This window comes from Cnephaeus nilssonii (genome assembly GCF_951640355.1).
Source record: "Cnephaeus nilssonii genome assembly, chromosome: 12".
NCBI lineage: Eukaryota > Metazoa > Chordata > Mammalia > Chiroptera > Vespertilionidae > Cnephaeus > Cnephaeus nilssonii.
Genome location: NC_137083.1, coordinates 7,380,040 through 7,451,342, shown reverse-complemented (window position 1 = coordinate 7,451,342; position 71,303 = coordinate 7,380,040). Strand labels below are relative to the sequence as shown.

General features: G+C 44.9%; 2 protein-coding genes across 5 annotated transcripts; one reads left to right on the top strand and one right to left on the bottom strand.

Annotated features, from left to right (window-relative positions):
* Positions 1-11,867: 11,867 nt before the first annotated feature.
* On the bottom strand, positions 11,868-16,602 carry LSM5 (LSM5 homolog, U6 small nuclear RNA and mRNA degradation associated). Of its 3 annotated transcripts, none has more exons than XM_079786148.1 (5): positions 16,539-16,602; positions 14,574-14,669; positions 14,257-14,284; positions 13,461-13,533; positions 11,868-13,067 (listed from the first exon to the last, which is right to left on the bottom strand). In XM_079786148.1, the coding sequence occupies exons 1-5, from the start codon at positions 16,582-16,584 to the stop codon at positions 13,035-13,037; spliced, it is 276 nt and encodes a 91-aa protein (XP_079642274.1). In that variant the 5' UTR covers positions 16,585-16,602; the 3' UTR covers positions 11,868-13,034. The 3 variants fall into 3 exon arrangements, with proteins under 3 accessions (XP_079642274.1, XP_079642275.1, XP_079642276.1); XM_079786149.1 differs by having other exon boundaries at positions 14,574-15,372; positions 16,539-16,590; XM_079786150.1 differs by lacking the exon at positions 16,539-16,602 and adding an exon at positions 14,873-15,547.
* Positions 16,603-21,959: 5,357 nt separating this feature from the next.
* On the top strand, positions 21,960-66,008 carry AVL9 (AVL9 cell migration associated). Of its 2 annotated transcripts, XM_079785509.1 has the most exons (16): positions 21,960-22,266; positions 29,493-29,613; positions 32,907-32,992; positions 34,810-34,881; positions 37,365-37,454; positions 38,413-38,479; positions 40,092-40,132; positions 41,292-41,330; positions 43,602-43,671; positions 43,976-44,511; positions 50,899-51,033; positions 52,744-52,963; positions 54,994-55,111; positions 57,705-57,758; positions 58,221-58,309; positions 61,106-66,008. In XM_079785509.1, the coding sequence occupies exons 1-16, from the start codon at positions 22,174-22,176 to the stop codon at positions 61,219-61,221; spliced, it is 1,947 nt and encodes a 648-aa protein (XP_079641635.1). In that variant the 5' UTR covers positions 21,960-22,173; the 3' UTR covers positions 61,222-66,008. The 2 variants fall into 2 exon arrangements, with proteins under 2 accessions (XP_079641635.1, XP_079641636.1); XM_079785510.1 differs by lacking the exon at positions 37,365-37,454.
* Positions 66,009-71,303: the final 5,295 nt, after the last annotated feature.

The following is a 71,303-nucleotide window of genomic DNA, read 5'->3' as shown; positions in this document are numbered from 1 at the left end:
AATTACATGTCAAAATAGTATATATAATAGAATAAAATTTAAATCACTCAATCTCACCACACTGACATATCTTTTATTTTCTCCTTGATGTTAAAATACAGATAAAGTATATGATGATTTTTAACATTTTAAAGGGGCTTGAGATTTTTCTCTTCTTTCAAAAGGTACATGGCCGGGTGAGGCCGTGGGCCCCTGGATCCGGGTGAGCCTGGGTCCCGGGTCCGGGTGAGGCCGTGGGCCCCTGGATCTGGGTGAGCCTGGGTCCCGGGTCCGGGTGAGGCCGTGGGTCCCTGGATCTGGGTGAGTCTGGCCCCGGGTCCGGGTGAGGCCGTGGGCCCCTGGATCCGGGTGAGCCTGGGTCCCGGGTCCGGGTGAGGCCGTGGGCCCCTGGATCCGGGTGAGGCCACGCGCCCCTGGGTCTGGGAGAGGCCACGCGCCCCTGGGTCCGGGTGAGGCCATGCGCCCCTGGGTCCGGATGAAGCTGAATCCTGGGTCTGGGCGAGGCCGTGTGCCCCTAGATCTGGGTGAGGCTGGATCCCGGGTCCGGGTGAGGCCGTGGGCCCCTGGATCCGGGTGAAGCCGTGCCCCTGGATCCGGCCGAGACCAAACCAGAGGGAGTCGGACCTGCATTACCACCATTTGTCCACCATCCAGAGCTGAGGGGTCAGTGCCGACATGTACTCATAAGGAACTGGTGGACATTGATATTGGGTCTCAAAAGAACTGTTGGACCAGAAAGAAACTCACTACAGACTGATTCATTTGCCTGTCAGCATAACTATTATTGCTCGTCGCACATTCAATTCTTATAAGTATATCTCTAGTGACACATGATTTCGCTCATCTAGGGGAAATGATGAACAACATAGACTGATGAACAAGAACAGAACCAGAAACAAGGAGGCATCGATCAGACTATCGGGCCTCAGAGGGAGGATAGGGGAGGGTGGGGGGAGGGGGGAGAGATCAACCAAAGGTCTTGTGTGCATGCATATGAGCCTAACCAATGGTTAAGTTCAACAGAGGGTTGGGGCATCCATGGGGAGGGGTGTGGGATGGGAATGGGGGGATGAGGACAAATATGTGACACCTTAATCAATAAAGAAATTAAAAAAAAAAAAAGGTACATGGGTTCCCATAGGTTAAGAAACACTCCCCACCACAATGACATGTCACCGCACACCCATTAGGATAGCTGCTAACAACAAAACAGAAAAGAACAAGTATTAGAGAGGATGTGAAGAAATTGGAACCCTTGGTAGGAATGTAAAATGGTGCAACTACTATAGAAAAAGTATAGTAGTTCCTCAAAAAATTAAACAAAGAATCACCATATTACTCAGCAACACTACTTCTGAATATATACCCCCCAAATTGAAAACGGGGTCTCAAATAGATTTTATTACACTCATGTTCATAGCAGCAATATTCCTAGTAGCCAAAAGGTATAAGCAACCCAGATGTCCATCAAAAGATGAATAAAGAAAATATGGCCTATACATACAATGGAATATTTATTATTCAGCCTTAAAAAGAAATTCTGACATGCTACAATGTGGAAGAACCATGAAGACCAGATGCTGAGTGAAACAAGTCAGTCACAAAAAGACAAATACTATGTGATTCCACTTACATGAGGTGCCTAAACAGTCAAACTCACAGGGACAGAAAGTGCAGTGCAGTTGCCAGGAGCTGGGGGAAGGAGACATGGGGAACTGTTTCACAGGTACAGACTTTCAGTTTTGGAAAATGTAAAGGTCTGGAGATTGGTTGCACAACAATATGAATATATTAAACACCACTGAATTGTACTCTTATATATGATCAAGGCAGTAAATCTTATACCAAGTTTATCTTACCACAATTTTTAATCTAATTATTGAGAAGGAAGAAATAGTCTTGACAGAGCAACACCAAGTCAACTGTGTCTCCTTCTAGGGCAGCGGTCACCAACCAGTGGTCCGCGAGGTCCGAAAGGCTGGCGACCGCTGGTTTAAGGAAACCTTTAGAGCAGTGGTCGCCAACCGGTGGCCCGTGAGGTCCGAAAGGTTGGTGACCGCTGTTCTGGGGGATAAAATCATAAATGTATGATAGCCATTGTGCTCCCATCCGCCACTATTTCAAGCACCATCGGCTTTTCCCCATGTGACAGGTTGTTCAGCCCCTTTGTTCTCCTCCATGTGCACCTTTTTTTAAAAAATATTTTTATTGATTTCAGAGAAGAAGAGAGAATAGAGAGAAACATCAATGATGAGAGAATCATTAATCAGTCGCCCCCCGATTAATTGAGATGATTTCTGGGCATGTGCCCTGACCGGAAATCAAACCGTGACCTCCTGGTTCATAAGGCAACGCTCAATCACTGAGCTTTGCCGGCCAGGCCATGTGCTCCTTATAATACTCTCTAATTGTTGTTGTTGTTTGTTTTTCTTAAAATTGAATTCCTGAACCAGAGACCATGATGCAGATGGTCTCGTTGGGATAGAATACTTTGGAACTGTTCCTTCTTATCATCTAGCTAGCTAAAGACTCCCAGCAGTGTGTTCTGAGAATATCATCAACTAAAACAGTAGTTTTAGTAGAAAGGTTCTTAACCTTTCTAATGCCGCGACCCTTTAATACAGTTCCTCATGTTGTGGTGACCCCCAACCATAAAATTATTTTCATTGCTACTTCATAACTGTAATTTTGCTACTGTTAATGAACTGTAACGACACAGTGAGGTCAGTACGGTATTAATCCCTTTACAGACAAGGAAGCAGGTTCAGGGAGCTTAAGCTACCTGTCCAAGTTTATCCAAACTCACATCTAGGTCTTTCTGACTCAGCAGCCCCACGCATGTTCTTAACCACTGTGTCATGCCAAACTCCCACCCTTTATCACATCTGCAGCATTCTGAAAATGACAGGCTTATTTTGGATCCTGTGCATTTATTCTACTTGTTAACTTCTGAAGAACTTTCTGCCCATTTGTCTGAAAGGCCATTCATTCGGAATGGAGCTAGGGTCACAACAGATTATCAAGCTATGGCCTGGAAGCCACAGGACGAGTCACAGCCCTGGGTTAGGAGGGGGTCGAATCCCAGCAACCAATGGGGAGCCCAATGGCAACCTAACCGGAATGGGAGGTCGAAGCAGAAGGGGCAATGCCCAGCTGAGACCAGGGCGTTTCCACTTCCTCTGGTCTCCACAATAACAATGGAATTTAGGTCCAGTTACCCAGCAATGTGGAAAGTGTGACACACAAATGTGAAATGACTTGTCCTCTAAGTCAGTGCTGCAGCCAGGACTTGTACCAGAGCTTACGGTGGTGGGTAGGAAGTGGGAGAAGATGCTGGCTGAAGGCACTCAGTGGGGGTTATGTTTTGACATCCTGTCTGAGAGGGTTTCAGAGGGAAGAGTAGAAGTTCCCACTACCCACATGCTCCGAATTCCTTCTCAGTAAGCATGTGCGTTTCAGGATCTGCTTCCAAATAAGGACCTGGGAGGTGATCCCCCTTTGCTTTGCTCTGCTCTGATTTATGTTACTGAAGAGCAAGGCCCCAGAAAGGGACCCTAGAACAGAAAAAGAAACCAGGTCCCCTGAGAATGGGCCACTGCCCTGCCCTGTCCTGCTCACCAATTAGAGCCCAGGAAGACTCTATGATGGAGACACATGGGAAGTGTGAACAGCTCCTTCTTATCACCGGGGAGACAGCAACGAAGAACTGAAGCAGCTTTCGGAGAATTAATACAAACACTAGGCCTCCTACGACTACCCCATCGCCAACAGCCCTCTCCCAAACCCACCACTCCCACCCCCAGGAGAAGAATTAACTACCTGGAACAGAGTTTAGGTTTCCTCTCCGTCCTAAAGAGGGGAAAACAACTTCACTTTCTCTCCTCTAGGCAGCATCCTAATTTGTCTCCACTTAGCCACATGGCTCAGAACAAGAGCTTTTGAAATAGTGCTTTTCTAAGAGTAATTGCCTCTGCTCTAATCATATGCTATTTCTGCTACCCACGAGGCTCGGCATTAAGACTAACAGAATCAGCAAATTGCCCGAAATGCACTGCTCTCAAGCCTCCAGGTAGCTTAATAAATGATGATGAGTCACCCGAAGCCAGGTAGTCACCTCGCATCACTTGTAACACATGAATATGCTTAAGAGGCAAAGCAGAATGTGGGGCTGAGAAAGATAGGGCCTCAGATATTTTAACAACTTCCCAGCTGTTTGGGGGGGGGGGGGGGTAATTGAAGTGAAATTCACATAACATACAATGGACCATTTTAAAGTATACAATTCAGCCCTGGGCGGGTAGCTCAGTTGGTTAGAAAATTGTCCCTTGTAACACATGAATATGCTTAAGAGGCAAAGCAGAATGTGGGGCTGAGAAAGGTAGGGCCTCAGATATTTTAACAACTTCCCAGCTGTTCGAGGAAGGAAGGGACCCAACATGCACTGAGCACCTTACTGCAGGCCAGGTTCTGTACAAATACTGTCTCACGGTAATGCTCACCACAGCCCTATGAGGCGCATGATAGCCTCACAATTCCACATACGCACATCATATGCACATACACGTGTAAACTGCGACCTGGAGAGGGAGGCTTGCTCCATCTCAAATAGCCAGGAAGTGACACCTTCCGGACTCAGACCAGGTGAAGCCAACTTCAAATCCTCCTGCCCTTTGCTCCTCACACACAGAGAGAGCAGTGCCTCTTCACCTCTCGGGAAGAGCATGTCCCTTAAACCCAGTTTTAAAGAATTCCAGGGAACTTCCCAAAGCACCAGTCCTCCCAGCGTGGAGGGGGGAAATGGACTGGATTGTCTGCCAGGGAATCTTTTACTAACTGGAATTCTGAACGCTGCCTACATTTATCATGAAACCCTTTGCAGGCCGGGCGGCTGTGTTTACTGCTTGGAGTTTGTAAGAGGGATTGATGTGGATCGAGCCACAGGGCAGAAACCTATGCACGAAACCTACGCACGTACCTCCCTCCAGGGGACACTTTCCAGGGCCGGGATGGCAGGAACTCAGTGCCTAGGAAGTGGAGAGACGTTGCCTATGGGAGGAGCAGGTTTCAGAGTCCAGGTGACAGAAGAGGCTGTTTTCCAGCCTGGGGAGCGTGCTGCACAAAAGGACTGGATAATTTTAGCAAGTTCACCTGCAGATGATTTCCCCAATGAGTCTCTGGGGAAGACTCCTCCCCTCCCTCTCCAGGGCAACAAACAGGAGCTGGGATTATTCTTTCGTTCCCTGAAAGGTACTGGGTCCCACATAAAATCCTTTGCCCCGCCCAGGAAGCTCTTAACAACAGATCACCTTGGTTTCCTGTCACATCACTGGGCAATAATTCCATTGATTCACAGGCATTTAATGGGTGTCTACACTACTCCCGGCCCTGTGAAAAGTATCAAGGCGAGGGAGGGGGAGTCAATCAGAGAAAAAGGAGACATATGTAAAACTTTAGACAATAAAAAGAAAAAAAAAGTATCAAGGAAACTAATATGAGCAACAAACTTCAAGTGATGGAAGGTTTGCATGGTTTGAGTGTTCAATGAGACCACGGACGTGCAGATGCTGGCACTGTGTCTGGCACATAAAGGGGTACAGCCAACTTGGGTCTCCTCTTTCCCCTCACATTCTTCCAAATGCTCTTGTGGGAACTGTCTGGTTGATTCCTCAGAGCTCCTCAATTCCATGTGCAGGGCCATAACGGAAGCACATCACTCAGCACAGGAGTCCCAGGAGGAGGCAGGCATCGTGAGCCTCGTCTGTACTGAGCAAAGCGCAGCCGGTGAGGCTGCAAAGCGGGCAGCAGTGAGGGGCACTGTGGTTGGAATTCTGAGTCTGCCTCATCCCAGCCCACACCTTGGGCATTCTTAACCCTCTGCCTCAGTTTCCTCGTCTGTATAAGGGGGTGTAGTGGTTAGTTTTATGTATCAACTTGGCTAGGCTATAGTACCCAGTTATTGAATGAAACACAAATCCAGGTGTTGCTGTGAAGTATTTCAAAGTTGTGGTTAATAGCTACACTCGGTTGGCTTTAATCAAGGGAGATTACCCTCCATAATGTGGGTAGGTGATTCCTGCGTGACCCCATTTTGCTGAAAGGGAGAGGCAGAAATGTAGTCTTTAGCTGAGCAACCATGTAAGGAGAGAGTGAAAATGGGGAACAACCAGCAGTTTCCACTACTGTGCCCAACAATAAAAGCTATTTATTCTCCTCTCTTTCCGCTGGGGACCGCTTAGCAAGAGGTGGCAAAAATCAGGTTTCCAGGGTCCCCTACAAAAACACTCCTACCATCACTTCGATCGGCGCTGTTTCTGCATGGCTTTCCCACATCAGCACGGGGCCTGCATCCTCGCGCTCATCTCCACTGGGGAGAGCTGGCCTGAGACTAGTCAGACAGTGAGAGCAGAGCTAAGCCAAGGAGACCAACTGCTGACATCATTAGGACCCTGGATCTAGCCATGTGGGTAACTGGAATGTTTAATTGTGTGAAACAATAAATACCCTGCCCTTTTTTTCTTAAGAACAACAAAACACTAACTGCTTTGACCTTTGCCACTCTAACATGCAACCTGCACGACTAGAGGAGACCTGAGCAGAGGGAGTTCCCAGGAGGGAGGAAGCTGTGTGTGACCGGAGGGTGCCTACTGCACACCCAGCACTGGGGGCTCTCGGATTTCATGTTTCATGTTCTCTCTACATTCATCATGTACATTATCTCATTTGATTCTCACACAACCCAGAAATACACTTCATCATTCCTACTGACAGAGAAGGGCACTAGGGTTCGAGTTCAGGAACTTCTCCAAGAGCACATTACTGAGAAGAGACAGAGCAGGTATCAGAAACCAGACCCACCCCACTGCCATGCTTCCTTTATTTTACTTTTTTGTTGTTAATCCCCACCCAAGGATATTTTCCCATTGATTTTTAGAGTGGAAGGAAGAGGGAGAGAGGGAGAGACAGAGAGAAACATCAATGTGAGAGAAACACATCGATTGGCTGCCTCTTGCACTCACCCCAATCAAGGCCGGGAAACCTGCAACCAAGGTATGTGCCCTTGACCGGAATCGAACCCGGGACCCTTCAGTTGCAGGCTGATGCCCCATCCACTGAGCCATACCAGCTAGGGCCATGCTTCCTCTCAGACTCCTGTCCCATCTAAGCCCCTCCTCCTGGGCCCTTTGGCTCCTGCTGCTGATTGTCAGCCTTTTTCAAGGTGTGAGGGGCCCAGAGGCAGGTGAGGCATCATTCCAACAGTACTGCACCCATATGGGAAATAAACTGGGAAAACACATCTCTAGGATGCTCATAGGGAAGTGCAGGTGATTTCTTTTATATACACACACACACACACACACACACACACACACACACACACATATACATACATATATATATTATACACACACACATATATATATTGACTTCAGAAAGGAAGGGAGAGAGATAGAAACATCAATGATGAGAGAAATCATTGCTCGGCTGCCTCCTGCACACCTCACACTGGGGATCTCGCCCACACCCAGGCATGTGCCCTGATGGGAATCAAACTGTGCAGGTGATTTCAATCAGCTTCTGGGGCAGAGGCCGGTAATTTTATCCAGGATAACCCAGCCATCACCACTCCGTCAGGAATGCAAAATAGCATAGCCAAGAGCTGTGAACCAGGTCCCAGTGATCTAAGCACTGGTTCTGCTCAGCTCCCGAGTCCCTCAGTGAAGACCACCCATCTATAAAGCTCTGTTCCAACTCAGCACCCCCTGGGTCCTGTGATGTGAGAGGCCAGAGATCTCAGTCAAACCTGTGTCATCCTCAAGCACCTGCCACTAAGCCAGCAGGCCAGGCTTCGTTGGATGAGGGCCTCACCTCTCGGGAGCTCACGATCTGTTTTCCTAAATGAATGTCAGGCAGAAGAAACTAAGGGTCGTGCGACTCATTTGTGGTTCCCATTCCTCAAGCTTCTGCTATGGCCACCTGTGGTGATGTGAAAACCGGGACCAAATTGCCACTGAGCCTGTCACTTCTCCCCCAGCCTTCCCTCACCCTCTTGTTGGCACAGGCTGCCTCTAGCCTGACTCGACTTTCTCCACTAATTAAATGTCACACTTCCAGCTGCAATCACCAAGAAATGCTCTCCAGGTGACTCGATAGAGGGGAAAATAAGGTGCTTCCCAGTTCTTACTAGCCTCAGGAGACACTGGCCTTGAAGCTGGCTAAAACCAATGACAAATAATAGGGCTGCCAGGAGGAAGTGTTAATGGGGCCCATCTCCCAAGGGCAGCAATTATGGGACAAGAGACAACTTCCTACTCTATTGTCACCACTTAATTCAACAAATATCATTTGAGCCCCAGTGTCCTAGCATGTGCTTTGTGACAAAAGATGCAAAGATGACTAAGGGCTCAGTTCTTGGGGGGATGTGAGGGGATGTTATGGACATTATGGAAAACAGTATGGAGTTTCCTCAAAAAATTAAATATTAGGAACTGCCATTTGACCCAGTGATCCCACTTCTAGGAACATATCCTAAGAAAATTGAAACACCAATCAGAAAGGATATAAGCACCTCTATGTTCATAGAAGCACAATTTACAATAGCTAAGATCCAGAAACAGCCCAAGTGCCCATCAGTAGATAGTGGATAAAAAAACTGTGGTACATTTATACCATGGAGTACTATGCAGCAGTAAAAAAGAAGAATCATTTACCATTTGAGACAGCATGGAGGGAGCTGGAGAGTATCATGCTAAGAGAAATAAATCACTCAGAGAAAGACAAGTATCACATGATCTCCCTCATATGTGGAATCTAATGAACAAAGTAAATTGATGAACCGAGTGGATCCAGAGACATAGAAGCATGGGACAGAGTGGGGAATCTCGGAGGGAAGGCAGGGGAGGGTGTATGGGTGGGAAGTAATCAACCAAGAACCTTGTGTGCATATATGCATGGCCATGGCCACAGGCAATGGGGCAGTGAGGGCCTGGGGTGGGAGCAGGATGGGCTGGAGGGGGTCAATGGAGGAAAAAAAAACAAACAGGAATATATAACACTTTCAACAATAAAGAATTATTTTAATTTTTTTTTCAAAAAAAAAAGCAGTGTAAAATAATTTTGAACCCTTTATCTGCTCTGTAGTGTGATCCAATAGTTAGTATAACAGAATGGAAGACCAGAAATCTGAGTTCAAATGCAGGATTGTTGGTTCAAAATTAAACCTCGAGGCCTGTTGGGTGAAATTTGAAACTGGCCCCTTATATGGGGGCGAGAGAGACTGAAGAAAGGCAAAGCACTCCAGGTTAGTAGGTGGCAGGCTTGATAAACCAAAGAAGTAACTTAACAAAGTTCTGAGGAAAACTAAAAGCCTTGGCTTAGCAACTAGCTGCCTGTTCCACAGTGCCCTCTGGCGACCAGCTAATGTCATACATGATTTTTCTTATTAAACTCGAGAATAAAATGTCTAGTAATCAAAGATTCAGCCAGCAACACCTCGGATAAAGTAGATTGTGTTTTCCGACCATTCTCTGCTCCAGCCTCATGCCTGCTGACCTCACACTCCTCACGACTGGAGTAGACAGAGCACAGACCTGGGGATGTGGCTGGGCTGAGATAAGTGCTAGCCTCCCATTCTGTCAATCAGCCATGGCAGCCAAACTCAGCCTAATCACCATTAATCCTTCCTTTCCACATTTCACTGATTCAGTATTTAGGAGTGTCTTTTCCTTAGTAACATAATTATCTTTACAAAAAAAAAAAAACAACAAACAACAACAACTCAATCTTGAGGCTGACCCAGAATAAAATTCCTAATCAGAATCTTTACAGCCTTAGTCAGAGGTGAAGCCTGTATCCATTTACTACTTAATGCACATAAGGGTTTTCAATATGTGTTTCTTACCTCACCACATACATTCTTAGTTGAACAATGCTTCACTGACCTTTATACATTTATTTATATTTAATAGTTCCATCATTATCCCATTAATAACAAATCTACATTTATAAAGTCAATAAGAATATGATCTGCTTATTCCTAGCATCTCTCTGTAGAGACAGCTTCAATAGAGGAAACAGACTAATGAAGTTCCATACTGGACCTCAGTTTTAGATCTATATTTTCGTCTATGACTCATTCACTACCAGTCTCTACCATTGGTCCTTATCTGGGTTTCTTTCTTTGCTCATTTCTACATTTGTATCAATTAAATCATTAATTCATTGGTTGTAATTAAAAATACATGGTTCACAAAAACTCAACAAGATCCTTGAATATCCCTAATGTCACTTTATGAAATTAAAAATAAATTAAGATATTCAGATGATGGCAGCGCTGGTTGTGTAAGTGGCAGCCAAACTCTATAGTTTCTGATCCAAGGGTGCAACAGGATCTGTTTCCCCTGAAAACAGGACTTTGCATGGCATGACCTGTTTGAGGATACTGTCCAAGACAGTATAATGCAAAGTCACTTCTGAAGTCTCCATGACCGACCATCACGTATAAGCACTGAGAAGTGGTGGAAGGGAAGGGTGGGGGGGTCTTGTAGGACTTCCTGGAGGAAGTTACGCTTGAAGAGAAATCAAATAATGTTTAAAGTGAAGGGCATTCCCACAGGGGCCCAACAAAAGTCCAAACAGTCAGCATTACAAATTCTGTGTTACTAAGGCAAGATCTAGATGTGGTTGTCAAGGTCAACAGGTATCCCTCCCTCATGGTCTCAAGGGACTTGGGCTTTTGTTGTACAGAGGGTAAGTTACTGAAAGGCTTGAAAGACAAAGTGTCACATGACTATATTCTACATTTTAAATAAATCACTCGAATGCTCTAATGGCATAGAGGACAGAGGCACGGGGGTGACAGGAAGCTGTCAGGAAGACAAAGGAAGTTGTATTAGTACAGCAGAGACTTGAGTGGACCAGTAATCAGCACCCCTCTTCCAAGATTGAGGTCTGAACCAACTGAGAAAAAAGGCAAAATGGTAAAGACAGGGGTCAAAATATCATTTTTATTGACAGATAGATGATGTAGCTTATATCTGTGGGCTGCAGTTAACTTGTTAGTCTAGAACTCCCAAATTATTCAAATGTACTACAAAACCATAGGCCTGCTGAACACCCCAGACCTCATGTCTTCATGCAGACCCCTATAAGTCATAGTACCTACTTGAATTTTGGAAAAGTGTAAGCAGATGGGAGAACCATGCCCTCATCTTTATTACTTTTAAAGACTAGATTAAGAGACAGTTTTATCTGTAGGCAAGTGAACTTCCTATTACTGAACCTCAGAAGTCAACGGGGCCACCTGGCCACAGACAAGATAACTGCAGGCCTCCCTAAGTGAGGTCAGGCTGCTCCGACACTCAGAGCATGCTGGAACCAAGAGCATGTGCTCCCTGCAGGCAACAAACTCCTGGAAGGAAAAAAGAAAGAGCTGAGCATGACGACCGCAGATAGAGTAAAAGGGTGGTAAGAGGATGATATTACATCACTTAACCTCCCTCCAAAAGGAAAGAAGCAACGGGAGAGAAAGCATTCCTCCAACGAGGGTCAGAAGCAGTGGCTCCTGAGAACCAACCGTTAAACTTTGGGGAAGTTTGCAAGCCAGCTGTTAAACCCTGGGCAGCGTGAAATCAGCCACAGCAGGAGTACTTACACCATGAAAATAAAATAAAATAAAAATACCACAAATCAGTGCTTTGCTTTTAGAAAATAAAGTTTGTCCTTTTCTCATGTGGAAACATTAAAACTGAAGATGGATTCAAGACTTAAACAAAGAAAATATAAAGTACCAAGAAAACATTACAGCAAAGGAGGTCTTTCTAATCATGTATACCATAGACAAAAACCATAGAGGACAAGACCAACATATGACTACATAAAATATTTTTTTATTTGTCCAAAAGGGTACCCCTAACAGGCAAACTACAAACTGGGGAATTTACCTGCAAAATACATGACTAAGAGGAACTATTAAGAATTCTTACAAATTAGTAAGAAACAAGACAAGCATCTCAATGGCAAAAGCCTCATAGACATAATCCACAAAATACAAAATTAGTAAAGAAAATTTTAAACATACCAAATTTTGCCTATCACAATGATAAAAAGAGAAGAGAGAACATAGCCAATGGTAGTATATAAAGTGAAAAACCACTGACAAACATTTTGTTAGTAACATGACAATATATACCTTTTGACAGTACACACTTCTGAATTTCTTCTAAGCAAAATAAAAATGTATAAAGATTTAGCTAGACTACTGTGGCCAATAATAAGAATAGGCTAAATAAGCTACGGTAAACCCATTTAATGAAATACTGTGCACACATTAATGTTGCTGAAATATGACACAGAAAGACATTCACCACTTAAATTTTTAAAAACTCTTCAATGGAGGCCACAAAACAGCATAATCAGGACGAACAAGTTTTTGTAAATAGAAAATGTGTACTGAAAAAGTCTAAGAGGATAGACAGCAAAGTATGATCTTTTCCTTTTCATTTGTCTGCATTTCTACAATGTGCACAGATTACCTGTCTGTTTTGCTTGTTGGTTTTTAAGAGAAGTTACTGAAACTTGAGTGCAGTAGAAAAATCCTAATTTCAAAGCATCACAGTTTGAACTAAATTGAATAATTTCAGGTTAAATGCAACTGTTCAAAATCCAAAGTTCACCATTTTGTTGGGAACAATTTTTGAGAACCAAGTGGTCATGTAAATAAGGAAACAAATGTAAAATGACAAGAGAGCAACTGACAAAATAACCACAAGCTTTGTTCCAATGGCTATTGCAGTATAATAAATAAATGACAATTAACCAAAACCACCTTTATTTTAGTCTTCAATGTTCTTTTTTCCCCCAAGATCCCAAGATAAACATGATTAACTTAAAAAATAGCATTTACAATGCCTCTTCAAAGCATTCCCCTTTAACGGGAAACTTGGCTTCACAGAATCCAGACAGTGAAAGGTTTAAAAAAAATATGTTGTTGTCATTATAAGACAAAACCGAATCTAATGTAAGTCAAGGAAATCCATTCATACTTCAGGTCCTTCTCCTCCAGGAACCAGCTGCAAAGGAGAAAGAGTTGAATAACACCACCAGTACCACCATTTAAAGACACCTACTGAGAGCTCTCCTTGACCAAAGCCGCTTTGCCTCTGCCCCTCCCTCACATCCCCATTTTCTCCACGGCCCCATCACAATTCCACCATCAGCAATTAATACTTAGTGCCTCAACAATAATCCTTAGTAACATACATTATTAAAAAGTACAAGCAAACGCATCTTCAGGCCTAATGTCATCATCAATAGCTCAGCTTTCGAGCCCTGACCACCAGAGCGTCCCTATCCCATCTAAAGCACCACTGGGCCGTGAACACTTGGTCAAGCAAGGTAGCTCTGTGATCCCTTCCCCACAAAAAATGGTCTAACGTCGAAATAAAACAGCTTTACTGTCTTACCATTGTTATATTATTTCCATTTAGCAAAATCTGGTCTAATTTAGTGATCCTTCTTCCTTCTGGTGTGATTTCACTAAACGAATAGATTAAAAAAAAACAGAGTCAAGATAAACAGATAATCAAAACCAACATTTTGACCCCTAAAAAAGTTATTATTGTATATAAATGAACATGAGGTCAGACAATTGTATCAACCGTTTTCAGAGACACAAGTTATCTCCTAGATGATGTACTATCTTCCCCAAAGGCAACACCGTGGACTGACTGGCCCAAGGCCCACATCAACTAGGGCTGATCTTCGTAAAAGAAGCTGGAACTTGCCAAGGAGATCAAATATGAAATAAAAGGTTTACTATCTTCACTCTTTTACTATTACTTAGTATTGATTCCTATCCATTAAACCAATCCACAGTCATTTCAATTTTGAAAGCAGATACCTGTTGCGATCTTTATGTTGAGTCATCATTTACATTTTATATTATACATAAATTACATTAAATGCTCTATCAACTCCTTGATTTGACCTGAGCCCTATTTTAGTATCTTTTATCTTAAATATAATTTCCACTAAATTAGTCTCCACTAATTTCCTAGTAATTTAGTAACATTTCATTAAGTAACAACCCTCAGATCCAAATTTACTAGCATTGTGTCAGTAGATAAAATTTCTAGTAGTAATTCCAACTGGCAATGTTTTCTCACACATCATTTTACTGACTCAACAGTACTAAAATTGCCTTAAAGAGGGATTCTCCACCCCAGCCCTGACAATTCTTTAATTTTTAACACTACTTACAACTCAGTGACATCTTCCAGTACCATATCTGAAATTTGTGTTAAGGAAATAATATATGAGGTGAAATTTACTCTGGCTTTCTGCCTTTATTCAGTTTCAATGGTAACATTTAACACAATAGCTTGAATTCAAAAAGCTTGTGATTGGTAGGAACTTTATCGTCTTTCAGTTACACACCCACTTAAAATACTATTACAGCTTCCCTGAGAATGCATTGATTTTTCTTATAGTTAAGTAAGAAGACTGTCTATAGTTCTTACTTCCGTTCTTAAATACTGAAGAAAAACTCATACCACCACTGTCTTTTAAAAGGATACTGACAAAGTCATCAAATCCTAGGAGCGTGCCAACAATTTCCTTATCACTCTTCATTACGATGTGAATTCTTGATCCTATACACTTGTCCACAAGCTCTACGTATTTTTTAAGGGAGAAGAAAAAGATTATTTACCACCTCATTACGACAATAAATATTTGGGTGCCTATTGGCACTTATTACTTGCATATGGTGAAAGATAAACCAGGGAAAGTATTCATTCTAAAACTTCAGGTTTTACACCACATATCTCTGTTCAATCACTACATTACATTAAAGTTTCCCCTGCTCTTCGCTCACCTCAATTTTGTAGCAATTTATCATGGTTGTGGTTTTATATTAGACTAGAGGCCCGATGCACAGATTCATGCACTGGTGGGGTCCCTCAGCCTGGCCTGCGGGGATTGGGCTGAAAACAGCTCTCCAACATCCTCCGAGAGGTCCCAGATTGCAAGAAGGCGGTTCTCGGGTGAGGTTCTTGGGTGATGCGGGCTCCCTCCTCCCTGGTTCCAGGTGCGTCACCCGAGAACCACAGCTGCCAAGTCACCACAGCTCAGCAGCTCCTGCGTTGAGCATCTGCCCCCTGGTGATCAGTGCATGTCATAGCTACCGGATGGATGGTCCAATGGTCTGCCAGTCATAGGACCTGCTTTTATATGTAGAGATTGCCTAACATAGGAACTCCGTTCTAGACTCCCAGCCCATGAGAGCAGAAACAGGCTGTCTTTTCTTATCCCTGGGTCCTCAACGGACAGTGCCTGGCATATGCTGAGTATTCAGTTTGTCATGCATGGAGGGACCTGGAGAGTAGTAGGCTAAGCCAAGTCAGTCAGTCAGAGAAAGACAAGTACCACATGATCTCATTCACATGTGGAATCTAATGAGCAGAATACACTGATGAACAAAATAGATCCAGAGACATAAAAGCATGGAACAGACTGAGAATCTCAGAAATAAGATTAGGGTGGGGGTGGGGTGGAGGGAGAGATTAATCAATGAATTTATATGCATATAAGCATAACCCCTGGACACAGACAATAGTGTGGTGGAGGCCTGGGGCAGGAGCGGGGGGAGGGAGCCGGAGAGCAGGAGGGAGGGGAGTCAATGCGGGGGGGGGGGAGGAAGGGGAAGAGGGACATCTGTAATACTTCCAATAACAAAGATAACTTTTAAAAATAGTTATTGAAAAGTAATTTCTTAAAAAGACTGTCAAATGGAGAAAAAACTTGTCCCAGCCACACCCACTAACTCAATCCCTCTCGGCTAGCAAATACTGGGGAGCGAGGCACAACTGCCTTCACCAGAGACTCCGGGTCGCTGCCTCTCACCCTAACTCTGCCCTGTCCTCTGCGTAGCAGCTCGCACATCTCTCCCGCCGGCCGGGCGCTGTCTGGTGTGAGGTTTATTTGTCCAGCATCCTCTCCCCTCCACTGGTGTGTGCGCTAAAGGCGGCAATGGCCGTGACTTAAGTGTGTCGAATCGTGCCCAGCCACGGGGTGGTGCGCAGAGGCTCCAGAACTGCTTGTGGAATGAATGAATGAATGAATGAATGAATGAATGAATGAATGAATGAATGAATGACAAACAGGGCGAGTTTCCAGTTTCCTCGTCTAGGCTCCTTCCAGAGCCCAGTGCTCCCCTCCGTAAGCGGCCAGATAAGTGACGGGGTCTATCTGGGGAGCTTCCAAATGCCAGGCTGAGGAGTGGGGCTGCTCACGGCGAGGAAGGCTGGCGACGCCTTTGCCCGGCGCGGACCTTCCCGGGGACCCTGTGGCCCGGGCCTACAAGACCCTGCACGCTGAGGAGGCGGGCGGCCTGGGGCCGCGGAGACGTGCAGCCGGGAGACAGGCCGCGAGGGGAAAGCACTTTCCTAACCCTCGGCCGGGGCTGCCCCGGCCCGCGGCCCCGTGGCCCCCAAGGCTAAGCTTCAGCTCTTCGCCCCCGTTTCCCGCAGGACCACCATTACCTAGAGGCAGCAGCTGCGACGGGTTAGTGGTAGCGTTAGCCGCCATGGCGACGCCGGAAGTGCACCGACGTCAGGACTGCGAGTTTGAAAGAGCGCGCTTCCGCCTCCCCGCCCCCGTCCCCGCCCCCACGCGGCCCGGGCAGGCCCGACCAATCTAAGGCCGAGCGTGCGATCGGGCCAGTCCACGTGGATCCCACCCGGGCCCTTCTTTCCCGGGCAGCGAGATCCCGGGACATATTTCTGTCCTCTGACCATTCTGGGGTCTCGACAGGTACCCACGCTCCCCTCCAAGTTTCTGAGGGACGTTGAAAATACCCTACCTTGTGAATAAGTTCATTTGAAGGCACTAAGGAATCCCACAATTGGCATTTTTTTGTAAGCTTTTGTAGGGTGGGGGTAAACTGTTTCTTTTTACTTTTCTACTGTAGTTAGGTCATTTTTCTTAACCTTGTTATATCGAGGAGTCTAATTTTTTTTAGGCTTTTTTGTATTCACTAATTCGAAAAGGCATTGTCTAACGGGCAACCACCTGATGGCGCTCCATGTTAATGTCATCACTCTTAGGACACCTTACAGCTTTTGCACATTTTTTAATAGAAAGCAAATTCTCTGCCTTACTCTATTTTACATTTATATCCTAGGAACTTAAAGCTAGTTCCAATATTTCTAACCAAGAGAGGCCAGAAGAACATTGTTTATCGATACAACAAATGCTTGTAAAGCACCCATCATTTACTCATTGAACAAATACACAAGTATTAGTTGCACACCATTTGCCCAACATTTTGCTGAGTGTAAAACAGTGTACAGAATAGAGCTACAGGGTCGTCTGCCCTTGTAGGAGCTTGAGGATGTATGGGGGAGAGAGACGACTAACAAACATGTACAAGGCACATGAAATTTTAATATATTGAACAAAAAGATCTCTTTTAGCTTCAAAATTTCTAGAGAAGAAGGTATGATTTAAGGCAAATGTCAGTGAGGAGGTTCAGAAGCCCTCACAGATAGGCCCTTGAGTTCAAAACCCTATAAGACTCAACCTCATTTGAAACCCCAAGCCAGTCCTGGCTTTTTGCATCCCGTAAATATTAAGCACCTACTGTGTACCAGGAAACTTAACAAATACACTTACTCCTAATCTTTATGGCTAGCCTCTGAAGCAGGTGTTAGGATGAAGTTCCTCATACTCAGAAAGATTAAATAATTTGCCCACTGACCATATAGGTAAGCTTGGGAAGCTTCAGAGGAATTCACAGGAGTCTAGTCCTGGAAGATGAATAAGAATTGGATAGGCAGAAACGGGCAGGAGCAGCATTCCAAGCAGAGAGAATGCCATGTGCAGTTGGCATGTGCCCACCTCCAAACATCTCCTATTGCACTTTCTTTTACTCTTACATATTTTCTCTAAGTTTGGCATAAAACCCTTTCTTTCCCAAATGTTTACCTTAATAACTCCAGTCCTTAGTGATTTTACTTTATTACTCTTGGGATGCTCTGCCCCCAAGTTCTGAGAAATCCTGTTCATCCTTCAAGGCCAATGTGACTTTCTCTGGGAAGCTTTTCTGGCTTGCAGACTTGATGGGCTCTCACTATCCTGCAGCGATGTTAATAGTTCTTGGAGTGCTCTCAATGTATTCTCTTCTAATTACCTCTCCAAGGGGTTACCACCTCCACAAAAACTGCTAGTTCTGCTGAAACCGGTTTGGCTCAGTGGATAGAGCGTCAGCCTGCGGACTTGAAGGGTCCCAGGTTCGATTCAGGTAAGGGCATGTACCTTGGTTGCGGGCACATCCCCAGTAGGGAGTGTGCAGGAGGCAGCTGATCAGATGTTTCTCTCTCATCAATGTTTCTAACTCTCTATCCCTCTCCCTTCCTCTCTGTAAAAAATCAATAAAATATATATTTAAAAAAAACCCACAAAACTGTGAGTTCTTCGGAGTCAAGTATTTTCGGAAGCAGTATGATGATTACATCGATTGGTTCTAAAGTTCAATTACTTGGGTTCAAATCTTGTCTCCACTACAATTCCTTCAAGTTATTTGACCTTGGGCCAGTTTAACCTTTGTAAGTCTTAATTTACCCATTGGAAAAATATACTTGTTGTACAGGTTAAATGAGATAATCCATCAAAAGTGGTTAGCAAAGGACTGGCACATTAGTGCTTATTTATTAAATTTGAGCTATTACTGCTTACTTAATCTGCGTTTCCTAATACTTAACATGATGCTTGGCTTTAGCGTGGGTGCTACAATGGCTAGTGTTGCTAGCTGGTTTCACTTTCATCTGATAGCTAGACATAAGCCACGTTAAGGTAGCAATTTCTTTTCTTTCTTTTTGAAATGCATGAAACTTACAACACACAGTTCGAGGTGTATTTTACAGCCTAATGAATATTCTTTAAATTGATTCTCACTGTTTCAGTCATACCCATCAATATCCTCCTAGATCTTCATAAGCTTCTAAAGACAACCTGGCCGGTGTGGCTCAGTGGTTGGGCATGGACCTGTGAACAGGAGGTCACAGTGGATTCCCAGTCAGGTGTGCTCCATTCCTAGTGTGGGGCATGCAGGAGGCAGCCAATCAACGATTCTTTCTCATCATTGATGTTTCTATCTCTCCCTCTCCCTCTCTGAAATCAATAAAAATATACTTTAAAAAAAAAGATTCTAAAGCCAAAGTAATGCCAAATTTGTTTGTGAAGCCCTTTTCTTTTCCTGGTTTCTCTTTCCTATCTCTAGTCTTGTTTTATTTTCTCCATACCGGAATGAGAGCAGAGACCAAATTCAAGTCATTACTTGGTAGAGTTTAAAATTCAGAAAAATATGCTTTAAGAAAAGTTAATACTTTGTGTTCCTTTACAGTAATGAAATGACCATTAGCAATTTTCAATACTATTGATAAAGAATAAAGAAAGTCTCTTTATACAATTAGTTCTTGCTTATCTGTGGCTTTGCTTTCCATGGTTTCAGTTACACTTGGTCAAGCATGGTCTGAAAATATTAAATGGAAAATTCCAGAAATAAACAACACATAACTTTGAAATTGCACGCCCGGGGCAGTGGAGAAATCTCCCATCATCCCTCTCATCCGATCTGGAAGTGATTCATCCCCTAGCCCAGCGTCTCCAGGATGTGCACGCTCCCGCCCATTAGTCCCTTAGTAGCTGTCTTGGTGATCAGATTGGCTGTTGTGGTATCTCAGTGCTCACATATCCTTGTTTTACTTAAGAATGGCCCCAAAGCGCAGGAGTATCGATGCTGGCAATTCAGACATGCCAAAGAGAAGCTGCCAAGTGCTTCCTTTAAGTGAAAAGGTGAATGATTTCAACTTAAGAGGGAAAAGGGGGACTACTGTAATCTGAGAAAGGAGATAGAGTTCATTGACACCGTAGAGTTCATGGAGATTGCAGAGTTCATGGAGATTGCAGGAAGGGAGTGGTTTTATTTTATCGTGTTGTTTCCTGAGGCAAGATACAAAAGAAACAACAAGCCCATTCCAGATGGAGAGTTCACTTTGAATGAACTTGAAAACATGCCCTAGCTCGATGTCTCCAGGGTTTTTCTCCCTTTAGCTCTCACAGAGCAGTCACAAAGTATAATTTATATCCAACATAAATATATGTAACTAGAAGAGGCTCTTCAATGTATTATGTGTTCAGAAAAGCATTTCTTACTTTTTCCCTGGAGAAAAATATCATCAAAATACAAGCAAGTTTCCTGTCATAATAATGTTCAGAAAGTATTCCATTATGTCAAATTGTTATTTCCAATCTTGAAAATCTCCTTCCAACACTTTTTCTAATAGAGGATAAATTTCTGGTTTTTTTTTTCTCAATACATATTTGTCCTTATAGACATCTTATTAATGAATTTATGATATTAATGCAACTCAAGAAATTAATATAAAAGTTGTTCTTCTACACTGTTAAATGGGCCAGTCTGTATGTTTAGAGATGGAAAATTTCTGGAAATTTCCTTGCTTACTTTCACTCCCGATATCTCCCACAATGTAGCTTCTTTGCTTACAGCATATTTTAAATTATATACTTTTTAAACATTTATGCAATACAGTAGTTATGAACAAATTATTTAATCTTAGTTGGGAACCCTAGGATACAAAGTGATACAGAATTTTTTAAAGCTGTTATTGGGCCTCCAGCACAATGAATTAAATAACTGGGGTTCACTATAGATACAGAGTTCTAAAATGCCCTACCCTTACTTTTTTTTTAAATGTTCAATTACATTTTAATTTTAGCTATTCCAATTGTGAAAAATATCAAGTCAGATGGAAGAAAATGATAACATATTCTACATACAGGGAATAATATAGTTTCACACAGTTCTGAGCCAACGCCAAGAATTTTGTAATATAGAAATGATAGCAACATCTTGAAAATTTTCTACAGTATTTTTATTAGCATCAAAACAGTTCTACTGAATCATAGAAACTAAACTTGGTCACAGGAAGCTTACTGTTTTCCTCAGCTATACTTAGATTAGAATGCAGGTCCTTAAATGTCAAGGCCAACAGTGAGAAATATCAACTGCTAAGGTTGTTTAAACTAAGGGAGGTGCAACTATAATGATAAAACTTTATAGCCAATTATTGTAGTGATCTCAAATTCTATTTGAAGCAGGCACTTATCTTTAGTTTACTCCCAAACTGTCCTGGATAAGACTTGTTAAATCGGTTAGTATTTCCATTATGCACTTTAAATTGGCACAGGATGAGATTCAATGCTTGTTAAAAAAAACTGAAGTAGTACAACAGCAAGGAAATGAAAAACTCTAGTGACAGCAGCTCCCATATATTTTGTGCTGACCAGAGCACTAAACCCAGAAACAAGATAGACTGAAAATAATGTTGTTGTTTTCTTTCTTTCTTCCTTTTTTTCTTTTTAATTTTGTTGTTTTAATAGCAGGATTAGAATAATCATTTTACAGGTCTCCCTGTAAACTTCCTTTTTGTCAAGGATATTCTGCTTCAGGCGTTGAGTCGCTTCCAAATTCCTACAGACAGTATTTAAATAGGAAGAAAAACAAAAACATAGAACGAAGCAAAAGAGAAATACTGGGCAAGCATTTAAATATTGAATACACAGACAGAACAGCACCGATATGTCATCCAATATTTAAGGATAAAGGGTAGAGAGACCCTAGGCCAGGGAATCCAAGGGGAAAAAGTGAAGGAATGCACAGAAAACACGTTAAAAAGGACGTCAAGTTGAGGCAAGATGTGGGGCAGGGCGGAGAAGTTAGGGAGGAAGAAGAGAAGGAATAGGAGGAGGAAGCAGGTGGACAGAAGAACAGGGGACAGGTGTGCTGGGAAGCCACTGCAGGCCCCGCCCCCGGCCCCGCCCCGGCCCTTAGGCCCCGCCCCCGCCGCGGGGGCTGCGTCGGCTGAGCGCCCGGAAGCGGCGGAGGCTGACGAGCGCGGCGCGGCGGCGGCGGCCGGGGGGCGGGGCGGAGCCGCGGGAGCCTCAGCCTCTCCAGGCCCCCGGCGCGGCCGCATGCGGCGCCCTGGTGACACCTGAACTCCACCGATCGCCGGCCGCCTGGGCACCGCCGCTCACCCGGCCGCCGCCCGTGGCGGTTGAAGTCGCGGTGGTGCGAGCCCGCGGCGGCTGCCGCCCATGGAGAAGGCCGGGCGGGGCTGCGAGGGCGCCCCGCGGGGGCCCGTTCTGCACATCGTGGTGGTCGGCTTTCACCACAAGAAGGGCTGCCAGGTGAGGAAGGGGCCCGATCGCCCCCGCCCCGCCCCCGGCCGGCCGCCCGGGCGTCCTGTCGCCGGCAGCGCCCATCCCCTCCGCCCCGTCCCCCCTACCGCGCCCTCGGTCCTGCTTCGCCGCCGAGCCCGCCTCCTCTCTGCAGCTCCTCCGCTCGCCCACCCGCAGCCGGCCCCACGCTCCCTTCTTCCTCCTGCCCCGGGACCGTTGCACTCGGCAGCGGGGGAGCTGTGTGTGGGTGTGTTGGGGTCGGTAGGTGCTTGGGTTCTTGGGTGGAGCGGGGGGAAGGAAGGGGAGATCCGCCCCACGCTCCCCCACCCCCTCCCCCGTCCATCTCTGTCTCCGTGGACTTTCTGGGCGCCCACCCACGCCGGGCGCCTCCGGGAGAAGCCGGCACTTGGGCTGCGTTTGGAAGGGACTGAGCTCGCGGGGCGGCCACACGGACGCCTCGGGCCGGCGGAGGCACCTGCCGCGCGGTGACCGAATCCACTTCCTTTGTTTACCTTGGAAGCCCGGGGCTCGGCCGCCCGGGGAGGTGCGTTGGCCCCGCCCCGCCTTCCCATTGGGCCTCGGTCTGGCCCTTGGATCCCGTCCCACTCCTGCCGGTAGGTGAGCGGCTGACCTCCCCGGCTCCAGTGCCATGAAAGAAGTGCACGCACCGAGCGGAGAAATGTGCAAATACAGAGCCATTCTTAAGCTTCTGCACGGAATGGCAAAGGGGACAATGGCCCCTTTGCAGCCGATGCATTGAAGGCGAGGGAACAGAATAGAAGCGGGGTTCGAGAAGGAGCAGAGACCCTGGGAGGCAGTGAGGTCACAATGTCCTGGCGAACAGGAAATGGAAATGTTTAAAATATCGAAAATGCTCATTGCTGCCACTAGGCAATGGGGCATTTTCTTTCTTGTATGTCACCGGAACGTAATATTTTAGAAGACGTCTATGGGCAAAATTTAAGTTTGTTAGAAGGATGAAAACAGAAAAAAAAAATGATGGAGGAAGTGAGAAGATGGTTGTGTGTGTGTTTTAAAGACTGCTTGCCATTCCTTGTCCCTCGGGTAGAAATGGCATTGAGAGGCGTTATTCAGTGCTCTATCTGAAACATCCCAAGCGGCCGTACATTATAAGGTTTTAAAATGTGACCCTGTATTTACAGGTGAGAGAATAGATATTTGAGTTTGCATCGTGGCATGCAAAGGGTTCATCATCATCAGGTCTTTAAACTTGGCAGCTTTAATCTTGTCACTTTATAACTTCCTTTGGATATGGGCGCAGTAACTGAAGCTTGGAGGCAGTAAAATGATCTCGCCGAGGTCACACTGCACCACAGCCCAGGCGTCGGACTCACCATCGCTCTGGCACCTCCTGTGTGCATTCTGCGGGGCCCTGTGGCATTTAGGAGACTTTCGGGGTGAAGTAAGCAGTGGCAGCCCCACTTCAGAACCAAACTGTTTTAAAGACAAAAAAGAAGGAACTATTGGTAGGAGATACAATAAGATCTTTTCATTTTTGCTGTCATCTAAAGTCGAGATTAATTATTATGTGGTATATCTGTTTTACGGGCAAAAGTAACATCATTTTTATTTCCAGAGAGGAAAAATGACTTTAGTTTATTTTTAATATATACTTTTATTGCTTTCTGAGAGGAAGGGAGAGGGAGAGAGAGAAATCATTGATCGGCTACCTCCTGTACAACCCACACGGGGGATCGAGCCCACCGACCGGGCATGTACCCTGACCTGGGATCATCCTGGTTCATAGGCTGCCGCTCAACCACTGAGCCACACGGGCTGGGCTTCCTTTACTTTAGAAAACCAAATGCAGTGCTGCTGCTGCTTGGAGACTGAAGACAACTGTACAACAGATTGTGAGGTGCAAGAGGCACTTTGGGCTGAAGTAGCGCCCTGGCATTTCTGTGGATGGGTCTGGTTTGGGGTTTCAGCGCTGAGGTTTAGAATGTGACTGGTTCTGTAAGAGGAACACTGTGCTGGCAGTCAGGGTGTCCTGGCCTCATAGCTCCCAGACCTCCAGCAAGTCCAAACTGCTGATTTTTTTCTGTACCTTATTTCTTCCTGAGGAGTTTAGACCTGGCTGGGATCCTCAGAGGTCAGCTACTCCAGGGGTCCTCAGACTTTTTAAACAGGGGGCCAGTTCACTGTCCCTCAGACCGTGGGAGGGCCGGACTATAGTTTTAAAAAAAACTATGAACAAATTCCTGTGCACACTGCACATATCTTATTTTGAAGTAAAAAAACAAAACGGCAAAAACACCCGCATGTGGCCCGCGGGGCCGTAGTTTGAGGACGCCTGATCTACTCCATCCCTCTTAAATTTACAGGTGAGTCAGCTGAAACCCAGAAAGGTTAACCCTTTGCCCTCGCTTGCTTTTTTCTCGATTCCTTTATTCTACTCGGGATTTAATTTTTTAAATACCCCAGATTTTACAAAGCGTGGCAGTAGAATAAAAAACTGGAGTTTCTTTTCATTCAAACTTATTTATTTGGATTTTTTTATATTTCAAATTATAGATACATTCAATAACCGTCACACTCGACATCCGAGTGCAAAAGGTTAAGTGACTCAAGCACACTTCCAGCTAATTTGGTGCTATCAGGAGAACCAGAGCTGGGCCATAGTTAAAAGCGGAAGAACCAGATTTTATTCAGAAAAGCTGTTGCAGGAGGGAAAAAGGGATCTCACTATAGAACTAGGCTCGATTCTGAATACAACAGGGAACAGCGGGAATTGATAGGCCAGGAGCAGATTGGGGGTCGGTGAATGGGAATTTACTACGTCAGCGGTGAAGGGGGGTTCTGGCTGAACCAAACAGGCTTCTTGCTAAAATCAGACAGCGCAGAGACAACAATCAGTATGTCCGGTGGTTCAGAGCGTCCAGTTGTGTAAGATTTCCCTCGGGATGTACTCATCAACTACCTTCTTCTCCATTTGAAGACGGTCCTCCCAGGTGTGGGGCCCAGGGTGCATGGTCACTGACCTGTGACTGTGACTTCAGACGGCGGGAGGGCGCTCCGTTAGGCGGCCTTCCCGGGTGCCAGATGCTGCGGGTCATGCTGATCACCAGTTCTTTCCGTGCACTGAGATTATTCATAGCGAAAATCCCCATACTTGGGTGTCATTTGCCATTTTTAGATCCAAGGGAACCAAAGTAAAACCTTTGTGTGAGGAAATGGCTTGCAGCAGTCTGCAGGGCTAATCAGGCATGATGCCTTTGCGGAGGGGGACGCATTAAATCTCCGTGGGCTCTGCTCTTAAAAAGCTGCTCTAGAGCGACGGCCATGGTACAGGAGTGAGGTCCACTCACCTGGACCACAGGTTAAAGCTCTCTTCCAGTACAGCCGCGCTGAGGGCCCCCAAACTGGGCATGTAGACAGATGTTCCATCATCTTGTCTCCAATTGTTTTCACCTTGGAGGCCTTCAGATATATTTTAATGAAATAAATTTTAATGAAAAATTCCTCCATTTAAATTAAACTGAACATCTAATAATTTTATCACTTGGCTATTTTTTTTTTCACGTTTATTGGGATAATTTGCAGGAGTGAATTCTTTCGTAGATAATATTAATTTCTAGTGGTGATAATTCTAGTTGATGGCTATACTTAACATTTAGAACACTTTTGTAAGTGAGTGAAAGTACTACCAAGACATCTAAAATAGTTTTGAGATATTTATCTATTCCCATTCTTTTCCTGAAATTTTTAAGAACTGAGTATTTAGCAAAGGAGCCTTCTTCCTTAAAAACTCATCTGAAATTAGTCTTTGACACGATATACTTTATGGGCTCCTCCTCTATAGTAGTTTGCTTGTTATAGATGGTGTGTTCCAGAGTTTTACTTGTTCCTGATTTGCTTTGTGGCACTAAGTAATATAAACTGTATGTGTCAGATTAGTGTATTTTTTGGCAAAATAATATAACCAAATGTATATCGATTAAACCTTTTGGTTCTTTCATAGATTGGAACTTTTTTTAAAAACACTCAAATTAATAGGGAATAGTTATTTTCCAAAGTGATGTCTAAAATGTTGGAAGTATTACCTGATTTTTTGACCACTGTTCTGATTTTGTTCTGTTCGTGGTTTTGTATACGTGGCTAGACATTTTAATTCTTAAATAAGCTGGTCTTACCAGATGGTACTTCTTAAAAAAGCAGAATTATGAAAGTACTGGAACTCCTGTTTACACCATTTCCTACGGTGAGTAAAGCAAGTAGAATGAGGGAGAGAACAATATATTTTCCTGGTGGTCTGAGTGGTCCCATCCGGGGAACATCTCCTTGGGTAACAGGATGTTGTGTTGCAAACGCGGGGGTGGGCTGTGGAGATTGGGGGGCAAGTTGTGTTAGGGTGATATTGGCAAGCTCTGACCCATTCAGGTTTTGGTGACAGATGGCTGGCTGACGCATGGAGTTTTGGCACCTGCTGTGGATGAAATCCTGTGGTGACGATGATGAAACACTAAGGAGCTGTCCTTTGTGGTTCTTGTTGGAATAAGTAGGCCTTTGGAACAGAAAGAACAAACTTTGGAGAGTCAGAGGTTAGGGAAGAATAAGTCCAGAGATGTTTTAGCTACTCAGAGAAACTTGTGAAACAATGCTGCCTCGCCCCCCTCCTCCCCAGCACTTGCATTTCTTGAACTTTAATATTTTAGTGAAGGTTTTTTCCTGATGTTCACCATGCTCTTCATGTGCTGCGATGATGAACATCCTGGCTTTGGAGGGCTGCGATATTAACATGTAGAGCAGGCGTCCTCAAACTGCGGCCCGCGGGCCACATGCGGGTGTTTTTGCCGTTTTGTTTTTTTACTTCAAAATAAGATATGTGCAGTGTGCATAGGAATTTGTTCATAGTTTTTTTTTAAACTATAGTCCAGCCCTCCAATGGTCTGAGGGACAGTGAACTGGTCCCTGTTTAAAAAGTTTGAGGACCCCTGATGTAGAGAGTGGAATAGTTGTCATTTAGGCCTTGGTATCGCAGCTAAGCAGGGTGCGTGTCAACCTGACTAAGGGAAGTTTAGAAATATCAGGAGGGTGCTTTTGTCCTCTTATAATCCTCCCCAGTAGCTACAAAGTGCCTGCATTTCTTTCTTTGGCTTAAGTCGTCTTCTCTAGTAAATGCTTATGCATCATGGGCAACTCTCTTTCGTATTAGTGATTGAGATCCTTTGCTGCGCTTGGCCTTTGCCAGATAAGGGAGGCCTGCAGAAGGCCCTGGTCTACTAGGGTAGGCACCACCAGAGGGAGACAGATATGGACAGGGAAGAGAGTGGGGAGGATCTTCGATTCCTTCCTCCCGTTCTACCAAAGAACCTAAACATCTACTGACCCCAACACACCGATACAGCTCCTGCGCTGTTACTAAAATTGGTATTTTTAGACAGTTTTTAAGTCATATTCCAGCTGTTTTGAAAAAGTAACATTTCTTATCATAAGGAATATGTATTCACTGTAGTAGAAAAGTGAGAAAATATAGAGAAGAAAACAAGAAAACGAGCACTTGAAGTCCTGGAGAAATCTGCTCTTAACAACTTGATGATATCCTTCCCGTTTTGTTTTGTTTTGATTCTGAGAGTCCTTTGTTAGAGCGGGGGACAGAGGAGCAAGGGGGGGCTGAGGACAAGAAGCGACAGGAGAGCGTCTAGGCCGGGCTGCTCTGGCCTTCTAGAAATGGAATGGGAGAGAAGCGAGCCAAGGCGGGGGGCTGCTGTCACTCACTGGAGAGTCAGAAAAGGGGCCTGGGTCAGGCTCAGGGGGTTAACCTGGGACAAGCTGCCATTGCCCATTGCTCCCCTGTTTGCAATCTCGTGGGGTCCCTTAGAGTTTAGGAGATACACACCTGGGGGAAAAGAGGGCAGGGGTAAAGAGTGGGCATGCGCCCAGGAGGGGGCACACTCCCGTTATTTTTTATGGATATACATAACTTTTTCCAAAAATATATTATACTGTAATGAAGTTTTATGACTTGCCTTTTTATGTAACAATATACCATTAGTATCTTTTTATATTAAGAAATACTGAATTATAACATTATAATACTTTTGTTTTAAAATATATTTCTATTGATTTTTTTTTTTTTTTGAGAGAGAGGAAGGCAGATAGAAACATCAAGAGAAACATTGCTTGCCTTCCTCTTGCACGCCCCCTACTGGGGATCGGGCCTGCAACCTGGGCATGTGCCCTGACCGGGAATTGAACCAGTGACCCCAACTGAGCCACACTGGCCAGGCTGAATTATAACATTTTAAAATAGCTAACTAGTATTTTATTCTGCCCTCTTCTCCAAAAGTCTCATTTATACACAGTAAGTCCATAAAAAGAATTAGAAGCTCAGAGAAAATGCTAATAAGCCTGGGGTTGCCAGCACCTGGGGGCACATATTAAAAACTTTGTTCTTGCCCTAGCTGGTTTGGCTCAGGGGATAGAGCGTCAACCTGTGGACTGAAGGGTCCCAGGTTCAATTCTGGTCAAGAGCACATGCCTGGGTTGCTGGCTTGGTCCCCAGTGGGGGGTGTGCAGGAGGCAGCCAATCAATGATTCTCTTTCATCATTGATGTTTCTCTCTCTCTCTCCCTCTCCCTGAAATCAGTAAAAATATATATTTTAAAAAAACCTTTGTTCTTTCTATAAGACACAGTGTTGGAGAGACTTCATTGAACTTTCATTGATCAATTCTCCATCTTGAAAAATAATAATAAATCCAAAATGTTGCTTAATGCCTCCTCACGCCCCACCCATCCCCCATCAAAACCATAAACGGGAAGATGTAAGTATTGGGAACAAGGGAGCCAATTGATGGGGAGCAAACCTAAATCTTGGCTCACTTCTCAGGCTCCTTTGTTGAGCGTCCCGCTCCACTCTGTTCAATGGGATGTTGGGTTCCCTCAGGGCTCCATGGCGCCAATTACCATCTATCTGCTGACGCTCCCAAATGTAAATCTCAGCCCACTCACTGCCACCACCACCTCCTATGCACATGAAAGTGTAGCAGCCTCTTAAATCAGCAAGAGGGAGAGGCGTACAAGTCCTTCTTCTTTTACTCCTTCCCTCCCCCCCATCTATCCCATAGGTCTGCTGATAATGTCAAATGACGTCAACAAGTGTGGCTTACCCTTACTACTGTTCTTCAGCATCTAAAAGCGTTCCTGCCTTTGAAGATAAAATTCTCCCTTTGATCAACAGCCTTTGGCTAAGAACATTCCTTTCCGTTTCAGGTTGAATTCTCTTACCCGCCCCTGATTCCAGGAGATGGACACGACAGCCCCACCATCCCCGAGGAGTGGAAGTACCTGCCCTTCCTGGCCTTACCCGACGGCGCACACAACTACCAGGAAGGTATGTCAACGGGCAGTGGGGCGGTTGGTGTCATTGTTTTAATTTGACAAGACATCTTAGATGCTAAGAACTTTGTAAATGAAATGCCTTTGGCCCTAGCTGGTTGGGCTCAGTGGATAGAGTGTCGACCCTCGGAGTGAAGGGTCTCGGGTTCCATTCCGGTCAAGGGCACGTACCTCCGTTGCAGGCTTGATCCCTGGTCTGCCCCGGTCACCCCTGTCAGGACACATTTGGGAGGCAACCAATCAATGTGTCTATGTGTCTCTCTCACATTGATGTGTCTCTCCCCTCCCTTCCATTCTCTCTAAAAAGCAATGAAAAATATCCTCGGGTGAGGATTAACAACAAATAAATAAATGAATGAATGAAAGGACAGTCGCCTCACGCAGCCTGCTGTTCAGTCATTTGGTAAAAAGAAAAAAAAAGAAAGGACGGTTGATTGTGCTTATTTATAAAATGTTTAAGAGCTGGTTGGAGCTGACTCCTCATGCTCTAAAGGATCTAAGGATCTCCAGCTGAGGGCCAGGCTTGCATTGTAACGGTTGGTGAACCTTGGCTCCTCTTGCCAGGAACCTGGCCAAAGTAAGTGATTAGCCAGATTAGGACGTTCACTGCTGGTAGCACTTCCTGCATTTATACTTCAGACTCCTCTCAGGCAAACTAAAGGCCTCACCTGCACCAGCAGACTGACCGGGGCTCTGCCTGCAAACTGACAAGGTTAGTGCCCCGGTGCCCACCTGGAAACAGCTGGCACTGCGTCTCCATCCCCGGGACCACTGTCATCACAGCGCTCTACCTGAAAGCTTGCAGCATGGTGCAGACCAAGCACCACCCCGAAGGGCACCGCTGTGAGGTCAGCGCTGCCTCCTACCGCCCCTAATGCGTGCTCTGACGGGCTTAACGAAGAACTGCATTTTGTCATGTGGTAGAGGCTCTGCCAAAACACTAGGTTGGATTAACTGCTTAATTTAAAAAAAAAATACTAGAAGCCCGGTGCACGAAATTCGTGCACGGCGGGGGGTTGTCCCTCAGCCCAGCCTGTACCCTCTCCAATCTGGGACTCCTGGAGGGATGTCCGACTGCCCGTTTAGGCCCGATCCCAGGATCGGGCCTAAACGGGCAGTCGGACATCCCTCTCACAATCCAGGACTGCTGGCTCCCAACTGCTTGCCTGCCTGCCTTCCTGATTGCCCCTAACCGCTTCTGCCTGCCAGCCTGATCACCCCCTAACCACTCTGCTGCCAGCCTGGTTGATGCTTAACTGCTCCCCTCCCAGCCTGTTTGCCCCCAACTTCCCTCCTCTGCCAGCCTGGTCACCCCTAACTGCCCTCTCCTGCAGGGTTGATCGCCTCCAACTGCCCTCCTTTGCAGGCCTGGTCCCTCACAACTGCCTTCCCTTGCAGGCCTGGTCCCTCACAACTGCCCTCTCCTGCTGGCCATCTTGTGTCCACATGGGGGCAGGATCTTTGACCACTTGGGGGCAGCTATATTGTGTGTTGCAGTGATGATCAATCTGTATATTACTCTTTTATTAGATATAGAGGCCTGGTGCACGGGTGGGGGCCAGCTGGTTTGCCCTGAAGGGTGTCACAGATAAGGGTGGGGTTTCCTTGGGGTGTGGGGCAGCCTGAGCAAGGGGCCTGTGGTGGTTTGCAGGCCGGCCACGCCCCCTGGCAACCCAAGCAGAGGCCCTGGTATCTGGAATTTATTTTCCTTCTACAATTGAAACTTTGTAGCCTGGAGCAGAGCCAAGCCTGGGGCTCCGGCAGCCATTTCTGTGGCAGTTAATTCACCTTCTACAATTGAAACTTTGTAGCCTTAAGCGGGTGAGCCCGGCCAGGGTGTGCGGAAAGCTTTGCTTCCCCTGTTGCCGCCGGCAACCCTGGCCTGCTCTCTCAAGCTCCATTCTGCCGCCATTTGTTTGAATTGTTTACCTTCTATAATTGAAACTTTGTAGCTTGAGTGGAGGCTTAGGCCTGCAACGGTTATGGAAAGCTTGGCTTACTCTGTTACCTGGGAAACCTTGCTCTCTGTGGCTGTAGCCATCTTGGATTGGGGTTAATTTGCATACTTGCACTGATTGGCTGGTGGGCGTGGCTTATGTAGTGGAGTGATGGTTAATTTGCATATTACCATTTTATTAGAAAGGATATTTTATTGATTTTTTACAGAGAGGAAGGGAGAGGGATAGAGAGTTAGAAACATTGATGAGAGAGAAACATTGATCAGCTGCCTCCTGCACACCCCCTACTGGGGATGTGCCTGCAACCAAGGTACATGCCCTTGACCGGAATTGAACCTGGGACCCTTTAGTCCACAGGCCGACGCTCTATCCACTGAGCCAAACCGGTTAGGGCTAACTGCTTAATTTTTGATAAAATGGAGCAAATGTTACTATGAAGGTAAATAAACTTCAAATATCGCATTTTAACCTTACAGATTTTTAAAAAATATTTTTTATTGATTTTTTTACAGAGAGGAAGGGAGAGGGATAGAGAGTTAGAAACATCGATGAGAGAGAAACATCGATCAGCTGCCTCCTGTACACCCCCTACTGGGGATGTGCCTGCAACCAAGGTACATGCCCTTGACCGGAACCGAACCTGGGACCCTTCAGTCCGTAGGCTGACGCTCTATCCACTAAGCCAAACCAGTTAGGGCCTTCCAGATTTTTTATCCCAATTTTTTGTATTATGAACACTTCTAAACATGCAGAAAAGTGGAAAGACTAGTGTAGCGAATATTCCACATTGTTCTTTGTATTTGTGTTGGTGCCCAGGTTTGCCTGTACCATTTGAAAGTCAGTTGTAAATATCGTGACACCTTAGCTCTTGTTCCTTCAGCATGCATCTCCAAGAATAAGGTCCTTCCCAGGATAATCAATATCAGTGTCACAGCCAAGAGATTTGTCAGCAAGTCCATAATGCCACTTAATACCCAGGCTGTGTTCAGGTTTCCCCAGTCGTGCAGGGGTTTCTGGTCAAGAATCATGCATTGCTTTTAGTTTTTCAATTCTCTGTTTTGTTTTGATCTGGAAGAAGCCTGTACAGATCAAGTATTTTCTGAGCTAAGTGACCGTAGTCCCGGTGAGACCTGCTGTGCTGTGGTGATGGGGGGGGTGCTGGAAGGCCGTGAGGGGAGTTCTCACAGCCGGTGTGGTGATGCTGGAAGGAAGTGCGCGCGGGTTCCTGGTACAGTCTTGTTTGTAATGACTGCATTGTAATAGCTGCAGTGTCACCATTCACTCATAAGGGTAATCATTTAGCATCTGCCTTTTTCTGTGTATCTCTTAGATACTGTGTTTTTTCACTTGCCACCCAGAAATGGAAATGGAGCCACCGTCTATGGCATCTCTTGCTATCGGCAGATTGAAGCCAAGGTACGACCGTGACAGTGAACAACAACAAAAAAACCCTGGAAAATTCTTTCTTAAATATTGCCCACCCAAAATGTAAAATTTGGGGACATGCATATGTGGGACCTGTGATATTGTTTTACATTTTTATAAACGGTTTGTAGCTGTTTGCCCAATAGTAACCATTTATTCACATAAATGCCTTTGTGAGTTGATACGGGTGATTATAATTATATTTGTATCATGTCATATTTTGCACGTTGTTTTCAGAGAGTGATACCAAACTTAGTCATTTGTCTGCAAAATACTGTGTTTAAATTTCATGGTGTCCTTGAACTTTTTCTATTTCTAGTGTTTGGTGTATGACTTAGAAAAATGGAGTGGTAATGGGTGTCTTTTGTTTTGTGAAGCAGCATTTTAGAAGTAGTAGAAAGTACTTTACAGTAGCTCCAAACTACTTGCCAGTTATCTTAATTATCTATGACTACGATTTTGATAATTCCTAAACTACTTGCCAGCTTAATAGCCCTAATTAATAAATTCACATACACCAAGGTGGGCAGCTTCCCCCTTTGTGGTTTGCTTCTGAACAGCACTGGGGTTTTTTGCGGGAGGGCTATTCTGTATGGTAGCTTTGTGCGTTTGATTTCTTCACATACTGTTACCCTTACACTCTCTCCTGTGAGATGAATTGAGCTACTGTCCTTTCTGGGAAGTCTGTTTCTTTACTCCCTCTTATCCCCTACAGTTTTATCAACAGTTCTCATGCTCTGCGCAACCTTTAGGTGGCATTTCATGCTGCCTGTCTCCCTCCCCCCGGGTCTGACCCACTCCAGAGTATATGGGGGCTGCCCTTTTCTAGCCTCTTCAGAAAACCAGACAGATAAGCCAGATAGCAGAGGGGCCCAGAGCCTAAGAGAAGGACTTGAATGAGGGGGGACCTGATGAATGAATCCAAGCAAGGTAGAGAGGGAGAAACAGATGGAGGAAAGGCTTCATGCAGCCACTGGTCCGCAGCCAGCTGAGGGCAGGGAAGCTCCTTGGTCCTCAGGACAGATGCCAGGAGCTGTCAGGCAGTGCCCTAGGAGGGGAGAGGCATCCTTACTGCCCTCACAGCCTCACCTGCGGCTGACCTAATCGGATTGTTTTCTGCTAGCGGAGAGCAGGAGAAAGCCCACACGGTCACCCTCGGAATCATGGAGGCATGCGACACAGCTCAGAGCGGGCTGCAGTACCAGCCCAGGACAGCCACCTTCACCAAGCTGCTCTGTCGTCTCTTAAACTATCTCCTTCTCCCCAGAAACAGTGGCTCCGAAAGGGCAGCCCGTTTACCACCAGAACAAGGATGGTTGATTGGCATTGAGTGTGGCAACTTGCACATAAAGCAGGGGTCCTCAAACTTTTTAAACAGGGGGCCAGTTCACTGTCCCTCAGACCGTTGGAGGGCCGGACTATAGTTTAAAAAAAAAACTATGAACAAATTCCTATGCACACTGCACCTATCTTATTTTGAAGTAAAAAAACAAAGCGGCAAAAACACCCGCATGTGGCCCGCGGGCCATAGTTTGAGGACGTCTGACATAAAGTATTCTCCGTCAGACTGTAAATTCCTAATAATAGAGACAGTCTCTCACTGTTTGTTCCCTTCGCCTCCCATATTCCAGCACATAGCGCCCTGGCCGACGGACACTTATTCATCCAAGGAATATTTTCTGAGATTCTCAATAAATACTCTTTGCATGTAATTAAGCAAATGCAAGACATGTTTTCTATCTCCTTGCTATTTTTATGTTGAAGAAGAGTTATTTTTAAGTATTTCTAATAATGACTATTTGTAATAGGCATTGAAAGTCCGGCATGCGGATGTCACCAGAGAGACCGTGCAGAAAAGCGTCTGTGTTCTAAGCAAGCTGGTAAGAGACTAGATCGCTCCCTGTGAATGTGTTTGTTAAACTCTCATGACAGATTCCCACTCGGGGATCAGCATTATTAGTCTAAGGACAGATCCAGAACATATATTCACATTCTCCAGTGACTCAGTATTTAGGCTCTCGCAGCTCCTCGTTCTCTTTGCCCTTCAGCAGTGTCACGTTCATTTGCCTTCCACCCAAAGCGAGGTCAGAGAAGAAGAGCTAACAGATAGGTTGTGGGGAAGGTAGGGGACACTCGATCGAAATGTACATTTCATTTATACATTTTTGTTTTGTTCCCAAGACTTTGAATAAATAACATTTTACTAAAATTCAAAGTACTATAATCATATTCAGATTTTATTGATGATACTAGAAGAGTGCATGACCCTTTTATGATGAAATTGTAGCCTTAACTTGCTCTTTAAAAACTGAAAATGTTGGAGGAAGGGAAGTGCATATGAAATGCACTATGACAGTGCTTTAATTGCTTCTTCTGTGTACAAGTTGATCAGTTGCAAGTGTATCATCATTTTAACTATATATGTATATGTTTTGTACTGGTCCTTTGTTTTAATTCTTTTTAACTATATATTTTTAAAGGAATATATAACATTTTTTTTATATCTCTCTTCATTAAATCACGTGTGATGTTCCACTTTTATTACTAATAGGATAATAACACCTTTACCAATAACACCAGATACCTAAGCCTACATGTAATATATAATACCCGAACCTCCTTTGTGGGGAAAATCCAGATCTCTATCATGTTAATTACCTTAGCTCTATATGATTACTGAATACAGATGTTTCTGCCATTAACCTAAACCAAAGATGAGAATATTTTAATTAGCCTAGTCACTAAATGTGTATAGATTTTGTTTAATTATTTCTTCTGCAATTATCCAATTTCTTATACCCACAGACAATTTAAATGTAGTTTGTTTAATATAAGTTGAGTTTTGCAAGAGATAATTTATTTGGTTTTTATTACTAAGTTTAAAAACAAAGAAAATATCTGAATAATAATAATTTAATACTTACTGGCCTTAACATTAAGATTTTGAGGATCAGAATATTTCTCCCAAGACAGTAATTTTAAGTATAGGGCAAGAATAGTCAAGAAAAGGAATGATTATAAATATCAGGAAATTGGTAGATTGCTAATCTGATCTGTGTACAGTTTCTAGAAGGGTGGCCTGAAAAATATACATCCGTGAAATGCTTTTTTTATATTGGGTCAGATGAGCAAAGAAAAGAAAGCATAGGAGCACTGGATACTAAAGCAAATGCAAGGTGTTGAAAAGCTTACTCAGTGATCATTCTTCAAAGAACAGCTATAATGAAAATAAATGTCATTTATCTAGTGCCTATGTGTCAGGTATTAATTCTATACCACACACTTTTTAGATATAATTGTCATTTTAATCCTCATATCAACTGTGAGCTATAAGTATTTACTGTTTTCATTTTACAAGTAAAGATATGTTTCAGAGGAAAAGATGTCTCTCGTAGACATATAACTACTAAGTGGTAAAACTGGGCTGAAAATCTGTCCTGTCTCTAAACAGGCTTGGGGCGTGGGGAGAGCTAGCTCACACTAAGGGGGCCGGTGGTTCACAGCACATTGTAGTCTATGGATTAAAACATGCTGACTTTATACTCAGATGTAATAATGATACAGTCACAGGAATACTGGGAGTAGTGGGGGAACTATTCCAGGATTACCTGTCTTAATTAACTTAAATATGCAGCATTGGTCTCTGCATCCTAAAAAGGACATAGAAATCAGAAAACATCTAGAAAAGAACATTATGAATAAAAGGATGGAGATGGTAAGAGAGGGTCTTAAATAGGAAAATTAAGAACTAAGGAATAACTTTGTTCAAGTATACAGAAAAATATGATGAGAGAGGACACAGACTAGTTGTAAGCCTCCACAGAGGACAGAAAACGGAAATTTAATTATGAATGTTCAAGTAGCTATAAGAACTGGCTGCTTCAAGGATGGTTAAATGTCTCCACCAGCCAGCAGAACCGTGTGCAGTATGAGGCGATGATGTGAATTATGATAATAATAGCTAACATCTCCGTTCCTTTCTGGGTGCCCAGTACTCTGCTTGCCCCTGGTTGTTTGATTCTGAAAGCAACTCCTGAAAATGTTCTTTTCAGGTACCCATGCTCGCAGCAGCAAGCAGGTGTGCAGGGGGGAAGTGCCCGGTTACACAGCTGAGTGATGGGGGAGACCCAGGAGGCTGGTGCCCACACTCAGCCACTGCCCGCTGAGTGGGTCCGGCACCTTCGGCTGCAGCCAGGGAGCTAGCAGGAGTGAGGTCAGGGCTCTCAGTGGATAACAGGACCCTGGCGTGGAGAGTACTAACTTCCTTCTTCCTGTTCTCTTCAAGTTGAAAGGCTGTGGGGTGTTTGTTTTTTTCACTCTTATCATACTAATGGCAGTTTTCTTTGTTTTTTTTTCCTTTAAGCCTCTCTATGGCTTGCTTCAAGCAAAACTTCAGCTCATTACACATGCATATTTTGAAGAGAAGGATTTTTCCCAAATTTCCATTCTAAAGGTAAATTTGTACCCCTCTACAGATGTGTTTGGCCGAAGACACATTGGTGAATCGAGTAAATCCTGTCAGTAATATTGTGAAAGATGATCACTTATTACCTTAGGAAAGACATTCTTCTTTGAAAATAACATTGAAGGGATAGGGATCTGCCCAAAATGTACAGTTCATTCTTATTACATGTAACCAAACTGCCTTTTCTTAGGAAATAATGCAAATGACTGCAACTAACATAAATGTTTCTATTAATAAAAGGGTAATAGCCCTTTTGCTATGGCATTGCTTCTCCAAATCTGCTTGTCTTATTAATACCCTGCTCAGTGCTTATGTATCGGGCTTCTGGCTCCTAACCCCCATTGCAAAACCCTGGAAAACGACATGACTATTTTACTGAAATGGAGAGCATTTTTTCTCCAGGCTGCCATGAATAGGTAGAACACGGGTCTCTCATAGATTCTAGTGAGAGTAGGACAGTTAGGTATTTAGCAAGGAAGTAGGGGGAATTTATCCAGGAGTCCTTAGCACCATGTGAATGAATCAAGGTCTAAAATGTAGAGGCAAGGATGGAAAGAGTGCTGGCAAGGCAAGTCTTCAGAGAGACCTTGATTGTGTCTAAATTTAGGGCCTGGCCCTAGGCAGTTTGTCTCTGTGGATAGAGCATCGGCCTGCGGACTGAAGGGTTCGGGTTCAATTGCGGTCAAGGGCACATTCCCGGGTTGCAGGCTCGATCCTCAGTAGGGGGCATGCCGGAGGCAGCTGATCAATGATTCTCTGTCATCATTGATGTTTCTATCTCTCTCCCTCTCCCTTCCTCTCTGAAATCAATAAAAAATATATTTAAAAATAAATAACTTTAGGGCCTGGCGAAACAAACTGCCTCAACGAAAGAAGCAGTTTCTTCCTGATCATCATAGTTCTAATTCAGTGCCCAAAATGTCTAAACGGAATCTGTACTTTGTAGGAACTCTATGAACACATGAATAGTTCCTTGGGAGGAACGTCACTGGAGGGGTCCCAAGTGTATCTTGGTAAGTAGCTTTTTGCAAGTGGGAAGAAACGCCCTCACTTCTCTTTGTTTGAGGCACCGAGTTAGTTGCATGTGAAACTTCATGATCAGAATTACATTTCCATATGGATCTAAACTCTTCAACGTTTGATGCTGCTGCTTCCTTACATATCTTCTTAGCCAGCATTTATATTGGCAAAGGTATAACAAAATTTTTTTTTTTTTACTTTTTAAAAATTGTTGACACTATTTCAGATGTCCCCATTTTCCCCACCTTTGCCCACTCCACCCAACCCCCAACCCCCTTCCTCCGGCCATCACCACCCTGTTGTCTGTGTCCAGGGCCTATGCATATCTGCTCTTTGGCTAATCCCTTCACCTTCTTTCATCCAGTCCCTCACGCCCCCTCCCCTCTGACAGCTGTCAGTCTGTTCCATGGATCCATGCCTCTGTTTCTGTTTTATTCATCAGTTTATTTTGCTCATTAGTATAACATTCTTGTACCAATATTTGCAACTATTATTGTTTAAGGACATTTCTGGTTTTCAGAATAATAATGGACGTTTTTTTCTTTTCCTTACATTACTACTGACCGGGTCAATTCCATGGTATAACAGAGAGGGAGGGCAAGAGAGAGATCTGCTTAGTGCTTTTCTATTTCAAGGTTTTCCAAGTTGGGGGTTTGTTTAATTTGCACTGTTTGACAACCCAGAATCTGCATTGGTGTCCATGGTACTCAGTGGGCACTCAGTAAATATCCTTTTCATGATGAAAACAAAAGTGATTTAAAATGCCCACTCAATTCCTATTTCAGCATGAAGTCGCCAAACAGGTAGTTCACTTTTGTAATCCTGTGTGCTACAAAAGCTGGTTACAAAATTCCTATTCTGAGACCATATTTCTCTCTAAATAATTTTCTTTTCCTCTGACAAAATCAGAGAAGACTGTGACTCAGAAATAATAGCCTATGGAGTGTAGTGACCAAAAAAGCATGTTTAAATGATTGATTGCCACCTTAGTACCAGCTTTATAATCTCTAAGCTTGTGTCATTTGTAAGATGTTTGTTTGTAGAATGGGAGAAAGTGTTAGAGCTACACTGTCCATAGCAGTGGCCACTAGTGATGTGACTATTTACATTTAACTTCTTTTTTTTTTTAATGGTTTTGAGAGAGAGAGAGAGAGAGAGAGAGAGAGAGAGAGAAGCATTGATTTGTTGTTCCAATTATTTATGTATTCATTGGTTGGTTCTTGTATGTGCCCTGCCTGGGAATCATACTTGGGCATCCGGCCAGGGCATGACTATTTACATTTATATTAGACTTAATACAAATTAAATAAAATTAAAAGGTTAGTTTGCCAGGCCCACTTGGCACATTTCGAGGGCAACCCCGATTTAGGATACTTCCATCACTGCAGACAGTTCTACCTTTCATCATTGCAGTGCTGTGTTTGACTGCTAGTAATTTGATGAATTCTGAGTACATGTATATGTGATCAAATACTGTATAATATTTCAATACTTGCATATTCCTGCTTTCTTTTTTTACCTGACTTTCCTTTGAGGAGGAAAAAATTTTTTTCGACAAAAACAGCAGGGTGTAGTTACAGATTCGCTTTTCTGTTAACTGTATAGGTCTGTCTCCTCGGGATCTTGTGCTTCATTTTCGACACAAGGTAAGCATTTAACTTCTGCTGTCCTAAAAGTGTCTTCATTTAACTGGGCAGATGCCATGTGCTACGCGGTCAAATGCAGATTGTGGCATAACCATAGGTTGAGAACCGCTGCTGTAGAGCCTAACACAGATATTTACAGATATTTACATTACGATTCATAACAGTAGCAAAATTACAGTTATGAAGTAGCAACGAAAATAATGTTATGGTTGGGGGTCACCACAACATGAGGAACTGTATTAAAGGGTCGCGGCATTAGGAAGGTTGAGAACCACTGTTCTAAGACATCTCTCATGATGACACGAGCCAAAAGTTCTGGTAGTGCTTGTATGAGAGAAATTTCTCAACATGTACAAATACCGTCTGTATATAGGATAGAGTACTTTTTTCCATTGTCTTTATAATTTCCGGTACCATGAAGTTAGAGTGGGAAGACACATATTTCAATCTTGCAGAATATTTTATTTGTTGCCTTAAGAGTGAAACATTTTCCAATAGAATTTCTATATGTATTACTTCTGATCTTAGTACTGAAGCATGTGGTGGCTAGGGCCTGCACACATTGATCATTCACTTAACAAGCATTTACTGAGTATCTGTTAGGTGAATGCTCTGGACATATCTATAATAATCTATAATAATAAAAGGGTAATATGCTCATTAGACCGGATATCTTCCAGACATCATTCTGGACATCCTTCCTGACAAAGCCGGGGTCCCAGGTGCCTGCCAGCAGCTGGAGGAGGGAAGCCCGGGTCCCGGGTCTCAGGTCCCAGGTGCCGGAGGGAAACCGGTGCCGGCAGCTGGGGGAAGGAAGGCCTACTCTTGCACGAATTTTCATGCATCGGGCCTCTAGTTCAGAAATAAATGAGTAATTCCCACCCTTTAAGGACCTTGCAATATTTCAAGCAAAAATGGCACAACTCCTTCCAAAAACACAATTTGTTAGAGATTTAATGGTTTTTACACTTTTTAGAGGACACAGATAATATTTAATTTCTTAGTATAAATTCATGATTTTCAATGTAATTTTTAAAGCACTGTAATTATTTTAATATTATTGATTAGATGATATATGGTATCTTTGCAGACAGGAAAAGGCAAATAAATAATAGGCTTGCATTTCTTATTTTAATACAGTGTTTCTTTTTTTGTTTAGGTCTTAATTCTGTTTAAATTAATTCTTCTTGAAAAAAAGGTGAGACTTGATGGGATGGAGTATTTAATATTTATTGATATTTCTTAAATACTGTATAACAAACTAATGATAAAGTATAAATTAATGTTTTTTGCCTATCAGATTATGATGAGGTAAAGCCCACATTTTTTTTACTTTATTTATTTATTCATTTATTTTGTTTCTTTCTTGCTTTTTTCTGTTGAAGCCCATATTCCTGTTCACTGCCATAGAAGCCTAAGTCCATGCGCTCTGTTTTGAGGAGACAGTGTGACGGCATTCAGTTCTGCTCTCAGTTCTTTGGGGTTTATATCCAGATGGGGTATCGCTGGATCAGATGGTAGTTCCGTTTTCAGCTTGAAGACCCACCACACTGTTATCCAAAACAGCTGCACCTCTTACCTTCTTCCCAACAGAGCACAAAGGTTCCAGTTTCTCCACACCTTCATCAGTACTTGTCATTTTCTGGGTTTTGATAGTAACCATCCTAGTAGGTGAGGCAGTACCTCCTGGTTTTGAGTTGCATTCCCAAATGGTTAGTGAGATGGAGCACCTGTTCATGTGCTTGTCAGCCATTTGTGTATCTTTCTTGGAGAAATGTCCGTTCAAGTCCATTGGCTCTTTTTTAATCAGGTTGTTTATTGTTTTTGTTGTCGAGTTACAGGTTTCAGACTTTTTAATTGCAACCCATAATTTAAAAAAAATGTTTTAATGGCAACCTGGAGCACACATGGATAAATGTATCTGAAACAAAAGTTTTGCAAAATAATACTTAGCCTAGTTACATGCAATGGCATTTACGATCAAATAAACTTTATCTAATGTGGCAAATCATCCCTACATTCTTTATATCGATTGGATAAAATAAAGACATCCTTTTTAATACAAGATTTACTTTCTTACTTGCAAGCTGCTCCTTAAAGAAGACCAGTGTGTAAGGAGAACACAATTGTGGGTGCTATGCTTTGTGAAATAGCACTTTAGTATCACTAAATGATTAATGATTTAATTGTTTAAAAGAGAAAAAACTCACCTAAGCAAATCTTTGCTTGTTAATTTAGTTATTACCAGTGTTTCAATGCAATAGCTAACTGAATCTTGTTTCAGTTTAATTTTTTTCTCAATTTTTATTCTAAAAAATGTCAAACCTACAGAAAAGTTGATAGAATAATAATATAGTGAACACTTTTACACTCTTCATCTGTATCTACCAGTTTTTAATATTTTATCACTTTTGCATTATTGCTTTATATATATTCATTTCCCCCCAAATCATAATAATTTTAAAGTCATTTGTAGATATCATGATACTTTATCCCTTAATACTTGAGAATATATCTCTTAAGAATTAAGAGTATATACATACATAACCAAAATACCATTTTCAGATTCAAGAAATTTAACATTAATACCATCAATGATACCTAATATCAAAGTCCATTTTTAAATTTCCACATGTCATAATAATGTCCTGTAAACTGTTTTTTTTTAAATATATTTTATTGATTTCTTACAGAGAGGAAGGGAGAGGGATAGAGTTAGAAACCTCACTGAGAGAGAAACATCAATCAGCTGCCTCCTACTGGGGATGTGCCCACAACCAAGGTACATGCCCTGGACTGGAATCGAACCTGGGACCCTTGAGTCTGCAGGCTGACGCTCTATCCACTGAGCCAATCCGGTCAGGGCTGGTTTTTTTTTTTTTTTTTAAATCTGAGGACCAGATTGGTGGTGTGTCTTCAGGGTACCACTTCAAGGGGCCCATAGCTGTACTATTATTTTTTAAATCTTGATTGTTGAAAGTATTACATATGTCCCCCTTTTTGTCCCCATTGACCCCTTCTAGCCCACCCTCGCTTCCTCCCCAGGCCTTCACCACACTATTGTCTGTGTCCATGGTTATGCATATGTGCATACCAGGCCTTCCTTTGGTTGATCTCTTCCCACCCACCTCCTGTACTATTATTGATGATGTGAAGTTTAATTGTTTGATTAAGGTGGTAGTTGCCAGTTTTCTTCATAGTAAGGTACTTGGTTTTCCCTTTACAATTAATAGATTTACTATGGGATGATAAATTTGAATCTATGTGAATATCCTGTTGCCCAGCAACCCTTCACAATAGTTTTAACGTCCACTGGTAATTTTTACCTGGTGGTTTTCTAATTCTGTCATTAATTAACTGTTATTCTTCTGTAAAGAAGAGTTTTCTCCTCTTTCCCCCTCTTTTTTTTTTTTAAAGTATCATTGTGGACTCTGATTTTCTAATTGGATTGTCATTGAATCCATTTCAGGTTCTCTTTTATATTTCTCCAGTGAATAAACTGGTGGGTGCCCTGATGACTGTGTTATCCCTTTTTCCAGGTAAGAGGGTTACAGTATCTACTCTTTCTGTTGGTTAGCTTGTGCTGGAACTTTGAGTGGTAAAGGTGTTCAAGGATAAACTCATCAGGGTTAACCTTCCTAGTTTAATAGGACATTTTTGTTTTGGCAGTAGTTTTTTTTGTGTGTGTTGTCTGACATTTTCATTATTTTTCATTGGAATGTATGCAAGCGTAGCTTTTAACATTTTTATAAGAGAGTTCTGCTGCTTAGAATAGAATACACAACTCTTACTCTCTTCCTCCTCATTAGAAACTAAGCCGTCCTCCAACCCTTTCTGTTCTAGGCATGATCGAACATGGTCTCAGGGACTGCTCTCAGTACAAACCTCGAAAGAGTGTGTCTGAAGATGCTGGGCTTCAGGAAAACAACCCCCCTGCAGATGATTTTGTTTCTGTGTCTGCTCCCAACATTGCATGTACCACCTCGGAAACTGTCAAGAAAATCCTGACAGGAAACCACGGTGGGGATGCTGCCATCACAGCGGAAGAGCCTTTGTTCCCAGTAGGAAACAGCAGCAAAGGGCAGGGACTCAGTGAGACCAGTCCGTATTTGAAACCTCCTTCTCGTCCATCTCCAGAGTCTTCAGAAAGTGACTGGGAGACCTTGGATCCTAGTATCTTAGAGGACCCCACCTCGAAGGAAAGGGACCAGCTGGGGTCAGAACAGACAAACTCATTTCCCAGGGAGTCGGTGCCCTCAGACAGTGCTCCAATTACTGTACAACCTCAAGCTAATATGGGCCAGGTGGTCCTGCTCCCAGGGCTAATTTCCGGTTTGGAAGAGGACCAGTATGGCATGCCCCTGGCCATCTTCACAAAGGTAAAGTGTAATGTCCTTAAGACTGACAGCGTCCTTTCAGAATTTAGCTTTTTGTGTTGCATGCATTTTCAGATCTGAAAATTTTCCTTGAAAACTAAAACACATACCAAATGTGTACTGTGGTGGCATCTGTGACTATAGTTGAAAGACTATAAGGGATTAATTCAGGCGATTTCGATTGGGAAGAATTTGGAATCTTAGTAAATATGAAGTCAGCCATCACTGAGTGGGGTCTGCTTGTAATCATTCATGTTTATCTTTGAAAAAAAGATGAATTGAGAAACTCTAGACAGTCTTCTTTTAAAATATTTTTATTGATTTCAGAGAGGGGGAGAGAGAGAGAGAGAGAGAGAGAAACATCAATGATGAGAGAGAATCATTGATCGGCTGCCTCCTGCACGCCCTCTATTAGGGATTGAGCCCACAACCCAGGCATGTGCCCTTGACCAGAACCCTTCAGTCTACAGGCCGATGCTCTAGCCACTGAGCTAAACCAGCTAGGGCTAGACAGTCTTGATTACACTTAACGAATATATATCAAATACTACAATTCCAAAAGCTATAATCTTATGAGGAAAAACTGCATAGTGGCTAACTTAAACAGTACACCTCACAGATTTAGTGTTTTGGTTAACTTGCCCATAAAATTATGTTTTAATCTTTGTATGAAAACCCATTCAAAATGTATTTGTAATTTTTTATTTATTACTTCTTTTTTGCAATTTTTTAAATAACTTAAACACGACATAGGGATTAATAAGAAAAAAACAAACAAACTTATAGGCACAGACAACAGTATGGTGATTACCAGAGGGGAGGGAGGTGGGGGGAGGTAGAAGAGAGTAAAGGGGGATAAATGGTGATGGAAGGTGACTAGACTTTGAACACACAAGGCTATAGATGATGTATTATATAGAGTTGTGCACTTGAAACCTATGTCATTTTGTTAACCAATGTCACCCCAATAAATCCAATAAAAAATTTTAAAAGTAAAAAATCTATATATATCCTATATAAAAGCCTAATATGCAAATTGACCAAACTGCAGAACAACCAGCAGAACGACTGGTCGCTATGACGTGCTCTAACCACCAGGGGGCAGATGCTCAACGCAGGAGCTGCCCCCAGCCCATAGGCCCTAGGCCAGCCAAGGCAGGTGCAAGCAGGGGACAGGGCTGGCAAGTGGGCGGCGCCAGGCCGGCCAAGGCAGGTGCCAGCAAGGGCCCCGCCATTTGCCCTGCCCATCGCCCCACAGATCGGCCCTGATAGCCGGCCTAGGGACCCTACCTACGCATGAATTTCCTGCACTAGGCCTCTAGTATGTATGTGTGTGTGTGTGTGTGTGTGTGTGTGTGTGTGTGTGTGTGTATATATAAAAGCCTGGCCTGCAGGGATCAGGCCAATACTGGCAGTCCGACAACCCCTGAGGGGTCCTGGATTGCCAGGCTGGGGGACCCCACCAGTGCATGAATCCGTGCACTGGGCTTCTAACACAATAATAATAAGAGTTTCTATGCTCTTCCACATCAATTTTAGGATCGACTTAAGTTCCCACTCATCCAGGTCGGCACTTTGATAGGGATTACCTTTAAACGCTAGATGAGCCCTAGCTGGTTTGGCTCAGCGGATAGAGCACTGGCCTGCAGACTGAAGGGTCCCAGGTTCGATTCTGGTCAAGGGCACATGCCCAGGTTGCGGGCTCGAACCCCAGGAGGTAGCTGATCAATGATTCTCTCTCATCATTGATGTTTCTATCTCTCCCTCTCCATTCCTCTTTGAAATAAATAAAAACTTAAAAAAAAAAAAAAAAACGCTAGATGAATTTTGGGGAGAACGGGCAGCCCTGCAATAAAGAGGCTTTTGGTTGGTGAGCGAGCTTATCATCCCTGACCAGAGGCCAGATGAGGAGTGGCGGTTGGCCCTGACCGGGTGTAGCCCTTTCCAGGCGCAGGAGGGAGGGAAGGCTCTTAGCAGATCAGCTCTCAGTGGTTCTGCCTGGTCTGCCAGGCTCAGCAGGTGTGTGTGATGGGGGGCGGGGGAGGGGGATTTACTTGTTTTTCAATTATGGTAAAAAACATAACATTTACCTCTTCACCATTTTTAGTGTTAAGTTGTATTCTCACTGTTGTGCTATAGATCTCCAGAGCTTTGTCATCTTGCAAAACTGAAAGTCTATACCCACTAAGCACCAGCTCCCCATTCTCTCCTCACCCCAGCGCTGGCAACCCCCCTTCTTTCTGTTTCTCTGCATTTGACTACTTTAAATACCTTATGAGTGGGATCATAGAGAATTTATCTTTTTGTGACTGCCTTCCTTTTAAGGCTGAATCATATTGCATTGTAAGTCTGTCTCACATTGTATTTATCTACTTATCCTTCAGTGGACATTTGGGTTGCTTCCATGCTTTGGCTATTGTGAATAATGCTGCTATGAACATGGGTATGCAAGTAACTTTTCATTTTTATTTTTTTTTACCATTATATACCGCAGCTCTAAATGGAAGCTAAAGTACCCCAGGAAAATGGAAAACTGGGGTGAGGGTGGGCTTGGGTATAGAGGCTGCTTTATGTGAAAGGACCCAAGGTCTTGCTGCCACTGTATGTTAAAGGCTGTTAAGAGATTTAGGCTCATTTGATCATCATTTTAAAAAAAAAAAGTAATGATAGCAAAATGTGAAAGCTATTTTGAACTAGTATTTTAAACTAGAGCCCCGTTGCAGGAAGATTCCTGCAAGAATAGGGCTTCCTCGGGCCTATTCCTGCAAGAATAGGGCTTCCTGCGGCCGGAGCGAAGCAGAGAAGGGAGCGAAGCCCGCCGAGGTGGGCTTTCCTCCCGTCTCCGCTTCCACCTCGCCTCCCTCCATTCTCTGCTGCCTCGCTCCCTTCTCCGCAGCTTCGCTCCCTTCTGCAGTGCTTGGCTTCCTTCTACGCTGTCTTCAGTCTTCACTCCGTGCCTGCGTATGCAAATTAACCTCCATCTTTGTTGGGTTAATTTGCATACCTGCTCTGATTGGCTGGTGGGGTAGCGGAGGGACGGTCAATTTGCATGTTTCTCTTTTATTAGTGTAGATAACCTTATAAATCTGTAATACCTTTACATGTTCAATATGGTTCAATTTTTAAATGGTTCCACGGCATCCTCTCTAATAAAATGGTAATATGCAAATTAACCATCACTCCACTACACAAGCCACACCCACCAGCCAAGCCACACCCACCAGCCAATCAGGGTGAGTATGCAAATTAACCCCAATCCAAGATGGCTACAGCCACAGAGAGCAAGGTTTCCCAGGTAACAGAGCAAGCCAAGCTTTCCATAGCCATTGCAGGCCTAAGCCTCCACTCAAGCTACAAAGTTTCAATTATAGAAGGTAAACAAATTCAAACAAATGGCGGCAGAATGGAGCTTGAGAGAGCAGGCCAGGGTTGCCGGCGGCAACAGGGGAAGCAAAGCTTTCCGCACACCCTGGCCGGGCTCACCCGCTTAAGGCTACAAAGTTTCAATTATAGAAGGTGAATTAACTGCCACAGAAATGGCTGCCGCCCCAGAGGGAACAGCAGGCTTGGCTCTGCTCCAGGCTACAAAGTTTCAATTATAGAAGGAAAATAAATTCCAGATACCAGGGCCTCCTCTTGGGTCGCCAGGGTGCGTGGCCGGCCTGCAAACCACCACAGGCCCCTCGCTCAGGCCGCCCCACACCCCAAGGGAACCCCCACCCTTATCTGTGACACCCTTCAGGGAAAACCAGCTGGCCCCTACCCGTGCACCAGGCCTCTATCCTATATAATAAAAGAGTAATATACAGATTGATCATCACTGCAACACACAATATAGCTGCCCCCATGTGGTCAAAGATCCTGCCCCCATGTGGACACAAGATGGCCACCACAAGATGGCCAGCAGGGGAGGGCAGTTGGGAGGCACCAGGCCTGCAAGGGAGGGCAGTTGAGAGGGACCAGGCTTGCAAGGGAGGGCAGTTGGAGGTGATCAACCCTGCAGGAGAGGGCAATTAGGGGTGACCAGGCTGGCAGAGGAGGGAAGTTGGGGGCAAACAGGCCGGCAGGGGAGCAGTTAAGCATCAACCAGGCTGGCAGCGGAGTGGTTAGGGGGTGATCAGGCTGGCAGGCAGAAGCGGTTAGGGGCAATCAGGAAGGCAGGCAGGCAAGCAGTTGGGAGCCAGCAGTTCTGGATTGTGAGAGGGATGTCTGACTGCCCGATCCTGGTGGGATCGGGCCTAAACGGGCAGTCGGACATCCCTCCAGGAGTCCCAGATTGGAGAGGGTACAGGCTGGGCTGAGGGACAATCCCCCGCCGTGCACGAATTTCGTGCACCGGGCTTCTAGTCTATAATAAATCTCCCTGTCATTCCATCCCCTGCTACTCACCTGCCCTCGCCACTGGCAGCCACATCATCAATGCCTTCTGTTTCCTTCTAGGAGTATTTTATGCATAAACAAATGCAGAGATTTTTTTCCTTCCCTTTTTACACACATAGGAGCAGACTATACTCGTTTTTATGCCCCTTACTTATTTACTTATTTTTACAAAATATTCATTGGAGATTAACTTCATCGCTCTTAATTGTTGCAGGGTGTATTTCCTGGCACAGATGAATGTTTATTCAGTTCTCTGTTCATGAATAGTTAGGGTTCCAGTCTTTTGTTGTAATAAACAATGATGCAATAAATAACTTTTTACAAATCTCACATATGAGCAGGTGTATCTGTAGAATAAATTACAGGAAGTGTAATGCTGGGTCAAAGAGTATGAATATGTATTTTTTGGTGGTGGGTTTTTGGGGTTGTTTTATTCTTTTTTTTCTTGTTTACTTTGAATATGTATTTTTAAGGGATGTAGTTTTTCACATTCTTACAAAGCTTTGAACTATTGATTTTTTAAAAACATACTTTTGAGTTTTCATGATTTTAGAGACTTAGCCAAGATTCCATTGTTGAGATAGACTTTTCTGCTCTTACAGCATAAATTATGAATGTAATACTATGAACAATTAAATTCATTTATCACTGTTTTGCAGTATAAATCTTTTGTAAGAATTGGCTGTTCTGAGAGTGCCTTTAGCAAGGATTCTCAGTTCTAGATGGGGGAGTGAGTATTCTGTTTGAAAGTCCACTCACTATTATAATATTTATGTCTAGAAACAGGAAGTTGGGGAAGAGGGGAGTCTTGTTTTAAAATGCCTGTCACATAAAATGAAGCGTGAACCCCGAGCCCTGGCCAGCTCTCTGGTCTGTTTCTGCAGGAGGAGCAGGGGTCCTTTCCGCCTTCAGTCACGAGAGGGCGTGGGTTCAGAAACACCGTGCTGAGTATCTCTAATGCATAGACGTGGATTTCCTTTTGCTGCTGTTAGTTAGCATTTTATCAAGCAGAGGAAGAGACTGTCAAGACTAAGAATAAAACCAAGTTACTAGACCCATATTCCGACTTTTAGAAGTCTCCTCTCCCATAGTAGGTAGTTCAACAACCACCTGTGAGATCCAAGGCTCATCCTAGCTGCGGTGCTAAACAACACAGTATCCAGGGGACAGTTCAGTGTTTTTAGAAAAGTGGTGAGAAGTTTAAAAATAATTAAATAAAACTATCACAGAACTTGAGATTGAAAACAAATTCAGGGTTTCCACAAGCCCGCCTTCCTGGCTTCATTCACAAATCGTGCCACCTGTTGACAATCCACCTCAATGTAGAAATCAGTCCAGTGCCAACACCTTCATTGTCAGGAGATACACTGCTTTTTGTACACTTCCCTGCCTGCTGTAGTTTGGCAATTCAATTGTAATTTTTAGGGCAGTGAAATTTTCAAATACAAATCAAATGGAAATTAACTAAATACTCAAGTACTGCCAAATGTCATTTTTGCTTTCAGCATGTAGGAGCAAATATCTTGAAATATTTTTGCATAATTTTAACAAGAGGACAGTAAAACAGGATAATGAGTGCTGTGTGCTTCTCATACTAATGCATTAGAGATTTTGTGCAGAGGCAGGTGTAAAATTTTACTAGACGAGCTAACAGCTTTCTGCTAAACGACATGCTTGTGGATGGGCTTCATATTTCAGTTCCTAAGTGAAAAAGTCCAGCTTGTTAGTTACTGTGGAGGCTTTTAAGCTGAACCGAGAACAAAGTGATCTCTCGAGGAAGACAGCCTTCATGTTGGATGACCTTACCAAGGTCAACCATTCGTGCAGTCACAGCCTGAGGGTGCCTGGGAACATTATTGCAGGGAGTCCGGGATCGGCTGTGTTTGGGATGGCGAGGAGGTGGGAGAAAACCGGGAGTTTCTTTTCCTACCCTTAGCTCTCTGGGCGTGAAGAGGGAGGTGATTATTCCATTGCTTTTCTAATATTCTGTGTTACTCTTGTGATTCTTAGGGATATCTGTGTTTGCCTTACATGGCATTGCAGCAGCATCACCTTCTCTCAGATGTCACCGTTCGGGGATTTGTTGCTGGAGCTACTAACATCCTTTTTCGACAACAGAAGCACCTCAGTGATGCCATCGTGGAAGTAGGTTTATGTCTGAGTGTCCTTGGCGCTGCTGGGCCCTGGGGTCCTTTCTGATTTGGAATGAGGAGGGCAGAGTCATCTACACTAATAAAAGAGAAAGATGCAAATTGGCTGTACCTTCGCGATGCCCACCAGCCAATCAGGAGTGAGTATGCAAATTAACCCAACAAAGATGGGAGGTTAATTTGCATACACAGGCGCTAGCAGTGGGGGCGGGACGCTTGCCATGGCGACGACGCAGGCATTCCGCACTGCCCCAGCCACTCCAGGCCTCTGGGCAGTGTAGGAAGGCGGAAAGGCGGCTCTGGTCCGGAGCAAAGGCGGTGCCGGCAGCCAGGGGAAGGAAGGCCCATTCTTGCACGAATCTTCATGCATCGGGCCTCTAGTAACTAATAATGGTGCTAACTGCTCCCTGTGCCAGGCATTCTGAGCGCCTCAGGTATATTAACTGATGTAATTTGCATGACAACCTATGTGGTACATACTGTTACCGTCCCTATTAGATACCTGTGGGAGCAAAGGACCAGAGAGATCAAACAGCAAGAATAGTGGGTGAGCCAGGACCCCAAACCCCGGTCCTACTACAGTCTTACAATTAAAATGTGTTTATTGTTTAAATGATGTAAATATTTCTAGCCTGTGTAATATGCTTCTGATATCAAGAGCAAGGAGCTAGAGATAACTGTTTGACATCTTATCAGTATAGAAGAAGTTTAAATTGTTTGTTCAACTTTACAGTTGAAGTAATTTAAATGGGGAAGCTGGTTGGGGGGCGCAGGGGGTTAAGCCATCTTAAGGTTTTTAGAAAGTACTGAAACATGCTTCCTGGGAAAATGTTTATAATATATAAATGAAGAACTGGAGTGCAAAGCTTTAGGTATTACGATCCCAAGTTTGAGGAAGAAAAACATACACAGACCTTCCAAGGCAGAAGGAGACAGGTGGGAGTGCTGAGGCAGCGTTAGTAACATTCAGTTCCTGAAGTTGGTTGGCAGGCTCATGGGTATTGGTTTTCTTATACTTCCAAGCTAACCTGTAAGTTACATACACTTATTTGCATTTCAACTATTACATAGTAAAAGTATTCCAGAGTATCTGTGCACTCAAAGGGAAAAAATATTAGAAATTCTCAATTGCACTCATTTCTGATTGTGCGATAAAGGTGATTCATATTTCCCCAAATAGTACAATAAGCATGAATTCCTTTTATAATTCAAAATTAAATACTTAATGCGTATGTTTTCTAAAAATAGAAAACGAGTACTTTTTAAGTATAGAAAGAAAAATGCTTGAGTGTAAAAGCCCGTCTCTTAGATTCACCTTTTGAGAATGCTGTTACTCGTATTTTTTTATTGCCGGCTCCAACTTTCCAGTAGTTTCTCTCTCTCTCTCTCTCTCTCTCTCTCTCTCTCTCTCTCTCTATATATATATATATATATATATATATATATATATATATTGATTTCAGAGAGGAAGGGAGAGGAAGAGAGAGAGAGAAACATCAATGATGAGAGAGAATCACTGATCAGCTGCCTCCTGCACGCCCCACTGGGGATGAGCCTGCAACCCCGGCCTGTGCCGGGACCAGAAATCCCACCGGGACCTCCTGGTGCATAGATAGATGCTCAATCGCTGAGCCACCCCGGCCGGGCCAGTGGTTGCTTGGAGACTGCGTGAGAGCCGCACTGACTCGTGCCTGGGTGCCCGCAGGTGGAAGAGGCGCTGATCCAGGTCCAGGACCCCGAGCTGAGGAAGCTGCTCAGCCCCACCACGGCCGACCTCAGGTTCGCCGACTACCTGGTGAAGCACGTGACCGAGAACCGCGAGGACATCTTCCTGGACGGCACGGGCTGGGAGGGGGGCGACGAGTGGATCCGAGCGCAGTTTGCTGTCTACATCCACGCGCTGCTGGCCGCCACGCTGCAGCTAGGTGAGGGGCGTGCAGCCACTTCTCCATTCTGTCACATCCTAACGTCTGAATTGTGTACGAAATGCAATCTCACTGCAGCCAGTGGAGCAGGGAGACAATCACTCCTGTCTGCAACCTGCCTCCTTCCCCGTAGGAAGAAAAAAGGTCTAGAAAGACCTCGTGGAGCCGGGTAATGAGCTCTCGCACCACGGACGCCCGGTGGATGGTCGGTAGATTTTGCTGTCGTTGTTGTTCAAAGCGTTGAGCTTGTTTTGTCCCCCTGCCCCACAATTATCTCTACCTCTGCTTTTTAAAAATATATATTTTATTGATTTTTTACAGAGGAAGGGAGAGGGATAGAGAGTTAGAAACATCGATGAGAGAGAAACATCGATCAGCTGCCTCCTGCACACTCCCTACTGGGGATGTGCCCGCAACCAAGGTACGTGCCCTTGACCGGGATCGAACCTGGGACCCTTGAGTCCGCAGGCCCATGCTCTATCCACGGAGCCAAACCGGTTAGGGCTGCTTTTGTTTTTAATTGTGAAATACACATAATCTAAAATGTACTAGCTTAACCAAGTCTAAGTGTATTCTATGGTGGCATTAAGTACATTCACATCGTCATGTCAGCAAGTTGTTTAAATCAGCCACCCACCACCACCACCACCACCGCCTAAGTTCGCTCCTCACAGAGTGTGTGTGGAGTTTCCACCCAGGCTCCTGCGTGTTCTTCACTGGAAAGGAAGCTTCGGAGCAAGTTCGTATTTGTTAGTGGGATGTTTTTAAACGTCTGCCTCTTCCTAATTAAATACTCAAGTACTCAGCAGCTGAGACACCCAAATCTAGGCCTGTAACCCAAGATCATGCAGGAATCTAGTAAGAAAACCCCAGTCCCCACCAATCATGTAGCTTCGTGAGTGATTCATTCACCTTTTAAAAACATTTGCCCGGGTAGCTGCAAGAACTGACTGGTAGGAGCTAGCTTCCTTTCTTTAGGGGGCGGGGGGGCACATTTAACATGCGCAGGGATCTGTGTTGAGCTCTTTACACCTACCCACCCACATCATCCTCACAGCAGTCCTGGGGCACATACCTTGTCATCCTCAACTTTACAGAGGAGCAAGCGAGGCACAGGAAGGTGATTTCAGCAGCGCGCTCACCCCTGGCAAGAGGCTGAGCTGGTATTTAAAGCCCCGTCGCCCGGCTCAGCTCCTTGCTGCTGAAGGACCTTCAGCCCTATGCCCTGTTTGGGGAATATGTTCTTAAAAGAACTTCCCGTGCTGCACATGGAACTGCGTGTACCTTTCTCTTCCTTCCCCGGCCACAAACATCACCTTTCACCTTCAAAGCAAGCAACTTGCAATTACATATGAAGCAATGGCCACTGGAGTCCGGTCTCCAACCTTTTCTGTTGCTCCAAGCAGCAGGAACGCCTGCATTGAAACACCCCCGCGATACCGATAAAGCCTAAAAGTTGTAAACATTACACACACAGATTCCCTTGTTGTGTTAAGTATCTTGACAGCAAAATGCATGGAAGCTCTGGAGTGAGTTTCACCAGATAGCAAGACAGAGCCCAAAGAAGAGAAAACAGTGCCTAAAAGAACCAATTCGTGTCCTTAGGATCAGTGACTTTTGTGCCCAGATAAAAGATGCCCCGCTTGCCTCCTCCCCATGTAAACATCGGAACGTTGGCTCGCTGTCCGGCCTGTCGCTTGTTTAATAAACAACACGGTGCCTCCTGACCTTGGGAAGGAAGGAGGACGGGACCGATCGTGGCGTTGTCAGGAGCCTCGGACAGTCTGGGCCCGCCCTCTTCGTTTCCAGTTAGGGAAATGACATTCTCCGGGACTAAGTGACTTGCCAAAGACCACATAGCCTCTTAACGGGACGTTGGGAGCTAGACCTAATTTCCTGACATCTGGTAGACTCCCCCAGAGAGCCGGGGGGTCCAGGGGGTGGAACTATTCCTTTACCCTTTTTGGTTGTTCATCTTCACACCCCTGACCGGCTACAGGGCAGCTCAGTTTCACACATTTACTTGACAGATAATGAAAAGGTGCTCGCCGACTACGGGACAGCCTTCGTGATGGCGTGGAAGAACACTCACAACTACAGGGTCTGGAACAGCAACCGACATCCAGCACTCGCGGAAATAAATCCGAAGTAAGCACATCCTCCAAGACTCATAGGTAGAGCACAGAACGATTCCTTTATTGCCCAGTATAAAGGAAACCCTATCCTACCCTGGCCGGTTTTGCTCATTGGTTACAGCATTGGCCCAAGCACTGAAGGGTTCAGTTTCTGGTCAAAGGCATGTATCTTGGTTGCAGGCTCCATCCCTGGCCCCAGTCTGGGCGCATGCAGGAGGCAACCAATCGCTATGTCTCTCTCTCACATCAATGTTTCTCTCTGTCTCTGTTTTTCTCTCTCTCTCTCCCTCTCCTCCCTCCCTTTCCACACATTCCCCGACAGGGGTGGGGATCCTGCAAACCAGGTATAAACCCTTGACCGGGAATTGAACCCTGGACCCCTTGGTCCAAGGGCTGATGCTCCAACCACTGAGCCAAACCGGCCAAGGCTACCACCATGTTATTTGGGAGCGAGGGTTAACTTAGCCAGACTGGGGGTACGATGACGTCTACAGGCTGAAAGGACATTCCCTCTCACACAGAAAATCCAGATGTTTATGTCACAGGAACTTGGGGAGCAACTGCACGAATGAGGTGTGGGGCAGGGTTGTGGGGAGCATGTCTGTTAAACTTTATATCACTTACCAACAGAAGTGACCAGGCTCAGCACCGATTTGAGTCAATGTAGTCATCATACTGAGCTAGAGCAGAAACCTGTATTGCCTTTTGAATGTGACGGAAACAGAATTAAAAGGCAAAACCATGTTAGTAGCATTAAATGAAAGGGCTAAGGGTTCGGAGTCTTCTCCCTCCCTGACCACCAGGTCTGTAGTCTGAAGAGTGAGGAGGAGAAGCAGATGTGAGCTTGTCTGCCGATGGCATTGCTGTGGCAGTGCTGGTGGGTGGGGTTTCCCGGGGTCCTCAGCGAGCATGTGGCCGGCGTCTCTTCCCCTGGGGCACCCTTAACCTGTCCAAAACGTTCGCCAGTCGCACATCTGCTCTAGCGGCCCGCAACCTGCACCAGCTCGGCAGGCTTCCTTACAAGTCCATAGAGGCTTAGCTGGAATAGGTTTTTAAAGACTGTAAAACAGTGCTTTTTAAAATGTGTAAGGAAATTGAGTTTATTTAGATTGAAGAGAAAGCAGAAGAAGGACCTGAAATATACCTGTAGGGAAATTGTGCAGATATGACAGTCAGCAGAGTTTCAACATGTTCCCCAAATTCAGTGGTAAGATGTGAGTTCTGGGAAAGCCTTTCTTCAACCCCCGGATCAGAAGGCAGTCCCCCGACTTCCCCTAATAAGCACCGGGCATGGTTCATCCTAAAACATCGCTTCCCAAGACTATCCAGAATGACTGAGTAATCTCTCAATGTTTTCAGTCTGGCTCAGGAATCCAGAAAAAAAGAGAAGTTATTAATATGCTTCATATGGACAATAAAGAAATTTGCCATTTGAAAAGCCAAAAGTGGCCTTCTGATAATTTGTATAATTTGCTATGGATTTCACTAGGGTCACTTTCTGTGTTAGACATTGACAGAGAGGCTCCTGAGTATGAGATAAGAGTTTGGATGCTTATTGATGCCTTTTATAGGGATCTTTGGTTATGTTGTCTGATTATATATATATATATACATATATATATATATATATATATATATATATATATATATATATATATTCACACTTTTTGCCTTTTGTATATTTTTAAGACCCATATTTTGAGCCGCTTTTCTAACAGAGAGTACAGATTTTACTGATCTCTCTACATCTTTGTCTCACCAATGGCACATGTTTATAAGATGGCCAGAATCAAGGTGCAGTCCATGGCCATGGCCTAAGTCACTGACTCCACCCTGACTGTCCTGGGCAGCTTTTTAAAAAATATATATATACACATATATGTATATATAAAAGCCTAAGCCACTGAACGACTAGTCGACTGGTCACTCTGAGCTCACTGACCACCAGGGGACAGACGCTCAACGCACAGGATCGGGCTCCCTCCTGTCTGGATCAGGCCTGCAGGGATTGGGCCAAAACCAGCTATCCAACATCCCCTGTGGGGTCTTGGATTGCAAGAGGGTGCAGGCCAGGCCGAGGGACCCCACCGGTGCACAAATCCATGCACCAGGCCTCTAGTGTATATATATTTATTGATTTCAGAGAGGAAGGGAGAGGGGGAGAGAGAAACATCAGTGATGAGAGAGAATCATTGATCGGCTGCCTCCTACACATCCCCTACTGGGGATCGAGCCCGTAACCCGGGCATGTGCCCTTGACCGGAATCAAACCCAGGACCCTTCAGTCTGCAGGCCAATGCTCTATCCACTGAGCCAAACGGGCTAGGGTTCTGGGAGCTTTTTAAAAAATGTTAATGCTTGGGCCCCACACCAACCAAATAAATCAACGTCACTAACACAACCCTCCCACCCCCAGCCTAGAAGAAACACCTATTTCCTGTGGAGGGAATAAGCTCAGAAAGGCTCCCCTCACTGCAGGCGGGGAGCTGGGGGCCGAGCCCCGTGGGTGTTACGCTCAGAGCGCCTTCCCTGATGCTCCCTGGGGTAACTGCTTTGTGGCTTTCCTGGTGGGACCCTCAGGTTCGAACTGGAACTTTGTTTTACAGCCACCCTTTCCAGGGCCAGTACTCGGTGTCCGACATGAAGCTACGGTTCTCACAGTGAGTATTTCGAGAATACTAGGACGGTTCTGACGGCTGAGCCTATGCCATGTGTGTCGTGGCTAATTGGGAATTGTTTTCCTGCACTTGGTAGACTTGGGCTTCAAATAGTAACCAAACACGCGCCTAGCAGCCTGTGGCTCAGCAGTGTGTGCGTCCCCGAGCGAAAACACTGCTGTCTCCCGGAGACCGGTGTGAACAAAGCGCCGGATTTGCCACTTTTATCCTGAAGTAACTTCGGCAAATCCTGTCGGGAGAGTTAGTCATTCATCTGCATGGGGTGTTTTTTTTTAGTATTTTACTGAAAATGCACATGCTTCATTAAATTAATTGATGGATAACCAATAACAATTTAGCTTCTTTTCTCAATAATACTCATTTGGGGGGGTGGTTATAGAGTGATGTGTGTGTGAGAGAGGAGGTTTATTTAAGTTGTATTTAACACTTCTTTCCTTCACTCAGTTCTGTTCAAAACAGTGAACGTGGCAAAAAAATTGGGAACGTCATGGTCACCACCAGCCGGAATGTTGTCCAGACAGGAAAAGCTGTTGGTAAGGCACCCCTTTGGCCAGGAACAGACGGCAATGATCACTCGTCTCCTCTGTGCTCTCAATGTGTTGTTGATAAAAGTGTAAAGCTGTAGAGGTCTGTGTATCACATAATAATACAAATAATTCCCATAGTCAAATACAGGGGTTTGTTTGTTGTTGGGTGTTTTTTTTTTAATTTTTGTCTTACTTGTTTAAAAAAATGTCATGGCACCAGATAATATCAGAGTTAAGCGAATTTTGCCACATCTGATGGGGAGTGACGGATTTTCTGATGAGTTCACTGTTCTGCTACCAAGATTCAAGCGTCCAGTGGAGTTTTCCTCCAGATCTGCCCATAGTCCTTTAAAAATAGTAGAGAGGGGGAAAAAAAAAATAGTAGAGAGGGGACATCACTATAGACCTTACAAAAATTAAAGGACTTTGTGAATAACTTTATGCCAATTTTTTGACAACTTAGATGAAATATACAAATTCTTTTGAAAGACTCAATTGAAATAGTCTTATCGACCAGTGACTCAATAAGAAATAGAAAATCTGGCCCTAGCCAGTTTGGTTCAGTGGATAGAGCATCGGCCTGGGGACTGAAGGGTCCCAGGTTCAACTGCAGTCAAGGGCACATGTCCTGGTTGTGGGCTCCATCCATGATTCTCTCTCATCATTGATATTTCTATCTCTTCCTCTCCCTTCTTCTCTGAAATTAATAAAAATATATTTAAAAAAGAAAATCTGAATAGCCCTATTACCTATTAAATAAATGGAATTAAATATTAAAAACCTTGCTGCAAGGTTTTTAATTTAATTCAGGCTCAGATGGCTTTACCTACAAGACTTCTCAAACATTTGAGGAATTATATTGACTTTATACAAACTCTTTCGAAAAGTGGTGGATGAGGCAATACTCCCTGACTCGTTCAGTGAGGGCAGCACCCCAGCTACCAAAGCCAGACAAGGGGGGTGCTGAACACCCGCTTCTGCTCCCAGCACTTTTTATATAAAAGTTTTGAAGATTGTTTCATGTCCATTCTAAAGAAATTCTTTGTCCCTTCTTTTCTATATTACTCCTTTTTATTTTTATATAATTTCAAACTTAAAGAAGTGGTGCAACACTGTACAAGGAACTCCTAATGATCTCCGATTCACCAATTATTTACATTTGCTGTGTCACATCAATATGTAAAAATAGAGCCCATCCTTACTTAGCTCCTGAGAGAGGTTGACTAATCCTCGTTGAACACAGTTCAGGAGCCCCAGACCTGAGTGATCCCTGTGCAGGGTCCTCATTGTTCTAACGTCTGAACACCTACTCGTCTTAGAAGACAAACACGGAGCCCTGGCCAGTCTGGCTCAGTTGGTTGAGCGTTGCACATGCCCCGGTTGTGGGCCCAATCCCCAGTAGAGGTGCAGGAAGCAGCTGATCAATGGTTCTCTCTCATTGATGTTTCTCTCTCTCTATCGTTTCCTCTCTCTCTCTCAAATCAATAAAAACATATTTAAAAATAAATAAAAGAAGGCAAACATGGAGCACACAGACCTCTCACTAGGTTCATTTTGTTACAAGGGAATGGAATTAGATATATTAGCATTTCCTTCCATACAACATTATGCATTTGACTTATTTTTAATTCTCATTTTTTAGTAGAAAAATCCCACTTCATCATAGGTTTATGAGTCAATTGTCAATTTTTAGTGATGCTGCAGCTGATGTGTAAATTCTAAGGTCAGTTTTCCTCGTCCGCTCCCCCATCTCCAAGGATAGTGGGAGTATGTGCTGCAACTTAATAATTTCACTTGAGCGTCAACTTCTGAGATAATGTTCTTTAAAACAAAACAGGCCCGAGGCAGATTGGGCTCTGGGTGTCTTCATTTATTTATTTATTTATTAAAATATATTTTATTGATTTTTTACAGAGAGGAAGGGAGAGGGATAGAGAGTTAGAAACATCGATGAGAGAGAAACACTGATCAGCTGCCTCCTGCACAACTCCCTACTGGGAATGTGCCCACAACCAAGGTACATGCCCTTGACCAGAACCGAACCTGGGCCCTTCAGTCCACAGGCCGACGCTCTATCCACTGAGCCAAACCAGTCAGGGCTGGGTGTCGTCACTTAATGCAATGTCTGTTTTGATGACAAGCAAACTTCCTACAGCGGCCCCACCACGCTTCCTGTGCGTGTGGTATCAGCGATCAGCTCGGATTTAGGGGACAGAGAGCAGCAAGTAGGGCTGTTTCAGTGCTCAGTGTGGTCCTGACGCACAACCAATGCTGAGAACCACTGGCCAAGCACAGCGGGGACTAAGGAGAGAGTTTGCTGGGTGCCTTCGTGATGCTTAGAAGCTGGTAGGCTCTCCCACCCAGAAATTGTTCAGTCTCCTATTCGACAAGCATGGAAAGGGATTGTTTTTTGTTTTGTTTTGTTTTTTTAAAAATATATTTTTATTGATTTCAGAGAGGAAGGGAGAGAGAGAAACACCAATGATGAGAATCATTGATTGGCTACCTCCTGCACACTCCCCACTGGGGATCGAGCCCGCAACCCCAGGCATGCGCCCTTGACCGGAATCGAACCTGGGACCCTTTGGTCCGCAGGCCAATGCTCTATCCACTGAGCCAAACCAGCTAGGGCAGCAAGGGATTGTTTTGAAACTAGAAATTTAAATGGCATGTTAGTAATCGTTAACACATTGATGCGTTACCGTAAATTGACATTTATTCATCAGCATCGGTCCTTCTTTCACTGCCTCTTAACAAAAGTGAAGGCGCTTTTCCTTTTGTTTCTCCCTCCTTCCCTTCCAGGCCAGTCCGTGGGAGGAGCTCTTTCCAGCGCCAAGACAGCCATGTCCTCCTGGCTTTCCACCTTCACCAGCTCCACCCCCCAGAGCCTCCCGGAGCCGCCCGGCGGGAAGCCCTGAGCGGCCGGCGCTCCCTGAGTGTGAAGGGTCCCCTGTCCGTGTGCTGCTCCCAGGCTGCTCTCCATCAGCCACAGGCCCGCAGCCGGGGACCACACGTCGCACTGTTTACATGGATGGCCGCGGTCGCCCTCTGTCTGAACGGATGTCGCAGGATGCTGAAAAGATGCAATCACAGCCACAGCGGGGATGGCTCTCCAGGTTGGGGTTTGAATCGACTCCTTTTATTTCCGTCTGAGCCTGATCCAAACACGCCGTGTCCCTGCTAACGGTATTTCCCGTTCTGACCGTGTACACTTGTTTACTTTAGGAAAGTTTTTACGTATGTACATTTTGTTCTGTTTCACTATTTGAATAGTTGGATGATCATTGTAATTTATTAGTGTTAAAATTGTTGTAATGGTATTTTAATTTCTCTAAAGTTGGCCCTAAAATATGCTTATAAAGTTAAGGGCCCGTACTACCCAGCCCTTGGTTATCATTATTTTTGCTGAGTTCTATGAGGATTTTTTTTTTTTTTTGGTTGGTTTTCTACCGACAAACTATCAATTCGCTTCCTCCCGGAAAGGTGGAAGTCCCGGGCGTGGGTTCCGAGGATGCTTGTTGGCTTCCTGTGTGGTGTGTTCTTTCCCAGCCCGAACCCTGGCGCTGAGGCCCAGGGAGTGCCGTGTGCTCTTCTTCTCTCCCGATTGTCCAGGCAGCTGTGCAGAGGAACAGCAGGGTAACGGACCCGTGGGGTTGGAGCAGTTGAACATGAATCTGTATTTAGGGCAAGACTTTAGAAAACCTAGGTATTCGTTCTGTCGACTCTAGTCATGTTGTAACCTCTTACAAGCATTTTTAATCCAAGGTTTGTGCCTTCTATTTCTTCTTTCGAACAGTTTCCATTGGGTGTTTACAGACCTGACGTTTTTTCTTAGTCTTATTCTTCGAAAGCTTTTCGAGGCGCTTGGCTTTCCTACTTCCCTGGTGGAAAATCCTGGAATCAAGCCCATCTAAAAGAATTTTTCAAAGGAAAGCAAGATGATCTGTAAATAGTAAATAGAAATCTCACCTTAGCTCACATTTTAGGAAAGCAAGAAGCAGGACAAGAAAACCACAGCCGTGACATCAGTCCTGCTTCATCAAAGGACACCTGGTTTCATTTCAGACATGTGCACGTATGTGCCGTGTGCCGCAGAGTTTTACACACCTGGACTTCATGTCTGCCACGCTCAGCTCTCGTTTGCTTTCCGTGGGGACATGGGATGGGTGTTCTCAGGGAGTACGTACAGGGGACAGATTGCTTTCTCAATAACAAAGGATACTTGGAAAATACATAGTGAGCATACCTACATATGATATAAAGAGTATTGGGAAAAGCAGGGGGCCTGAGGAAGGATGGCACTCCGTTATGTTTGACTTACCCCTTAGGAAATGTTTATGCCTTGTAAGTCCTCCTAGGGCATGTGAAATGGTCATAGGACATAATCCGAATGTCCCTAAATTTTCCAGCTTGTGTTTCAACACAAGTTCAGCAAATCTAAAAGCATACTTCCATTTGACATGGGGTGATGAACACACAATGCAATATACAGGTGATGTGTTATAGAATTGTACACTTGAAACCTATAGAATTTTATTAACCAATGTCACCCCAATAAATGCAATAAAAGTTTAAAAATAAAGTGTTTCATTAAAAAAAATTCAGTGATGATAATTTAAAGGGCTTATTGTGAAAACTCCATTAATTCCACTTCTGCTAGGAAAGCTTACCTTCTCAGGAAATAGTACAGAAGAGAAGTAAAACCAACAAACCCTTAAAAGGTACTTGAATCAGCGTGGGGCTGAGATTATGAAGAATCGCTCCTCACATCACGTCTTGTTTCCCGAGGCTGCATCGTTGGTTGGAGAGACAGGGTATTGGTGCAGGCTTTTCCCTCTCAACGGAAACTCGCCGGGAGGAGCTTCGCAGCCGCGGGCTCGTCCTCGCTGTATGGTTTGTGTGATTGGCTCAGTTCCCACCTCTCGCTCTCCAAAAGCGGCCAGCCACCTTTGGAATCCCACTGAAATACAGGTAGTCACATGGAATCTAACTTTGTCTAGTACCACGTGTTCCCCCTTTGATATCCACCTTCAGTGAACTTTCTGTTAATGCTTCCAGTTAAGAGTTCAAAGTGGCCATTTCACGAGCTTTCAACCTAAAATGAATATTGCGGAGGATAGAACTGTTGTTGTAGAAACGGTCAAAAGACCGTCCTCTTTCCTTCAGGTTCTCGGGGGCACGGGGGTTTTCAGGGAGCGGGGGCTGTACGTTGTGGGCAGGGGCCTGGGACAGCCAGCACACTCGTCCTGTGCTTGGGGCTCGGGCCGCAGGCTCCAGCCCAGACGCAGTAACCTCCCTTCAGTCACCGGCTCTGTGAGCCATAGGAGCCGACACCCGGCCATCTTTCGGACATGTGGCTGGGAAGGGTGTGTGTTTGGGTTGGCCGTGCTTAAGAACCGAGTATATGTAAGGAGGCCCGAGGGAACTCGGCCAGCCAGGCCTTTGCCAGCTGTGCCAAGCACACAGGCTGCATCTGTAGCTTGGTGGTGGCCTCACTGTCCAGGTGCCTGCAGAGTGGTGTTCGGGGAAAGTCCTGGCATACTTCGGTTCCTGCGAGGCACTGTGATGGCAGTGACATAGGCAGGGAAAATACGAGTTGAAGCGACTGTGTCTTGGACTCGGTGAACAGGGAAAGTTGCATGAAAGGCTTAGAGTTACTTGGCATTTGTATTTGGTTCTTATAACCAGTATGGATAGTCTGTTTCCAAATCCATTAGTGATCTCTCCGCCCCCACGCCTTAAAACAATCCCCATCTCCTTTTTGCTTTAAGAAACGTGGCAGCTGGTCAAGCTGGTGTGGCTCAGTGGTTGAGCGTAGACCTGTAAACCAGGAGGTCACGGTTGCATTCCGGTCAGGGCACATGCCCAGGTTGCCAGCTAGATCCCCAGTAGGGAGCGTGCACGAGGCAGCCAATCAGTGAGTCTCTCATCATTGATGTTTCTCTCCCTCCCTCTCTGAAATCAATTAAAATATATTTTAAAAAAGAAACATGGCAGCAATATCCTTGGGCAGCAAACCAGACTGTATGGCGTGATTTCCACAACCTTACCTTGCTTTCCGAGTTCTATATTAAGCGTTGAACTTTTTTTTGAGAATAATTTAGTTTGGAAAGGCTAGGAGAAAAGCAAATTAGGAAGAGAGAGAAGTGAGAAGTCTTCGCAAGGTTGAGGAGCAAGGTACTAAAACATCTGGATGGAAGTATTTTGAGAGCAGTGTTTTCTATGCTAAATGTTATAAGAATTCTTTTACAGAGAAGTTAACACCTTAATCTGCTGGTGACAAGTTTAAAAGGAAGCTGTAAGGTTATCTTCCTGGCAGGCAGGTTTTGTGTTTATTTTGTGGAAGTTACAGCCAGTGGCCCTGCTCCCTCCTGGCCGGGTGATGCATGGAGGAGGCGGGAGGGGGCGGGGGAGGGGGTCCTCATCTCTGTACGAGGCCAACGGACGGATCCCCAACCTCTTGTATCGCTTCAGCAGTGTGGGAAAGTAGCCTGTGCAGACGGTAGCTGCTAACTGGTGCCTGCTATTTTATCAGGGTTTGGTCGGGACTTGGAATGGCATCCACATTTGAACGTTTGAACATTTGCATGAAATCCCCCCCCCGCCCCCCGCTTCTTTGGCCAGAGGCGGCTCAGCGTGCGTGGCCTTTCCCCCAGTTCTGTGGCCGCCTTTCCGCGTGACAGAGACCGCAAGCCTGGTTTCTGGAAGGTGATGGTCATGCCCTGGAGTGCAAGGTGCCGCTAGCAGGTTTCTCGTGGCAAGTCTTTGAACTTCGGGAACATTGCGATTGTCTTTTCATCATTTCCAACATTCCATGCATAGTTGTCAAGGACAAAGAAAAGGAATGTAGATTTTTGTTCTTTCCATGTAAATAACTTTGTACAGGTGACTTCCTGCTTTCACATGGAGACGAAATGAGGTCCCTTGTATTGTAACTCCAAAATTAAAAGATCGTGCACGTATAAGGGGTTGAATATATTTTGTAAAACTAATGCATTTGTATTTCTGTGCTGTTCTAAAGTTTACCTTTTTACTTCTATTAATTGAAGATATAGAAACTATATATTTAAATCATATAAATGGGACACAATTTAGGGGGTTTTCCAATCTTATTTTTCATCAGCTTCTCACACACACAGTATGCTGCTCAAACTTTGTGTGTGTGTGTGTGTGTGTGTGTGTGTAACATGAACATTTGAACATTTCAGTCAGGTACTGAGCCAGAGAAGGTAATTGAAGTTTTTAGAAAGCTTCTGTGTTTAGAACATACTTTGTTTGCTTGAAACATGAATGACTTAGAGCTGGAAAAATAGGATCAAGACTTACCTGTTTCAGGGCACTCGGTCATGGGCTCCTCCATGTAGGAAGCTTTTGATTAACAAGTTGGTAAAGGGTCAGGTGCTCACAAAAATAGTTTCAAGGTTTGCGAGCCCAGGCTTCCCACAAACCCTTTCTAGGGAAGTTTAGCTTAGAAATCTTAGAAAGTTCTCCAAGGAGGTTTAGCTGTGGCACGTGTTTGATCCAAAAGGTAGCTTTTCTCTTCGCTCCAGTAAGATTTATCATTTGTAGCAGTTCTTTGTTTCTATTGTCATTTATTTAAAAAGAAATGTTAAAAATTATAAATCGCGTCTAATCATACTGAATTGTAAAACTCCTACTGTATCTTTATTTGAAAGAAAAATGAGAATAAAATTATCCAGTTTGTCCTGCATACAGTCGTACTTGACCTGTCTTCCGAGAAGTCCCCTTCCGGTGGCGGGGGCGGGGGGGGGGGGGAACTCTGGCCTGCTTCCCCCTGGACAGCAGCGCCAGCTTCCGAAGGGAGCAGCAGACGGAATGGCCCAGAGGACCCGAGGCTGATCCCAGCCCCCTGTGCACATTTCTCAGGTTTACACATGGGATTATGTACCTCTTAGACCTTTTTAGTGCATGCCAACTTGTTGTTCGAAGTGGTGCTACCCTTGTGCCCTCCCACCAGCATGGCCTCAGAAAGCATTGCTCCACATGGTCTCCGATGCTTTGGTATCACCGGGAATTTAAGTTGGAGCTGACCAGGTGCGGGTGAAGTATCTCATCGTGAGTTTCAATTTGCATCTCCTGGAGCAGCGGTCACCAACTGGTGGCCCGTGAGGTCCGAAAGGTTGGCGACCACTGTCCTGGAGTACTAACGAGGTTGAGTCCTTTTTTGTTTATTTACTGACCACTTTATGAAATGCCTGTTGAAGTCTTTTACCTATTTTTCTATTGGGTTGTCTGTTTCTTATTTGCTTCCGTTTTTACTTTATGGGTATGTATATATTTTTCTGTGGATACTATTTCTTTGTTACTTATGTGTGTTCCAAATACCTCACTCTGTGACATCTTCATTCTCGATGATGTCTTTCGATGAGCAGAGTTCTTGATGTAGTCAAATTTATCTTTCCTCGTATGGTGAGAAGGAACCCTTCTCTACCTCACGGTCATGAGGATATTCTCTATAATCTTCTGGAAGTTTCTCCGTTGGCCCTTCACATTTAGGATTTTATCCACCTGGAATTTCTTTTGTAGAATGCTGTAGAATAGGGGTCAGGTTTCTACTCCCCGCCCATCTCCCATCCCTGCCCCACAATATGGCTAGAAAGTTTGGGCACTTCCTGCAAAGACATTTTAACACAAAATATGGGGAGAGCATAGGGTCAGGGTAAAGGAGGATCCTTCTCATCAAACAATGAACTGAATTGTACCAGTTTTGTTTTTCTCATTTTGTTTCGGGGCCTGTGCAAAGCATTTCCTCAGCACCAGTTCGTGGAGATGGACGGAGGAACCCTGTGTTTTTGACTCTGAAGGGCTGACGTTCCCCGAGTCTCACCATCACACAAATGCCCAGTGTCCTAGACCTGCCCGAGGCAGCCACAAACCCCGAGGACTTGAACACTGCGCCTCAGGCCCACACTGGCCTCAGACACCCAGGATTTTCACATCTCTGGCTACTTCCCCTGGGAAGTCGCTCTTAAGACGAACCCAGGTCCCTCACTGCATTTGAAGCCCTTCCTCTCCCAGTGGGGTTCTTGGTGCCTACTATGTACACGCACAGTAGGCACTCCACACACAGTTCCTGGTGCTTGCTGTTCAGCAGGAGGAGACGGACAGTTACCACAGCGGGCGAAGGGGGCCAGGTCAAGGGTAAGCCAGGGTGTGTCCAGCCACATCATGGTGGTCAGTTTCTTGACAGAGATGAGTAGATGACTCTTCCCTGGGAGCCTAAGCTGAGACCAGAGTCTAGGTGATAGTTTAGGGGTGAAGTGGGGGAGGGGGAGAGTTTGTAAGAGAGGAAGGCCGTTAGGACCTAGGAGAGCAGCACAGGCAGGGACTGGGAGCAGCGAGAGTTCTTCGGTGTGGCCGGAATGTAAATGGCAAGGAGGGATGGGCAAGACATGAGGCTGGGAAATAAGGCCACGTCAGGATGGGGGGTCCCTGCCGGCCTGACCAGGGGGCATGGACCTGATCTAAAAGGCAAGAGGAGCCTCTGGAGGGCTTCCCGCAGGTAAGTGGCCGTCTGGGTGCTGCGTTTTAGGAAGTCCGTAACGGGTTGGGCATCAGTGCACCTGCGTGGCCCTAAGCTGTAAATTCAGTGACGTTTCTCCAAACCCAACGGGCCGCCCCGTTCCCTTCCTCCAGGGCCCAATCACAGCTCTCCACGACTTGAGGTCGCATTGGTCTCCAACAAAACTCGGCCCTCAGTCCAAAACCCGCTGCCATGAGGACCTGTTTCCCTTGGGTCTCGCCAGAGGTTAGGTTAGGGCAGTGGTCGGCAACCCGCGGCTCGCGAGCCACATGCGGCTCTTTGGCCCCTTGAGTGTGGCTCTTCCACAAAATACCACGGCCTGGGCGAGTCTGTTTTGAAGAAGTGGCGTTAGAAGAAGTTTAAGTTTAAAAAATTTGGCTCTCGCCAAAACCGGTTTGGCTCAGTGGATAGAGCGTCGGCCTGTGGACTCAAGGGTCCCAGGTTCGATTCCGGTCAAGGGCATGTACCTTGGTTGCGGGCACATCCCCAGTAGGGGGTGTGCAAGAGGCAGCTGATCGATGTTTCTCTCTCATCAATGTTTCTAACTATCTATCCCTCTCTCTTCCTCTCTGTAAAAAAATCAATAAAATATATATATATATATAAAAATTGGGCTCTCAAAAGAAATTTCAATCGTTGTACTGTTGATATTTGGCTCTGTTGACTAATGAGTTTGCCGACCACTGGACTAATGAGTTTGCCCACCACTGGGTTAGGGGGCTGGTCAATGAGAAGCAACTGTGATGCGATTGTGGGCGATGCCGGGAGAGGCCTCGGCTGGAGGACACTTGATCATCGAACTTACTCTTCCTGGCAAAGTGGAGACCCAAGAGACGGAGCCCCCCGGGCTGTGTTGATTTGTTTAAACTTGGGTAAAACTCACTTTTTCTTCATGTAGTTTACAAGCAGGAAGGCCGTAGCTGTGCATTGGAGAAGTCCACTGGCAGCTGACATCTGGGTTTTCATCTGTATTTCACCTCCTCCATGGGATTTTTTTTTTCCTGATAAACTTTACCCTAGGAGCCCGGTGTCGTTGGCTCTGGGGATGGCGAGGTCCAGTCGGCGAGGGGAGGACTCGAACAGGAGCCTTTCCGGCCGCCCTCCTGGCTGTGCCCTAGAACACAGTCACTCGGCTGCACTTCCTAGAAACCGCGGAGACAGGCGTGACACTGTCCCACCCTCGGTGGCAGCGATCCTGAATCGCCTCTTTGTACAAGACCATCCCGTGGGCACCGAAGCCTCCGAGCCCTCCTCGGTAGGTCATGCCCCGAACGCCCTCCAAGTGGAAATGCCCAGCTAAAGTTCTAACAGGTGAAGACAGAGAAGGAGGATTTGTTGTTGTTGTTGTGAATCCTTACCCGAGGATACTTTCCCATTGATTTTTAGAGAGAAGGGAGGGGGAGACACAGAGAGAGAAACATCATTGTGAGACACACATCGATTGGTGGCATCCCACATGCGCTTGGAACAAGGCCGGGGATCAAGCCTCCAACCAAGGTACATGCTCTTGACCGGAATTAAAGGGGGAGAAAGGGCAAGTTTTATACGATGAGAATCATTGATTGGCTGCCTCCTGCACACCCTGCACTGGGGACCAAGCCCACAACTCCCACATGTGCCCTTGACTGGAATCGAACCTGGGAGCAGGCTGATGCTCTATCCACTGAGCCAAACCATCTAGGGCTATTTTTCATTCTTTATATTAACAACAAAATCAAACGAATTTCTAGCAGATGTGTAGGCTATGGAGGATCACAATACCATGAACACTTCCCACCCTACTCAGGACGGTGCCTCTGATCCTCCGAGTTAGGAAAGGGACAGGAAGAGGAGACAAGACACGCAGAGGGCACACCTCGGACTCCTCCTCGGGCTCCTAGTCCACTCACTACCTCAGTCCCCTCGTTTACTAGGACGTTTCTGTGTACGGAGAACCCCAAAAGGTGAACGCAGAGTATAGTCCTAGATTGCCGTGTGACCTTGGGCAGGTCACATAAAAGAACTCTCTGAGCCCGTGTTCTGAATTAAATAAGGAAGGCAGATTAGAGGTTTCCAAAGGCCCTCTTTGATGGGCAACTGCTCAGATCAAATCCTGTCCCAGATGAGTAAGTCTTCTCTGGTGGAGAGGAACCGCCCCCTACACCTGACCACTGATTGGCTACTGCCTTGTTCAGGCCTCTGGGACGGGCTCACCTGTACTGTGTCAACTCCCACGCTCTGATGGGAGTTTTTTGAGTGTTTGAATGTTGAGCTAACTAACACTTGTTTCACTGCTTCAAGAGAGAGATGCATTTCTAAGAAGCATGGTCAATAAAGCAGGAGTGGACATTTTTATGGCCCTTAACCTTAATCAGGAGAGCATCGTGATTCCATCCAAAAGGAGGAGAAAGCTCTGTGCATGGAGTTCTCTGTCAAGGCATTTTTTATGACACTAAATACTGAGAAAGTGGGGCCAATCAACAGACAAGGGCTAGTCTGGAGACTCAGGTGCAACACTCCTACGTATGATGCTCGCTGCAATGTTAGGCAGATACTGTAACCATCACTGTGAAAACGGGGGCCACGTTGGAAGAGGGAAATGAAGAACATCTACAAAAGGAGGGTAGGAGTCCAGCTTGCTTCCCCTGCATTTCTCTTCCTCCTTCCTCTTTTAGTTTCTCCGTTGCTTGAGGACATGGAAAAACGAGTAGGTTTATGAGGCTACTGACACTATGGTGATTTCCTTCTGCTTCTATTACTGTGATGGGGAAGGGACGAAATCTAAGCACAAAGAGAGGCAGAGAAGACATTGCATGTAAGAGCCTCTTGGGCCTGGAGCTGGGCCGGTGCCTTTTTCTCCCTGTGGGCCTGGAATATATTTCCATCACCACCCTGTGTTCTGGGGTAACAGTCTGGCTTGGAGCTGTGAGGTCAGGGAGGCTGGCACCTGGCAGGTAATTGACTAATCCTGTGACATGAACAAAACCTTCCTTTCCAACGCAAGGCTCCGTGCCTGTGGCTTTCCAAGGAGCACGGCGAGAATGACGTAGTCCAACAGCGAAAGAAAGCAGTGCTTTCAACTATTTGTTTTACAAAGTGCGAGGTGACGCTGTAAAAGGATATTTAGTACCAGAAAAAGTAGGCCAAGGGTAAGAAAAACTCTCCATACCCAGGAGAGTTCAGCTGACCAAAGGAAGTCTGATCCAGAATAAACAGTTCTCATGTGGAAATCGGGCAGTTTCAGAAAGTGCCGTCCAAGGGCAGAATGGCCCGTGCTGCTGACCCGCATCCTTATGTAACCCGCTCGGAGAGGGGAGCGCCATCGCACCAGGGCGAGGGAAAAGCCAATGTGAGAAAAGAGCAGTTCTCAGGCCTCCAGGAGGACTTTGTTCCTCAAGAGAAACCAGGCTCATGTGCCCTTTCCCATGAACTTGGTCAGCCTCAATCCGTTCTCCCTGCACCCCCAGCATCCAAGGC

Excerpts from the sequence above, each read along its gene's own strand:
- LSM5 (XM_079786148.1), bottom strand. The coding sequence starts at position 16,584 with ATGGCGGCTAACGCTACCACTAACCCGTCGCAGCTGCTGCCTCTAG. Across the intron at positions 14,285-14,573 it reads AGGATTTGATGACTTTGTCA|ATATGGTACTGGAAGATGTC; the intron begins GTATCCTTTTAA and ends CACAAATTTCAG. Across the intron at positions 13,068-13,460 it reads ATGGAAATAATATAACAATG|CTGGTTCCTGGAGGAGAAGG; the intron begins GTAAGACAGTAA and ends TCTCCTTTGCAG.
- AVL9 (XM_079785509.1), top strand. The coding sequence starts at position 22,174 with ATGGAGAAGGCCGGGCGGGGCTGCGAGGGCGCCCCGCGGGGGCCCGTT. Across the intron at positions 29,614-32,906 it reads CGCACACAACTACCAGGAAG|ATACTGTGTTTTTTCACTTG; the intron begins GTATGTCAACGG and ends TGTATCTCTTAG. Across the intron at positions 44,512-50,898 it reads CCCTGGCCATCTTCACAAAG|GGATATCTGTGTTTGCCTTA; the intron begins GTAAAGTGTAAT and ends TGTGATTCTTAG.